General features: G+C 44.2%; 2 protein-coding genes and 2 long non-coding RNA genes across 4 annotated transcripts; 1 reads left to right on the top strand and 3 right to left on the bottom strand.

Annotated features, from left to right (window-relative positions):
• Nucleotides 1-36,166: 36,166 nt before the first annotated feature.
• On the bottom strand, nt 36,167-37,864 carry LOC123120803 (uncharacterized). The gene is made up of 4 exons (XR_006459574.1): nt 37,659-37,864; nt 37,153-37,426; nt 36,531-36,795; nt 36,167-36,415 (listed from the first exon to the last, which is right to left on the bottom strand). It is a non-coding gene; the product is annotated as an uncharacterized lncRNA (long non-coding RNA).
• Nucleotides 37,865-38,275: 411 nt separating this feature from the next.
• Nucleotides 38,276-40,705, bottom strand: LOC123120746 (uncharacterized). Its single transcript, XR_006459565.1, has 3 exons — nt 40,223-40,705; nt 39,899-40,086; nt 38,276-39,455 (listed from the first exon to the last, which is right to left on the bottom strand). It is a non-coding gene; the product is annotated as an uncharacterized lncRNA (long non-coding RNA).
• Nucleotides 40,706-40,848: 143 nt separating this feature from the next.
• On the bottom strand, nt 40,849-43,548 carry LOC123120653 (uncharacterized). The gene is made up of 5 exons (XM_044540677.1): nt 42,736-43,548; nt 42,130-42,621; nt 41,874-41,984; nt 41,222-41,378; nt 40,849-40,949 (listed from the first exon to the last, which is right to left on the bottom strand). The coding sequence occupies exons 1-3, from the start codon at nt 42,826-42,828 to the stop codon at nt 41,898-41,900; spliced, it is 672 nt and encodes a 223-aa protein (XP_044396612.1). The 5' UTR covers nt 42,829-43,548; the 3' UTR covers nt 40,849-40,949; nt 41,222-41,378; nt 41,874-41,897.
• A 1,413-nt stretch (nt 43,549-44,961) lies between these two features.
• LOC123046996 (probable inactive receptor kinase At5g16590) lies at nt 44,962-47,864 on the top strand. Its single transcript, XM_044470475.1, has 2 exons — nt 44,962-46,977; nt 47,105-47,864. The coding sequence occupies exons 1-2, from the start codon at nt 45,639-45,641 to the stop codon at nt 47,719-47,721; spliced, it is 1,956 nt and encodes a 651-aa protein (XP_044326410.1). The 5' UTR covers nt 44,962-45,638; the 3' UTR covers nt 47,722-47,864.
• Nucleotides 47,865-72,089: the final 24,225 nt, after the last annotated feature.

Genomic DNA, 72,089 nt, shown 5'->3' with positions numbered 1-72,089 from the left:
CATAAGTTCCCTGAGCACGCTCTGTCTGTTATAGCCTTATGGCTTGATTGCGTAGTCATCGGAAGCACCGTTGATACTCTCGACAGGCGGAGTACATGACACTTTTCGGCCCTTGGCCGAAGAGGGAGAAGCCGACGGTCGGTTAAGACGCGTTTAAAGTTCGGGTGAACACAGATATGATATAAGTACTTCGGTACATACAATCATTATACATAAAATTCTTTTACCCAAGTCACTTGGGGGATCTTAAAATTTATGAGCTCTAAATGTGTTTTCTTCTTGGTCGTTCTCAAAACACGACAGAAGCACAATTTTTTTCTCTCTTCCAATTTTCGGATTGGCACCGAACACTTGATCTTGTTCGGACTTCAAGTTTTTACTGACGTTTTTTGGTTTTCCAAGCTTATGGAACTTTTAAACTATTTGTGTGTTTTCAACACAAGTCTCGCAGTGCAACGCCGGACACCTTTAGAGATTCGGCAAAAACATTCTCGGATATTGCTATATATGCATCGGTGTCGAATTGTGTCTTCGGTCAATAGTTGGGTTGCCCGGCTCTTGCGCTTGCCTCCTACGTTCCGCTCTGTTCGGCTAGGTGTGCAAAGGGAGAACCACCGCGATTGTGCTTCCAGCTCACTTGGTTAAGCACCTTAGTGGAGAAAGCCGAAAACTGACTGTCACAATAAGCATAAACTGGTCAGCGATCTGATGACTGTGTTAAATTACGGGCCATTCATAACATTGGCCGAAGTGTTTACAGCTTGACCTCGACTATTGCCGAACACTACCCGGGGCTAGTAACTGGCCTCCCAAACTAAATCCTCAATATTTTCCTATTACATTAGAGCTGAGGTTTCATGATCATTCTTAGCATGACAACCCAAAGAAAGGAACCGATAGCGGGACTATTTTCTTTGGAAGACATTTCTTATGTTAAACAGTAATATAACATATCTCTCTGCGTACCTTTGTTCATAAAACTGTATGGCCAGATTGCCTTGTTTGTCGTAAATCTTTGCCCTCATAAAGGCTTTATACAGTAGGACAAACACTCATCGGCTACTAGCCGAGGAGGTGGAAGCCGATGGTCGGTCAACAAAGTTTTGTACAATGCGGATTCGAGCATTAAGGATGTAAAGTACTTGGATACATAGAGTCATTACACATAATTTGTGATTTTACTATGGATATTGATCCTTAATTCGGCCACCCGTGCCCACATTAAGGCTCGGGGCTACTGGGCTTCGGGCTTATTATTTACAAATATTAAAGGGGCACATCGATCCCCTGATATGGTGTTGCCACCCGACCAGTGTCTCGGGGGCTACTGCATTGCCTGTCCAATGCAGAAAATTTTAAGTGCAATACAGTTTTCGAGGAGATTATGATCCTCAGGTTGGTCGGACGCATCCAAACTGAGTCTCGAGGACTGAGCACGCCACTTTTGTATCCCGAAGTATTCTGCCGAGCTAGGACTTGATCCTTAGGCCGATTTTGCAAATCAACCTGAGTCTCGGCGGCTACTGGGAGCTCCATAGAGGGCATTTCCAGCATTAAGCTCGGCTAAATTACTTCAACTTTTTTGTACCAAGATGATCTATGACATCTTGGATATAGTCCGGTGTTGGAGCTTGGACACAGTACGGCGTTGGAGCTCGGAAGCAGTCCGACATTGGTGCTTGGCTGCAAAAGATACGTCGAATGCAGTCCGGCATTAGAGCTCGGATGCAAGAGGACACTGCCTCCCGCGAACAACTTCAAACCCGAGGTGTGGCACAAAAATAACAAGGCATTGATAAAGGCCGGAAACTTAAAGGGGCTCCTCGGATACCCGACGTGTAAACTCGTCAAATGCATTTCGGCGATCCTCAAGATCGAAGATGAGAAGATTTGTTGAACCAGTTTTCAAAACCGACACCCGAAGATGAAGAACAGTTCGGAAGAATCGAGGAGCGTCCCTAACTTGAAGACCGGTTCAGGGGGCTACTGACGGTGTCTTGGACTATGGGGTACTCACCACGTCGTCTCCCGATCTGTTAGATTGGGCCGAGGACCCCCATGGCCGTATACTCATGGGCCAGTTCAGACAGTTGCCGCATACATGGAAGATTCCACAAGACTTGGTGATCAAGACAAGGACTCCTCCCCATCGGCGTATTCGGCTAGGACTCTTGTTATCCTAGGCCTCTGGTGCATTATATAAACCGAGGCCAGGCTAGTCGATAGATATATACATATAATCATACCATAGGCTAGCTTCTAGGGTTTAGCCTCTCCGATCTCGTGGTAGATCAACTCTTGTAATACTCATATCATAAAGAATAAATCAAGCAGGATGTAGGGTTTTACCTCCATCAAGAGGGCCCGAACCTGGGTAAACATCGTGTCCCTTGCCTTCTGTTACCATCCTCCTTAGACGCACAGTTCGGGACCCCCTACCCGAGATCCACCGATTTTGACACCGACACTAAGCACTTCTCCCATGGCAAGAAAAACCAATCTAGTAGGCCAGATGATCATCATTGCATATCATATTTTATTTTGCCGTTGGTTTGATCCTATAAATTTCTACGCAACTCAAGGACCCACGGAGAGAGTTGGGAAATTCTTTATTTTCATATTTGAGTTTTCTCAAATTTTGAGAATAGGATCATTTGATTTAAATTATTTTATCATCAATTATTTCTATTACAAAAATATGAGAGAGGGAATAAAATGACTTTCCCAAAATAAAGAAATATTGAGGATTTAATAATAAAATCAAACAAGATTTTATTTCGGAGTTTTTCATTATTTTATTTAAATTTAGGAAAAATGTGCGTTTTCTCAAAATTGCATTTAGGCCCCAAATAAATGTTCACCTTGTGAGGCTTGATTTTAGAAGCCCGGGAAAATTTATTTCGAGATTTTTGGAGTCTGTTTAGTATTTCTTTTTATTTTTCTTCTGTGCGTAATTATTTAAAAAAAACGAACCGACCTACGGGCCGTGTCCGACTAGGACTCCGGCCCGACTAGCATTTATAAGCCGGCCCACCCCGGGCCGAACCCTAGCCCCAGCCCCAGCCGCCGCCCGCTCGCGCCGCCGATGCCGCCGCCGCCCGCGACGTCGCCGGAGCCGGACGCCGCCGTTGCCGACCCGCCGCCCGAGGTTCGCCTCGCCTCGAAATCCGCGCCACCATTTTTTTTCGAAAAACCATTTGTTTTTTCCGGCGGTTTTTCATCGGTTTTTTTAAATAGATCGGTTTTTCCGATTTATTTAAATAGCGAGCGTTTGTCCGTTCGTTCGTTCTAGCGAACGTTCGTCATTTTTCTTTTTCTCGGATTAAATCCGCGATTTTTTTGATCGCGATTTCTGATCCGATTTTCGTTTTAGTATAACTTTTTGCTCGTTTATCGGAATCAGGCGATTCAAGCGCCTGGAGTTTTGTCTCGAAACCCTCTATCCGTTAACTAACTTAAACAAGTTTTTTCCACTGTAAAAATTGCCCGAGATCCCGAATAGTAAATGAAGCCTGTTTCTTTTGCCGTTTGACTTTCGTTGCTTCGATTGATTTGATTCTTTTTGCAAACCGGAGTTCTTAAGTTGAAACTTCTGGTTAGATCTCTTATTTGAGTTTTACTTGTGCATTAGATGAGTACTTATTGTATGCTTGTTTGTTTGTCTGTGATAGAATACCCGGAGTGCGCCGCCTGTTACTTCGAATCTCTAGGTTTCGCGGATCATCAGCAAGGCAAGTAACACTTTGATCATACCTTTTCTACTACCCAATTTTATTGCATTAGATCAATCCTCACACATTGCATGATTAGGATCTAATTAAATTGTGGGATGGGAAGTAGTTGAGGTATTACCTATTACTTGTTTTATTATCAAACCTTTGGGAGTTACTTCTACGTTTGCCATTATGCTTTGTTATGCTAGTAGATGTGGATTGGGTGAGTGATATGCATGACATATGTGAGTTTGTTAATTAATGGTTTATCTAAGGTGGCAACTTAAACACACATCTGGGTGGATTGAGGTACCTGGGTATTCCAAGATTCCCTATTTTTCTTTATGGACCGCCACCCAGGCCCAAAGGGATCATGATATTTTTCATACTAGAAACTTCCGTGTGCAGCCACAAGCCATTATGGGCTCTGGCATAGTTGAATAAGTCGTGCGAACTCTTACAGGGCAGACTAGCGGATGTAGGGGAAAGTAGGTGTAACGGTTTATCCATCGTAAGTGCTAGCGCTTCTGAAAGACTGTGTCTCGGTTATCCGTCTTCTCAAACACCATGAAGTGCGAGAAACCAAACGGAGGCGATCGAGTCTTGTGGGGAAAGTGCGCAAACCTCTGCAGAGTGTAATAAGCTAATCATGATTAGCCGTGTCCCCGGTTATGGACATCTTGAGTATCTAGTACCTGGATTATCATGTGAATCTCAACATGTTACTCTAAATTAATTTTGTTGGGTTTTGTTTAATGATGATGCTTAATTGGGATTGAGAATGCTGTCAACCATTCTCAATGTTTAACAACTACCATGATAGTTAAATAAATTTATTCCTTTGTAGTAGGGAAAAATTGGCTTTACGCAAAACTGTAACCATAGAGCTTTCCACCAGCCAAATATGCATATAGTATAGTTGTTTCATTCCATTACTCTCTATGTGTTACCTTGCCAGCATATTCCATGTGCTGACCCGTTTCGGGCTGCAACGTTAATGTTGCAGACTTTTCAGACGATGATTAAGGAGTTTTTAGGTCGTGGTTCTATACTCAGTGATGCCGTTGGAGTTGATGGACTCACTTATCTTCCAAGCCTTCCGCTGTTATCGTTATTAGATGGCCTTAAGCCATATTTATTGTAATAAGTTCTCTTTTGAGACACTCGATGTAATAAGTGTGTGATTCCAACTCTGTTATAAATCCTCCGAGTACTGTGTGGTGTCAGCACTACTGATCCAGGGATGACACCGGAGCACAGAGATCAGATTGTCTGAGGTCTGGTCGCTACAGAACCTACCCCCCTTGAGATGAATCTCGCCCTCGAGATTGGGGTTGGCTAGAAATTAGGTGAGGGTGGTCATTGAGCAAATCTTCCTCTCGTTCCCAGGTGGCTTCGTCCTCCGTGTGGTTGCTCCACTGAAGTTTGCAAAACTTGATAACCTTGCTGCGAGTGACTCGGCTGGCAAACTCGAGAATCTTAATTGGTTTCTCCTCATAGGTCAAATCGTTATCCAACTGAATTGCTTCCAATGGCACTGTGTCTCTCAAGGGTATGTCAGCCATCTCCGCGTGACACTTCTTCAACTGAGAAATGTGGAACACATCATGAACTCCTGACAATCCTTCGGGCAATTCCAACTTGTAGGCCACTTCTCCCATACGCTCCAAAACTCGATATGGTCCTACAAATCGTGGCGCTAACTTTCTTTTAACTCCAAAACACTTTGTTCCCAGAAGTGGTGATACTCGAAGATAAGCTCTATCTCCAACTTCATAAACTGTCTCCTTGCGTTTAGAATCTGCATAACTCTTTTGCCTGGACTGGGCTATCTTGAGCCTATCGCGGATCAATTTCACCTTCTGTTCAGACTCCTTAATCAAGTCAGGTCCAAACAACTGGCGGTCTCCAACTTCATCCCATGACAACAGTGTCCTGCACCTCCTTCCGTACAAGGCTTCGAAAGGGGCCATCTTTAAACTGGTTTGGTAACTGTTGTTCTAAGAGAATTCTGCATATGGCAAATTGTCGTCCCAACTAGATCCGTAATCTAGCGCACAAGCTCTCAGCATATCCTCCAAAATCTGATTGACTCTCTCGGTCTGTCCATCTTTCTATGGATGAAAAGATGTACTGAATTCTAGCCTGGTACCCAAGGTTTCATGCAACTGCTTCCAGAACTTTGAGGTAAACTGGGTTCCTCTATCTGATACGATACTCCTCGGAACTCCATGTAAGCATACAATCCTGGTCATGTATATCTTTGCCAACTTAGCACTGGTGTAATTGGTCTTTACTGGGATGAAATGAGCTACTTTCGTCAACCGAACGACTATAACCCAAATCGAGTCATAGCCTGAACGTGTTCTGGGCAATCCCGTGATAAAGTCCATGCCTAACTTATCCCACTTCCATTCGGGTATCGGCAATGGCTGTAGCAATCCTGCTGGCTTCTGATGCTCTGCCTTTACTCTCTGACACACATCACAAACTACTACATACTCCACAATATCTTTCTTCATTCCGGTCCACCAGAAAATATCCTTCAAATCCAAATACATCTTGGTATTTCCTGGGTGAATCGAATATGGTGAATCGTGTGCCTCTTGCAGAATCAACTTCCTAGTCTCCGGGTCATTGGGCACATAAACACGGTCTTCAAACCATAGGGAGTCGTGCTCATCCTCACGAAATCCTTTAGCCTTTCCTTCGCTCATTTTCTCCTTTATAGAGGCAATCTCCTTGTCAGTCTTCTGAGCTTCTCTGATTCTATCCATCAAAGTTGACTGAATCTCCAATGCTGCTACATAGCCTCTCGGAACTATTTCCAAACATAGATCACGAAGATTTTCTGCTAACTCCATTGGTATTTCTCCCGTCATTAGTGTATTGACATGGCTCTTACGGCTCAATGCATCAGCTACTACATTAGCCTTTCCGGGATGGTAATGCAATCTCACATCTCCTTTGTCTGAGGTTTAACTCCTTCTGTGTGAAGATGTATTTCAAACTCTTATGATTCGTGTACACCTTACAATGGTTTCCAATGAGGAAATGTCTCCATGTTTTCAATGCATGCACTACGGCTGCTAACTCCAAATCATGCGTAGCATAATTCAACTCATGAGGCTTAAGCTGTCTTGAGGCATATGAAACAACTCTCCCTTCCTGCATAAGCACTGCTCCAAGTCCTCGACGTGAAGCGCCGCAATACACCTCATAGTCCTTGGTCTGATCTGGCAAAATCAACACTGGTGAAGTAACCAAGCGTTTCTTCAACTCCTGGAAACTAGTCTCACATTCCTCGGTCCATTTGAACTTGGTATCCTTCTTTAATAACTCCATCATAGGCTTCGCAATCTTCAATAAATCTCCAGTAGTATCCTGCGAGTCCAAGAAAACTCCGTATCTCTCCAACTGTGGTTGGTGCTTCCCACTTGGTCACGGTATCAACTTTAGTGGGATCTACTGCTATACCTTCCCCGGATATAACATGCCCGAGGAATCCTACTTCCTTCAACCAAAACTCACATTTGATGAACTTGGTATATAACTGATGTTCTCTGAGCTTCTCAAGTACCAATCGCAAATGTTCCTTATGCTCCTCTTCATTCTTCGAGTAAACCAGGATATCATCGATGAACACCACGACGAACTTATCCAAGAACTCCATAAACACTTTGTTCATCATGTTTATAAAATAGGCAGGTGCATTAGTCAGACCAAATGACATAACGGTATACTCGTACAGCCCATATCTGGTGGTAAAATCCGTCTTAGGAATATCCTGTTCCCAAATCTTCAACTGGTGGTATCCTGATCGCAGATCGATCTTGGAAAATACCTTAGCTCCTTGCAATCGATCAAATAGATCATTGATCATGGGTAGTGGGTACTTGTTCTTGATGGTTACTTCATTCAATCCTCGATAATCAACAACCATCCTTAACGATCCATCCTTCTTCTCCACTAAAAGTACTGGCGATCCCCAAGGCGAAGAACTTGGGCGAATATATCCCTTATCCAGTAACTCCTTAATTTGCTTCTTAATTTCCATCAAATCCTTTGCAGGCATCCTGTATGGTCTCTTAGATATTGGCCTTGTGCCTGGCAATAGCTCAATCAAAAACTCAATATCTCTATCCGGTGGCATGCCTGGCAACTCTTCTGGAAATACTTCAGGGAAATCCCTCACCACTGGTACTTCCTCCTGCACAACTCCTGTTAAACAATTTGCTTGAGTCCCTTTTGGCACATGCCGGGATACATACTTGATCCTTCTCCCTTCTGGGGCGGTAAGCAAGATTGACTTACTGGCGCAATCGATGTTTCCTCCATACATCGACAGCCAATCCATACCCAGAATTACATCCAATCCTTGTGATTCCAAAATGATCAAATCCGAGGGAAACACATGCCTACCTATACTCAATGGCACTTGAAAACATCCTTGACTGGCCATATACTCTGCTCCCGGAGAGCTTACTAGCATAGGTGTTCTAAGAACCTTAGTGGGCAAGTTATACTTATCCACAAATCCCCTTGATATGTATGAATGCGATGCACCAGTATCAAAAAGAACGAGTGCAGTAAATGAATTAACCAAAAACTTACCGATTACGGCATCCGGCTGCTCTTCAACCTCCTCCATGTTAACGTGGTTCACCTGTCCCCTGTTGAAAGGGTTCAGCTTCTTCCCAGAACTTCCATTGCCATTCTGGCCTTCAGGACATTCATTGGCATAATGTCCAGTCTTCTGACACTTAAAGCAAGTGACTTGGCTCAGGTCCTTCTTGGCTGGGGTTAATGGGTTGGTGCGATTCTGGCCGTTGCTTCCTCCATTGCCATTACCATTCTTGGTGCCATTGTGAGTGCGCGAGCTACCTCCTCCATGGGTATGCTGAAAATGTCCTCCCGGTCTAGGGGTAAAACGTAGCTTCTGCTGAGCTCCTGAATTGTACTTTCCTTGTCCATACTTCCTCTTGCGGTTCTCAATTTGCTGCTGCTTGCCTTCAATCATAAGAGCACGGTCTACCAACTCCTGGTAGTTGTTGAAGGTTGCTACCATCAACTACATGCTCAACTCATCATTCAGTCCTTCCAGAAACTTCTCCTGCTTAGCTGCATCCGTAGCAATGTCATCTGGGGCATAACGTGCTAACTTACTAAAGTCCTCCACATACTGGCCGACTGTCCGTCCTCCCTGGCGCAAGTTGCGAAACTCACGCTTCTTCATGGCCATAGCTCCTACTGAAACATGGGCAGTACGAAAGGCCTGCTGAAACTGGTCCCATGTGTCAGTGTCGACAGAGAAGGTGGCTGTGAAATTCTCCCACCATGATGTTGCGGGTCCTTCAAGCTGATGTGCGGCAAACTTCACCTTCTCCGCATCTGTGCATCCTGTTGTGGTCAACTCTCTAGCTGTCTTGTGGAGCCAATCATCTGCTACAATCGGCTCGGTGCTACTGGAAAACACCGGTGGATTCAGCCTAAGAAAACGGGCTAAGTGATCAACAGGTGGTGGTGGTGGTGGGTTGTTGTTGTTGTTGTTCCCCTGATTCTGATTCTGGACTAGCAACTGCATCAATGTGTTCTGCTGCTGGATCAACTGGGTGAGCTCCGGTGGAAAGGTAAATCCGGGGTCATGTCTCGGAGGCATCTGAGGGTTTAGAAAAGACGAGATATAAGAATAGAGGGGGTCTAAAGAGAAAACACTACCCAAATGCACATGAGGCAAAAGCAAACAATTCACTTCATTCAATCAAACAAATGGATCTTTAAGAAGAAGACAGACGCGGATGGTAATGTCACCATCTATAAAGCTCGACTTGTCACTAAGGGTTATCGACAGGTTCAAGGGATTGACTACGACGAGACATTCTCTCCCGTAGCGAAGCTAAAGTCCGTTCGAATCATGTTAGCAATTGCCGCATACTATGATTATGAGATATGGAAGATGGACGTCAAAACAGCATTCCTTAACGGGCATCTTAAGGAAGAACTGTATATGATGCAGCCGGAAGGTTTTGTCGATCCTAAGAACACTAACAAAGTATGCAAGCTCCAGCATGGGCTGGTGCAAGCATCTCGGAGTTGGAATATTCGCTTTGATGAGATGATCAAAGCATTTGGGTTTATGCAGACTTATGGAGAAGCCTGCGTTTACAAGAAAGTGAGTGGGAGCTCTGTAGCATTTCTCATATTATATGTAGATGACATACTCTTGATGGGAAATAATATAGAGTTTTTGGACAGCATTAAGGCCTACTTGAATAAGTGTTTTTCAATGAAGGACCTTGGAGAAGCTGCTTACATATTAGGCATCAAGATCTATAGAGATAGATCGAGACGCCTCATAGGTCTTTCACAAAGCACATACCTTGATAAGATTTTGAAGAGGTTCAAAATGGATCAGTCCAAGAAGGGGTTCTTGCCTATGTTACAAGGTGTGAGATTGAGCTCGGCTCAGTCACCGACCACGGCAAAAGATAAAGAAGAGATGAGTGTCATCCCCTATGCTTCAGCCATAGGATCTATTATGTATGCCATGCTGTGTACCAGACCTGATGTAAACCTTGCCGTGAGTTTGGTAGCTAGATACCAAAGTAATCTTGGCAAGGAACACTGGACAGCAGTCAAGAATATCCTGAAGTACCTGAAAAGGACAAAGGACATGTTTCTCGTTTATGGAGGAGACGAAGAGCTTGTCGTAAAGGGTTACGTCGACACTAGCTTCGACTCAGATCCGGATGACTCTAAGTCACAAACCGGATACATGTATATGTCGAATGGTGGAGCAGTAAGCTGGTGCAGCTGCAAGCAGAGCGTCATGGCGGGATCTACGTGTGAAGCGGAGTATATGGCAGCCTCGGAGGCAGCGCATGAAGCGATTTGGGTGAAGGAGTTCATCACCGACCTAGGAGTCATACCCAATGCATCGGGGCCAATCAAACTCTTCTGTGACAACACTGGAGCTATTGCCCTTGCCAAGGAGCCCAGGTTTCACAAGAAGACCAGGCACATCAAGTGTTGTTTCAACTCCATCCGTGAAAATGTTCAAGATGGAGACATAGAAATTTGCAAAGTACATACGGATCTGAATGTCGCAGATCCGTTGACTAAACCTCTCTCGCGAGCTAAACATGATCAACACCAGAACTCTATGGGTGTTCGATTCATCACAATGTAACTAGATTGGTGACTCTAGTGCAAGTGGGAGACTGTTGGAAATATGCCCTAGAGGCAATAATAAAAGTATTATTATATTTCATTATTCATGATAATTGTCTTTTATTCATGCTATAACTGTATTATCCGGAAATCGTAATACACGTGTGAATACATAGACCTCAATATGTCCCTAGTGAGCCTCTAGTTGACTAGCTCGTTGTGATCAACAGATAGTCATGATTTCCTGGCTATGGACATTGGATGTCGTTGATAACGGGATCACATCATTAGGAGAATGATGTGATGGACAAGACCCAATCCTAAGCATAGCACAAAGGTCGCTTAGTTCGTTTGCTAGAGCTTTGCCAATGTCAAGTATCTCTTCCTTAGACCATGAGATCGTGTAACTCCCGGATACCGTAGGAGTGCCTTGGGTGTATCAAATGTCACAACGTAACTGGGTGACTATAAAGGTGCATTACAGGTATCTCCGAAAGTAGCTGTTGGGTTGACACGGATCGAGACTGGGATTTGTCACTCCGTATGACAGAGAGGTATCTCTGGGCCCACTCGATAATGCATCATCATAATGAGCTCAAGGTGACCAAAGTGTTGGCCACGAGATCATGCATTACGGTACGAGTAAAGTGACTTGCCGGTAACGAGACTGAACAAGGTATTGGGATACCGACGATCGAGTCTCGGGTAAGTAACGTACCGATTGACAAAGGGAATTGTATACAGGGTTTGATCGAATCCTCGACATCGTGGTTCATCCGATGACAACATCGAGAAGCATGTGGGAGCCAACATGGGTATCCAGATCCCGCTGTTGGTTATTGACCGGAGAACGTCTCGGTCATGTCTACATGTCTCCCGAACCCGTAGGGTCTACACACTTAAGGTTCGATGACGCTAGGGTTATAAAGGAAGTTTGTATGTGGTTACCGAATGTTGATCGGAGTCCCGGATGAGATCCCGGACGTCACGAGGAGTTCCGGAATGGTCCGGAGGTAAAGATTTATATATGGGAAGTCCTATTTTGGCCACCGGAAAATGTTCGGGATTTTTCGGTATTGTACCGGGAAGGTTCTAGAAGGTTCCGGAGTGGGGCCCACCTGCATGGGGGGACCCACATGAACGTGAGTAGTGGGGGAAAGGCCCCACACCCCTGGTCAAGGCGCACCAAGATCCCCCCTTAGAAGGAATAAGATCATATCCCGAAGGGATAAGATCAAGATCCCTAAAAAGGGGGGATAACAATCGGTGGGGAAGGAAATGATGGGATTTCTTTCCTCCCACCTTGGCCAACGCCCCAATGGACTTGGAGGGCAAGAAACCAGCCCCTCCACCCCTATATATAGTGGGAAGGCGCATGGGAGCTTAACACAAGCCAAGGCGCAGCCCCTCCCCTCCCCAACACCTCTCCTCCTCCGTATATGCTTGGCGAAGCCCTGTCGGAGTACTGCTACACCAACTACACCACGCTGTTGTGCTGCCGTTGGAGCAATCTTCCTCAACCTCTCCTTCCCCCTTGCTGGATCAAGAAGGAGGAGACGTCTCCCGTCCCGTACGTGTGTTGAACGCGGAGGTGCTGTCCGTTCAGCACTTGGACATCGGTGATCCGAATCACGTTCGAGTACGACTCCATCATCACCATCCCCTTGGCTAGCTTTCGCTCGTGATCTACAAGTGGTATGTAGATGTAAACTCTCTCCCTTGACTCGTTGCTTAGATGAACTCATAGATGGATCTTGGTGAAACCGTAGGAAAAATTTTAATTTTCTGCAACGTTCCCCAACAATTATCTCCCAGTGCTCATCTCGGCGTCCACAAATCTGGTAGATAGTATCCTTGAGATCATTGCGGTAGACTTCTCCAATGCGTCCCATGGCGATGTGAGCTGCCATGCTCTTTCCTAGACTCCAAGTTGGTGCATCAAAAGAAAACTCTATGGGCTCAGTGACTGGCATGAACTTCCTTCCTGGAACTTGAACTTGAATCATCCAGCGCTCATCTTCAGGTAAAGTGGCGTTGTAGGTTCCGGTGAAGCTTGGTACTCCTATGTTCAGGTATCTAGTGAATTCCTTCAAGTGACGTCCAAAAGGTGTATCGTCATCCGGTTGCGTGAACTTGTTCCTTGCATCCACCATCCTAAAGAATAGAAAAGAGGAGAGGTCAGAAGAGAAGAGAGTGAATAGTTATCTAGGTCTTTAGCTTAGTGGTCGTGTCCTACAGTCAACGTGTGCTCTGATACCATCTCTGTAGCGACCAGACCTCAAACAGTCTGATCTCTGTGCTCCGGTGTCATCCCTGGATCAGTAATGCTGACACCACACAGTACTCGAAGGATTTATAACAGAGTTGCAATCACACACTTATTACATCGAGTGTCTCAAAAGAGAACTTATTATAATAAATATGGCTTAAGGCCATCTAATAACGATAACAGCGGAAGGCTTGGAAGATAAGTGAGTCCATCAACTCCAACGGCATCACTGAGTATAGAACCACGACCTAAAAACTCCTTAATCATCGTCTGAAAAGTCTGCAACATTAACATTGCAGCCCGAAACGGATCAGCACATGGAATATGCTGGCAAGGTAACACATAAAGAGTAATGGAATGAAACAACTATACTATATGCATATTTGGCTGGTGGAAAGCTCTATGGTTATAGTTTTGCGTAAAGCCAATTTTTCCCTACTACAAAGGAATAAATTTATTTAACTATCATGGTAGTTGTTAAACATTGAGAATGGTTGACAGCATTCTCAATCCCAATTAAGCATCATCATTAAACAAAACCCAACAAAATTAATTTAGAGTAACATGTTGAGATTCACATGATAATCCAGGTACTAGATACTCAAGATGTCCATAACCGGGGACACGACTAATCATGATTAGTTTATTACACTATGCAGAGGTTTGCGCACTTTTCCCCACAAGACTTGATTGCCTCCGTTTGGTTTCTCGCACTTCATGGTGTTTGAGAAGACGGATGACCGAGACACAGTCTTTCAGAAGCGCTAGCACCTTACGATGGATAGACCGTTACACCTAATTTCCCCTACATCTGCTAGTCTACCATGTAAGAGTTCGCACGACTTATTCAACTATGCCAGAGCCCATAATGGCTTGTGGCTGCACACGAAAGTTTCTAGTATGAAAAATCTCATGATCCCTTTGGGCCTGGGTGGCGGTCCATAAAAAAACAGGCAATCCTGGAATACCCAGGTACCTCAATCCACCCAGATGTGTGTTTAAGTTGCCACCTTAGATAAACCATTAATTAACAAACTCACATCTGTCATGGATATCACTCATCCAATCCACATCTACTAGCATAGCAAAGCATAATGGCAAGCGTAGAAGTAACTCCCAAAGGTTTGATAATAAACAGGTAATAGGTACTACCTCAACTACTTCCCATCCCACAATTTAATTAGATCCTAATCATGCAATGTGTGAGGATTGATCTAATGCAATAAAACTGGGTAGTAGAAAAGGTATGATCAAAGTGGTACTTGTCTTGCTGATGATCCGCGAAACCTAGAGATTCAAAGTAACAGGCGGCGCACTCCGGGTATTCTATCACAGACAAACAAACAAGCATACAATAAGTACTCATCTAATGCACAGGTAAAACTAAAATAAGAGTTCTAACCAGAAGGTTCAACTTAAGAACTCCGGTTTGCAAAAAGAATCAAATCAAACGAAGCAACGAAAGTCAAACGGCAAAAGAAACAGGCTTCGTTTACTATTCTGGATCTAGGGCAATTTTTACAGTGGCAAAAACTTGTTTAAGTTGGTTAAACGGATAGAGGGTTTCGAGACGAAACTCCAGGCGCTTGAATCGCCTGATTCCGATAAACGAGCGAAAAGTTATACTAAAACGAAAATCGGATCAGAAATCGCGATCAGAAAAATCGCGGATTTAATCTGAGAAAAAGAAAAACGACGAACATTCGCTAGAACGAACGAACGAACGAACGCTCGCTATTTAAATAAATCGGAAAATCCGATCTATTTTAAAAAACCGAAACTAAAAAAACCGACGAAAAACCGACGGAAAAACCGAACGGTTTTTCGAAAAAAATGGCGGCGCAGATTTCAAGGCGAGGCTAACCTCGGGCGGCGGGTCGGCGGCGGCGTCCGGCTCCGGCGACGGCGCGGCGGGCGGCGGCGGCAGCGGCGGCGGCGCGGCGTGCGGCGGCGGTGGCGTGCATCGGCGGCGCGAGCGGGCGGCGGCTGGGGCTGGGGCTAGGGTTCGGCCCGGGGTGGGCCGGCTTATAAAGGCTAGTCAGGCCAGAGTCCTAGTCGGACACGGCCCGTAGGTCGGTTCATTTTTTAAATAATTACGCGCAAAAGAAAAATAAAAACAAATACGAAACGGACTCCAAAAATCCTGAAATAAATTTTGCCGGGCTTCTAAAATCAAGCCGCACAAGGTGAACATTTATTTGGGGCCTAAATGCAATTTTAAAAAATGCACATTTTTCCTAAATTCAAATAAAATAACAAAAAACTTGGAAATAAAATCTTATTTGATTTTATTATTGAATCCTCAATATTTCTTTATTTTGGGAAAGTCATTTTATTCCCTCTCTCATATTTTTGTAATAGAAATAATTGATGATAAAATAATTTAAATCAAATGATCCTATTCTCAAAATTTGAGAAAACTCAAATATGAAAATAAAGAATTTTCCAACTCTCTCTGTGGGTCCTTGAGTTGCGTAGAAATTTCTAGGATCAAACCAACGGCAAAATAAAATATGATATGCAATGATGATCTATTGTATAACATTCCAAATTGAAAATTTGGGATGTTACACCAAACCAAACAGATAATTCGAAGAGACTTGCAAAGATAACCAATCATACATTAAAGAATTCAGAGAAGATTCAAATATTATTCATAGATAGAATGGATCATAAACCCACAATTCATCGGTCTCAACAAACACACCGCAAAAAGAAGATTACATCAAATAGATCTCCACGAGAGAGGGGGAGAACATTGTAATGAGATCCAAAAAGAGAGAAGAAGCCATCTAGCTACTAACTACGGACCCGTAGGTCTGAAGTAAACTACTCACACTTCATCAAAGGGGCTTGGATGATGATGTAGAAGCCCTCTGTGATCGATGCCCCCTCTGGGGAGCTCCGGAACAGACCCCAAGATGGGATCTCGTGGATACAGAAAGTTGCGGTGGTAGAATTAGGTTTTTTGGCTCTATCTCTGATCGTTTGGGGTACGTGGGTATATATAGGAGGAAGAAGTACGTCGATGGAGCAACAGGGGGCCCACGACGGTGGAGGGCGCGCCTGGGGTGGAAGGTGCGCCCCCCTACCTCGTGGCCTCCTGTTAATTGGCTTGACGTAGGGTCCAAGTCTCCTGAGTTGTATTCGGTGAGAAAAATCATGTTCCCGAAGGTTTCATTCCGTTTGGACTCCGTTTGATATTCCTTTTCTTCGAAACCCTAAAACAGGCAAACAACATCAATTCTGGGCTGGGCCTCCAGTTAATAGGTTAGTCCCAAAAATAATATAAAAGTGGATAATAAAGCCCAATAATGTCCAAAACAGTAGATAATATAGCATGGAGCAATCAAAAATTATAGATACGTTGGAGACGTATCAAGCATCCCCAAGCTTAATTCCTGCTCGTCCTCGAGTAGGTAAATGATAAAAACAGAATTTTTGATGGGGAGTGCTACTTGGCATAATTTTAATGTAATTCTTCTTAATTGTGGTATGAATATTCAGATCCGAAAGATTCAAGACAAAAGTTCATATTGACATAAAAATGATAATACTTCAAGCATACTAACTAAGCAATTATGTCTTCTAAAAATAACATGGCCAAAGAAAGTTCATCCCTACAAAATCATATGGTTTAGTCATGTTTCATTTTAGTCACACAAGAATGATATCATCATGCACAATCCCGATGACAAGCCAAGCAATTGTTTCATACTTTAGTAATCTCAAACCTATAAACTTTCACGCAATATATGCGCACGAGCCATGGACATAGCACTATAGGTGGAATAGAATATAATGAGGGGTTATGTGGAGAAGACAAAAAAGGAGGAAGTCTCACATCAACGAGGCTAATCAATGGGCTATGGAGATGCCCACTGATTGATGTTAATGCAAGGAGTAGGGATTGCCATGCAACTGATGCACTAGAGCTATAAATGTATGAAAGCTCAACAAAAGAAACTAGTGGGTGTGCATCCAACTTGCTTGTTCATGAAGACCTAGGGCACTTGAGGAGGCCCATTGTTGGAATATACAAGCCAAGTTCTATAATGAAAAATTCCCACTACTATATGAAAGTGATAACATGAGAGACTCTCTACTATGAAGATCATGGTGCTACTTTGAAGCACAAGTGTGGCAAAGGATAGTAACATTGTCCCTTCTCTCTTTTTCTCTCATTTTTTGGGGGCCTTCTCTCTTTTTTTATGGCCTTTCTCTTTTTTGGGGCCTTTCCTCTTTTTTTATATTCCTCACTTGGGACAATGCTCTAGAAAATGATGATCATCACACTTCTATTTATTTACAACTCAATGATCACAACTCGATACTAGAACAAAGATGACTCTATATGAATGCCTCCGGCGGTGTACCAGGATATGCAAGGAACCAAGAGTGACATGTATGAAAGAATTATGAATGGTGGCTTTGCCACAAATACTATGTCAACCACATGATCATGCTAAGCAATACGACAATGATGAATGTGTCATGATGAATGGAATGATGGAAAGTTGCATGGCAATATATCTCAGAATGGCTATGGAAATGCCATAATAGGTACGTATGGTGGCTGTTTTGAGGAAGATATAAGGAGGTTTATGTGTGAAAGAGTGTATCATATCACGGGGTTTGGATGCACCGGCGAAGTTTGCGCCATCTCTCAATGTGAGAAAGGGCAATGCACGGTACCGAAGAGGCTAGCAAGGATGGAAGGGTGAGAGTGCGTATAATCCATGGACTCAACATTAGTCATAAAGAACTCACATACTTATTGAAAAAATCTACAAGTCATCAAAAACCTCGGTAATATGCGCATGCTCCTAGGGGGATAGATTGGTAGGAAAATACCATCGCTCGTCCCCGACTGCCACTCATAAGGAAGACAATCAAATAACACCTCATGTTTCAAATTTGTTGCATAACGTTTACCATACGTGCATGCTACGGGACTTGCAAACCTCAACACAAGTATTTCTCAATTTCACAACTACTCAACTAGCACGACTTTGATATTATTACCTCCATATCTCAAAACAATCATCAAGCATCAAACTTTTCTTAGTATTCAACACACTCATAAGAAAGTTTTATTATTAATCTTGCATACCAAGCATATTAGGATTTTAAGCAAATTACCATGCTATTAAGACTCTCAAAATAATCTAAGTGAAGCATGAGAGATCAATAGTTTCTGTAAAACAAGTCCACCATCATGCTCTAAAAGATATAAGTGAAGCACTAGAGCAAAATTATAAAACTCAAAAGATATAAGTGAAGCACTAGAGTAAAACTATAGAGCTCAAAAGATATAAGTGAAGCACATAGAGTATTCTATCAAATTCCAAATTATGTATGGAAAGGTGTGTACAGCAAGGATGATTGTGGTAGACTAACAAGCAAAGACTCAAATCATAAAAGACGCTCCAAGAAAAACACATATCATGTGGTGAATAAAAATATAGCTCCAAGTAAAGTTACCAATAGAAGTAGACGAAAGAGGGGATGCCTTCCGGGGCATCCCCAAGCTTTGGCTTTTAGGTGTCCTTATATTATCTTGGGGGTGCCATGGGCATCCCCAACCTTAGGATCTTGCCACTCCTTGTTCCATAATCCATCAAATCTTTACCCAAAACTTGAAAACTTCACAACACAAAACTTAAACTAGAAAATCTCGTGAGCTCCGTTAGCGAAAGAAAACAAAAGACCACTTCAAGGTACTGTAATGAACTCATTATTTATTTATATGGCTGTTATACCTACTGTATTCCAACTTCTCTATGGTTCATGAACTATTTCACTGGCCATAGATTCATCAAAATAAGCAAACAACACACGAAAAACAGAATCTATCAAAAACAGAACAGTCTGTGGTAATCTGTAGTTAACGCAAGATCTGGAACCCCAAAAATTCTAAAATAAATTTCTGTACGTGAGTAATTTATCTATTAATCATCTGCAAAAAGAATTAACTAAATAGAACTTTTCAAATAAAAATGACAGCAGTTCTCGTGAGCACTAAAGTTTCTGTTTTTTACAGCAAGTTCAACAAGACTTTCCCCAAGTCTTCCCAACGGTTCTACTTGGCACAAACACTAATTAAACACAAAAAAACAACCAAAACAGAGGCTAAATAATTTATTTATTACAAAGCAAGGAGAAAAAAGCAAGGAATAAAAATAAAATTGGGTTGCCTCCCAACAAGCACTTTTCTTTAAAGCCTTATAGCTAGGCATAATATTACAATTATGCTCACATGAAAGACAAGAACTGAAGCACAAAGAGAGCATCATAAAACACGTGACAAACACATTTAAATCTAACATACTTCTTATGCATAGGCATCTTATAGGCAAACATATTATCAAGGCAAGCAAAAACTAGCATATGCAAGGAAGCGGAAAGAAACAATAGCAATCTCAACATAACGTGAGGTAATTTAGTAACATGAAAATTTCTACCACCATAGTTTCCTCTCTCATAATAATTATATGTAGGATCATAAGAAAATTCAAAAAAATAGCTATCACATATATTTTCAACACGATCCACATGCATGCAAAGTTGACACTCTTCCAAAATAGTGGGATTAACATTAACTAAAGTCATGACCTTTCCAAACCCACTTTTATCAAAAACTTCATAAGATTGAACATACCCTAAATATGTGGGATCTAAAGTTGACATTCTTCCAAACCCACTTTCAATATTATTGCAAACATTATAATCAATCTCATATTCATCATGGGGTTTAAATAAATTTTCAAGATCAAAAGAAGAATCACCCCAATCATGATCATTGCAACAAGTAGAGGACATAGCAAAACTAGCATCCCCCAGCTTAGGGTTTTGCATATTATTAGCACAATTGACATTAATAGAATTTATAATAGAATCATTGCAATCATGCTTTCTATTCAAAGATTTAACGTGAATCGCTTCATGAGGTAATTCATCACACTTTTTAGATTCACGAATTTCAAGCAAAACTTCATAAAGATAATCTAGTGCACAAAACTCACTAGCAATTGGTTTATCATAATTGGACCTCTTAAAAAGATTAGCAGGTGGATGAGGATCCATAGGTCTTAGGTTCTCTGTTTAGTAATAAATAAACAACTATTCTAACCATACGAGCAAACAAGAAGCAAGCGGGCAAAAAGAGGCAAATAGAGAAAGAGATGGAGGATAGAGAGAGAGGGCGAATAAAACGGCAATGGTGAATTGGGGGAGAGGGAAACGAGAGGCAAATGGTAAATAATGTAATGCGGGAGATAGGGATTGTGATGGGTACTTGGTATGTTGACTTTTGCGCAGACTCCTCGGAAACGGCGCCAGAAATTCTTCTTGCTACCTCTTGAGCACTACGTTGGATTTCCCCGAAGAGGAGAGGATGATGCAGCAAAGTAGCGTAAGTATTTCCCTAGGTTTTTGAGAACCAAGGTATGAATCCAGTAGGAGGCTACGCGCGAGTCCCTCGTACCTACACAAAAACAATAGCTCAACGCAACCAACACACTTAGGGGTTGTCAATCCCTTCACGGTCACTTACAAAAGTGAGATCTGATAGAGATGATAAATAATATTTTTGGTATTTTTGGTATAGAGATGCAAAGTCAAAAGTAAAAGGCAAAGTAAAAAATCAAAGCAATAATAAAGTGATGAAGATTGATATGATGAGAAAGAGACCCCGGGGCCATAGGTTTCACTAGTGGCTTCTCTCAAGAGCATAAGTATTCTACGGTGGGTGAACAAATTAGTGTTGAGCAATTGACAGAATTGAGCATAGTTATGAGAATATCTAGGTATGATCATGTATATAGGCATCACGTCTGAGACAAGTAGACCGACTTCTGCCTGCATGTACTACTATTACTCCACTCATCGACCGCTATGCAGCATGCATCTAGAGTATTAAGTTAAAAATAGAGTAACGCCTTAAGCAAGATGACATGATGTAGAGGGATAGTTTCATGCAATATGATAAAAAACCCATCTTGTTATCCTCGATGGCAACAATACAATACGTGACTTGCTGCCCCTTCTGTCACTAGGAAAGGACACAGCAAGATCGAACCCAAAGCTAAGCACTTCTCCCATGGCAAGAAAAACCAATCTAGTAGGCCAAACCAAACTGATAATTCGAAGAGACTTGCAAAGATAACCAATCATACATAAAAGAATTCAGAGAAGATTCAAATATTATTCATAGATAGACTGGATCATAAACCCACAATTCATCGGTCTCAACAAACACACCGCAAAAAGAAGATTACATCAAATAGATCTCCACGAGAGAGAGGGGGAGAACATTGTATTGAGATCCAAAAAGAGAGAAGAAGCCATCTAGCTACTAACTATGGACCCGTAGGTCTGAAGTAAACTACTCACATTTCATCGGAGGGGCTTGGATGATGATGTAGAAGCCCTCCGTGATCGATGCCCCCTCCAACGGAGCTCCGGAACAGGCCCCAAGATGGGATCTCGTGGATACAGAAAGTTGCGGCGGTAGAATTAGGTTTTTTGGCTCCGTCTCTGATCGTTTGGGGGTACGTGGGTATACATAGGAGGAAGAAGTACGTCGGTGGAGCAACAGGGGGCCACGAGGGTGGAGGGCGTGCCTTGGGGGGGGGGGGGGCAGGCGCGCCCCCCTACCTCGTGGCCTCCTGTTAATTGGCTTGACGTAGGGTCCAAGTCTCCTGAGTTGTATTTGGTGAGAAAATCATGTTCCCAAAGGTTTCATTCTGTTTGGACTCCGTTTGATATTCCTTTTCTTCGAAACCCTAAAACAGGCAAAAAACAACAATTCTGGGTTGGGCCTCCGGTTAATAGGTTAGTCCCAAAAATAATATAAAAGTGGATAATAAAGCCCAATAATGTCCAAAACAGTAGATAATATAGCATGAAGCAATCAAAAAATATAGATACGTTGGAGACGTATCAGGGACCTATCCGCGATTATTTTTATCATAGATTAGCCCGTGATCTTCAAACGCCCGCAACTTTTCAACCGTTTGTCCAAATCCAGTGAAACCAACGCCAAAATCTTCGTCTCGAAGCCCTCTTTACAGTTAACCAACTTGAACATGATTTTGATAAATTAAAATTTGGTTTCAAGCAGATTTGATTTCGAATTTCTTTTGATCGTAGTTTGAGTTTCGTAGCTCCGATTTAAATGATTCATTTTTGCAAATCGAGGCTCTTCATTTGAACTTTCAGTTTGGACTTTCTTATCTGAGTTTTACCTGTGCATCTATGCTTGAGTGCTTATGTATGCTATTGTTTGTTTGTGATAGAATTTCCGGAGTGTGAAGCATGCTACTACGAGTCTCTAGGGTTTGCAGATCGTCAGCAAGGCAAGTAACACTTTGATCATATCCCTTCATTACCCAGTTTTTATGCATTAGCCCAGTCCTCAAACATTGCATGAGTAGGATTTATAACTTGTGGATTTTGGGAAGTAGATGATGAGGTAGAACCTATTGCCCTTTTTATATCAAACCCTGGGAGTTACTTCTACGTTATGCTTATCCCGCTATGCTATGCTTGTAGACGTGGTTTGGTTGAGTGTATCGATGACAGATGTGAGAGTTGTTAAATAATGGTTAACTTAAGGTGGCTACTTTAATACACATCTGGGTGGATTGGTTGAGGCACCCTGGAGCACCCAGTGGTCGTCTGGGCACCTGGAGCAATCCAGAGGTGTCCTGGGATATACCGGAGTACCCATGTGATCATCCTATAGTTTGCCACCCAGGATCAAAGGGATCATAAGATTATTCATGCTCGAAACTTCCATGTGCAGCCACAAGCCATTATGGGCTCTGGCATAGTTGAGTAAGTTGTGGGAATCCTTTCCATGATGGGCTAGCAGATGTAGGGGATTGTAGGTGCACCGGCCTATCTATCGGTTAAGGGGACGTCTTAGGAAAGACTGTGTCTCGGTCATCAGTTTCTCAAACACCATGAAGTGCGAGAAATCCAATGGAGGAGATCGAGTCTTGTGGGGAAAAGTGCGCAAACCTCTGCAGAGTGTACAAACTAATCATGGTTAGCCCTGTCCCCGGTTATGGACATCTTGAGTATCTCGTACTTGAATTATTGATTTGATATCATCACTCTTAATTAATTTTGTTGGGCTATTAATTACTTTTAACTGGGATTGAGTTTGAGGAACGTTCTCAATGTTTATAAACTACCATGATAGTTAAACAAAATATATTCCTTTGTTGTAGCAAAAATTGGCTTTTCGCAAAAACATCTTAACTGTAGAGCCTCCACCAGCCATATATGCATATAGTTATAGTTATTACCTGTTCATTGGACTATAGTGTTATTTTGCCAGCATATTCCATGTGCTGACCCATTTTCGGGCTGCAACGTATTATGTTGCAGACATTTCGGACAAAGAGTAAGGTGCGCTAGGTCATTGTCGTGCACTCAGCTATGCCGTTGGAGTTGATGGACTCACTTTATCTTCGAAGCCTTCAAATGTTATCTTATTTAGATGGCCTTAAGCCATATTATTGTAATAAGTTCTCTTTGAGACTATCGATGTATTAAGTGTGTGATTGCACTCTATTATAAATCCTTCAAGTATTCTGTGTGTCAGCATTAGCAATCCAGGGATGATACTTATGCACAGAGATTTGACCGTTTGAGGTCGGATCCCTACAGTATGAGAACAAAGTCCGGACTTTGGTTGACTTGCCCGATGATCGGCTGGCCATAGAGAATAAATGGATCTTCAAGAAGAAGACTGACGCTGATGGTAATATTACTGTCTACAAAGCTCGACTTGTTGCAAAAGGTTTGCGACAAGTTCAAGGAGTTGACTACGATGAGACCTTCTCACCCGTAGCGATGCTTAAGTCTGTCCAAATCATGTTAGCAATTGCCGCATTTTATGATTATAAAATTTGGCAAATGGATGTCACTGCATTCGTTAATGGATATCTTAAAGAAGAGTTGTATATGATGCAACCAGAAGGTTTTGTCGATCCAAAAGGTGCTAACAAAGTGTGCAAGCTCTAGCGATCCATTTATGGACTGGTGCAAGCCTCTCGGAGTTGGAATATATGCTTTGATAGTGTGATCAAAGCATATGGTTTTATACATACTTTTGGAGAAGCCTGTATTTACAAGAAAGTGAGTGGGAGCTCTGTAGCATTTCTGATATTATATGTAAATGACATATTGTTGATCAGAAATGATACTGAATTTCAGATTAGCATAAAAGGATACTTGAATAAGAATTTTTCAATGAAAGACCTCGGTGAAGCTACTTATATATTGGGCATCAAGATCTATAGAGATAGATCAAGACGCTTAATTGGACTTTTACAAAGCACATACCTTCATAAAGTTTTGAAGAAGTTCAAAATGGATCAAGCAATGAAAGGGTTCTTGCCTGTGTTACAAGGTGTGAAGTTGAGTCAGACTCAATGCCCGACCACTACAGAAGACAGAGAGAAAATAAAAGGTGTTCCCTATGCTTCAGCCATAGGCTCTATCATGTATGCAATGATGTGTACTAGACCTGATGTGTGCCTTGCTATTAGTTTAGCAGGGAGGTACCAAAGTAATCCAGGAGTGGATCACTGGACAATGGTCAAGAACATCCTGAAATACCTGAAAAGGACTAAGAATATGTTTCTTGTATATGGAGGTGACAAAGAGCTCGCCGTAAACGGTTACGTCGATGCAAGCTTTGACACTGATCCGGATGACTCTAAGTCACAAACCGGATACGTGTTTTTATTAAATGGTAGAGCTGTCAGTTGCTGCAGTTCCAAGCAGAGCGTCATGGCGGGATCTACGTGTGAAGCGGAATACATAGGTGCTTCGGAAGCAGCAAATGAAGGAGTCTGGATGAAGGAGTTCATATCCAATCTAGGTGTCATACCTAGTGCATCGGGTCCAATGAAAATCTTTTGTGACAATACTGGTGCAATTGCCTTGGTAAAGGAATCCAGATTTCACAAGAGAACTAAGCACATCAAGAGACGCTTCAATTCCATCCACGATCAAGTCAAGGAGGGAGACATAGAGATTTGCAAGATACATACAGATCTGAATGTTGCAGACCCGTTGACTAAGCCTCTCTCACGAGCTAAACATGATCAGCACCAAGACTCCATGGGTGTTAGAATCATTACAATGTAATCTAGATTATTGACTCTAGTGCAAGTGGGGGACTAAAGAAATATGCCCTAAAGGCAATAATAAAGTTGTTATTTATATTGTTGGAGAACGCAGTAATTTAAAAAAAAATCCTACGCACACGCAAGATCATGGTGATGCATAGCAACAAGAGGGGAAGAGTGTTGTCCACTGATAACCCACAAGTATAGGGGATCGCAACAGTTTTCGAGGGTAGAGTATTCAACCCAAATTTATTGATTCGACACAAGGGGAGCCAAAGAATATTCTCAAGTATTAGCAGCTGAGTTGTCAATTCAACCACACCTGGAAACTTAATATCTGCAGCAAAGTATTTAGTAGCAAAGTAATATGATAGTAATGGTAACAGTAGCAAAAGGTAATGGTAGCAAAAGTAATGTTTTTGGTATTTTGTAGTGATGATAGCAATAGCAACGGAAAAGTAAATAAGCGAAGAACAATATATGGAAAGCTCGTAGGCGATGGATCAGTGATGGAGAATTATGTCGGATGCGGTTCATCATGTAACAGTCATAACCTAGGCTGACACAGAACTAGCTCCAATTCATCAATGTAATCTAGGCATGTATTCTGAATATAGTCATACGTGCTTATGGAAAAGAACTTGCATGACATCTTTTGTCCTACCCTCCCGTGGCAGCGGGGTCCTAGCAGAAACTAAGGGATATTAAGGCCTCCTTTTAATAGAGTACCGGACCAAAGCATTAACACATGGTGAATACATGAACTCCTCAAACTATGGTCATCACCGGTAAGTATCCCGATTATTGTCACTTCAGGGTTAACGGATCATAACACATAATAGGTGACTATAGACTTGCAAGATGGGATCAAGAACTCTCATATATTGATGAAAACATAATAGGTTCAGATCTGAAATCATGGCACTCGGGCCCTAGTGACAAGCATTAAGCATAGCAAAGTCATAGCAACATCAATCTCAGAACATAGTGGATACTAGGGATCAAACCCTAACAAAACTAACTCGATTACATGATAAATCTCATCCAACCCATCACCGTCCAACAAGCCTATGATGGAATTACTCACGCACGGCGGTGAGCATCATGAAATTGGTGATGGAGGATGGTTGATGATGACAATGGCGACGGATCCCCCTCTCCGGAGCCCCTAACGGACTCTAGATCATCCCTCCCGAGAGGTTTTAGGGCTTGGCGGCGGCTCCGTATCGTAAAACGTGATGAATCCTTCTTCTTTATTTTTCTCACCGAAAACAAATATATAGAGTTGGAGTCGAGGTCGGAGGAGCTCCAGGGGGCCCACGAGGTAGGAGGCGCGCCCCCACCCTCGTGGCTAGGGTGTGGGCCCCCTAGTCTTCATCTTTTGCAAGGATTTTTTATTATTTCCGAAAAGATGTTCCGTGAAGTTTGAGGTCATTCCGAGAACTTTTGTTTCTGCACATAAATAACAGCATGGCAATTCTGCTGAAAACAGCGTCAGCCCGGGTTAGTTCCATTCAAATCATGCAAGTTAGAGTCTAAAACAAGGGCAAAAGTGTTTGGAAAAGTAGATACGACGGAGACGTATCAACTCCCCCAAGCTTAAACCTTTGCTTGTCCTCAAGCAATTCAGTTGACAAACTGAAGTGATAAAGGAAAATTTTTACAAACTATGTTTGCTCTTGTTGTTGTAAATATGTAAAGCCAGCATTCAAGTTTTCAGCAAAGATTATGAACTAACCATATTCACAATAGCGCATAGGTCTCATGTTTACTCATATCAATGGCATAATCAACTAGCGAGCAATAATAATAAATCTCGGATGACAACACTTTCTCAAAACAATCATAATATGATATAACAAGATGGTATCTCGCTAGCCCTTTCTGAGACCGCAAAACATAAATGTAGAGCACCTTTAAAGATCAAGGACTGACTAGACATCATAATTCATGGTAAAAGAGATCCAGTCAAGTCATACTCAATGTAAACTAACAGTAATGAATGCAAATGACAGCGGTGCTCTCCAACTAGTGCTTTTTAATAAGAGGATGATGACTCAACATGAAAGTAAATAGATAGGCCCTTCGCAGAGGGAAGCAGGGATTTGTAGAGGTGCCAGAGCTCGGTTTTGAAATAGAGGCGAATAATATTTTGAGCGATATACTTACATTGTCAACATAACAACCAAGAGATGGCGATATCTTCCATGCTACACACATTATAGGCGGTTCCCAAACAAAATGGTAAAGTTTATACTCCCCCTCCACCAACAAGCATCAATCCATGGCTTGCTCGAAACAACGAGTGCCTCCAACTAACAAGAGTCCCAGGGGGAGTTTTGTTTGCAATTATTTTGATTTAGCTTGCATAAAGCATGGGACTGGGCATCCCGGTGACCAGCCACTTTCTCGTGAGTGAGGAGCGGAGTCCACTCCTCTTGAGAATAACCCGCCTAACATGGAAGATACAGACAGTCCTAGTTGATACATGAGCTATTCAAGCATACAAAACAGGATATTTATTTGAAGGTTTAGAGTTTGGCACATACAAATTTACGTGGAACAGCAGGTAGATACCGTATATAGGTAGGTATGGTGGACTCATATGGAATAACTTTGGGGTTTATGGAGTTGGATAGACAAGCAGTATTCCTGCTTAGTACAGGTGAAGGCTAGCAAAAGACTCGGAAGCGACCAGCTAGAGAGCGACAACAGTCATGAACATGCATTAAAATTAATCAACACCGAATGCAAGCATGAGTAGGATATAATCCACCGTGAACATAAATATCTTGAAGGCTATGTTGATTTTGTTTCAACTACATGTGTGAACATGCGCCAAGTCAAGTCACTTAAATCATTCAGAGGAGGATACCACCCTATCATACCACATCACAACCATTTTAATAGCATGTTGGCACACAAGGTAAACCATTATAAGCTCCTAGCTAATGAAGCATGGCACAAGAAACTATGATCTCTAGTTGTCATTGCAAACATGTTTATTCATAATAGGCTGAATCAGGAACGATGAACTAATCATATTTACAAAAACAAAAGAGGTCGAGTTCATACCAGCTTTTCTCATCTCAGTCAGTCCATCATATATCGTCATAGTTGCCTTTCACTTGCATGACCGAATGATGTGGATAATAATAATAATAATAATAATAATAATAATAATAATAATAATAATAATAATAATAATAATAATAATAATAGTGCACGTGCATTGGACTAAGCTGGAATCTGCAAGCATTCAATAGACAGGTGATACGTCTCCAACATATCTATAATTTTTGATTGCTCCATGCTATATTATCTATTGTTTTGGACATTATTGGGCTTTATTATCCACTTCTATATTATTTTTGGGACTAACCTATTAACCGGAGGCCCAGCCCAGAATTGCTGTTTTTTGCCTATTTTAGGGTTTTAAAGAAAAGGAATATCAAACGGAGTCCAAACGGAATGAAACCTTCGGGAACGTGATTTTGTCACCGAACATGATCCAGCAGACTTGGACCCTACGTCAAGAAACAAAGGAGGAGGCCACGAGGTAGGGGGCGCGCCTACCCCCCCCCCCCCAGGCGCGCCCTCCACCCTCATGGGCCCCCTGTTGCTCCACCGACGTACTCCTTCCTCCTATATATACCTATGTACCCCCAAACGATCAGATATGGAGCCAAAACCCTAATTTCACCGCCGCAACTTTCTATATCCACGAGATCCCATCTTGGGGCCTGTTCCGGAGCTCCGCCGGAGGGGGTATCCATCATGGAGGGCTTCTACATCATCACCATAGCCCCTCCAATGAAGTGTGAGTAGTTCACCTCAGACCTGCGGGTCCATAGTTATTAGCTAGATGGCTTCTTCTCTCTTTTTGGATCTCAATACAATGTCCCCCCTCTCTTGTGGAGATCTATTTGATGTAATCTTCTTTTTGCGGTGTGTTTGTTGAGACCGATGAATTGTGGGTTTATGATCAAGTCTATCTATGAACAATATTTGAATCTTCTCTGAATTCTTTTATGTATGATTGGTTATCTTTGCAAGTCTCTTCGAATTATCAGTTTGGTTTGGCCTACTAGATTGATCTTTCTTGCAATGGGAGAAGTGCTTAGCTTTGGGTTCAATCTTGCGGTGTCCTTTCCTAGTGATAGTAGGGGCAGGAAGGCACGTATTTTATTGTTGCCATCAAGGATAACAAGATGGGGTTTTCATCATATTGCATGTGTTCATCCCTCTACATCATGTCATCTTGCTTAAGGCATTACTCTGTTTTCATGAACTTAAGACTCTAGATGCATGTTGGATAGCGGTCGATGAGTGGAGTAATAGTAGTAGATGCAGGCAGGAGTCGTTCTACTTGTCTTGGACGTGATGCCTATATACATGAGCATACCTAGATATTCTCATAACTATGCTCAGTTTTGTCAATTGCTCAACAGTAATTCCTTCACCCACCGTAAAATACTTATGCTCTTGAGAGAAGCCACTAGTAAAACCTATGGCTCTCGGGTCTATCTTCATCACATTAATCTTCCAATACTTAGTTATTTCCTTTGCTTTTTTACTTTGCTTTTATTTTACTTTGCATCTTTATCATAAAAATACCAAAAATATTATCTTATCATATCTATCAGATCTCACTCTCATAAGTGGCCGTGTAGGGATTGACAACCCCTTATCGCGTTGGTTGCGAGGATTTATTTGTTTTGTGCAGGTACGAGGGACTCGCGCGTAGCCCCCTACTAGATTGATACCTTGGTTCTCAATAACCGAGGGAAATACTTACGCTACTTTGCTGCATCATCCCTTCCTCTTCGGGGAAAAACCAATGCAGTGCTCAAGAGGTAGCAAGAAGGATTTCTGGCGCCGTTGCCGGGGAGTCTACGCAAAAGTCAATATACCAAGTACCCATCACAATCCCTATCTCCCGCATTACATTATTTGCCATTTGCCTCTTGTTTTCCTCTCCCCCACTTCACCCTTGCCATTTTATTCACCCTCTCTCTCTCTCTCTATCCTCCCTCTCTTTTCCCGTTTGCCTCTTTTTGCCCGCTTGCTTTTTGTTTGCTTGTGTGTTGGATTGCTTGCTTGTCATGATGGCTCAAGATAACACTAAATTGTGTGACTTTACCAATACCAACAACAATGATTTTATTAGCACTCCGATTGCTCCTCTTACTGATGCTGAATCTTGTGAAATTAATGCTGCCTTGCTGAATCTTGTCATGAAAGATCCGTTTTCCGGCCTTCCTGGTGAAGATGCCGCTACCCATCTAAATAGCTTCGTTGATTTGTGTGATATGCAAAAGAAGAAAGATGTGGATAACGATATTGTTAAATTGAAGCTATTTCCTTTTTCGCTTAGAGATCGTGCTAAAACTTGGTTCTCGTCTTTGCCTAAAAATAGTATTGATTCATGGAATAAGTGCAAAGATGCTCTTATCTCTAAGTATTTTCCTCCCGCTAAGACCATCTCCCTTAGAAACGATATTATGAATTTTAAGCAACTTGATCATGAACATGTTGCACAAGCTTGGGAGAGGATGAAATTAATGATACGTAATTGCCCTACTCATGGTTTGAATTTGTGGATGATTATACAAAAAATTTATGCCGGATTGAATTTTGCTTCAAGAAATCTTTTAGATTCGGCCGCGGGAGGCACTTTTATGGAAATCACTTTAGGAGAATCTACTAAACTTCTAGATAATATTATGGTTAATTATTCTCAATGGCATACGGAAAGATCTACTAATAAAAAGGTGCATGCGATAGAAGAAATTAATGTTTTGAGTGGAAAGATGGATGAACTTATGAAATTATTTGCTAGTAAAAGTGTTTCTTCTGATCCTAATGATATGCCCTTGTCTACTTTGATTGAGAATAATAATGAATCTATGTATGTGAATTTTGTTGGTAGGAACAATTTTGGTAACAACGCATATAGAGGAAATTTTAATCCTAGGCCTTATCCTAGTAATCCCTCTAATAATTATGGTAATTCCTACAACAATTCTTATGTAAATTATAATAAGATGCCCTCTGATTTTTAATCTAATATTAAATAATTTATTACTTTGCAAAAGAATTTCAATGCTTTGATTGAAGAAAAATTGCTTAAGATTGATGAGTTGGCTAGGAACGTTGATAGAATTTCTCTTGATGTTGATTCTTTGAAACTTAGATCTATTCCACCTAAGCATGGTATCAATGAGTTTCTCCAAGCCATGAGAATTCCCATTGATGAGTGCAAAGAAAGAACCGCTAGGATGCGTGCTAAGAAAGATGCCTTTATAAGAGCATGTTCTTCTAGTTCATATGAAAATAAAGATGAAGATCTAAAAGTTATTGATGTGTCCCCTATTAAATCTTTGTTTTGCAATATTAATATTAATAATGATGGGACTGAATATGATCCACCTTTACCTAGAAGGCGTTCCAAGAATTCGGAGTTTTTAGATCTTGATGCTAAAATTGATGAAAGTGGGATCGAAGAAATTAAAACCCTAGATGTTGCTAAACCCACTATTTTGGATTTCAAGGAATTTAATTATGAAAATTGCTCTTTGATTGATTGTATCTCCTTGTTGCAATCCGTGCTAAATTCTCCTCACACTTATAGTCAAAATAAAGCATTCACTAAACATATCGTTGATGCCTTGATGCAATCTTATGAAGAAAAACTTGAATTGGAAGTTTCTATCCCTAGAAAACTTTATGATGAGTGAGAACCAACTATTAAAATTAAGATTAAAGATCATGAGTTTTATGCTTTATGTGATTTGGGTGCTAGTGCTTCCACGATTCCAAAGACTTTGTGTGATTTGTTAGGTTTCCGTGATTTTGATGATTGCTCTCTAAACTTCCATCTTGCAGATTCCACTATTAAGAAACCTATGGGAAGAATTAATGAAGTTCTTATTGTTGCAAATAGGAATTATGTACCCGTAGATTTTATTGTTCTTGACATAGATTGCAATCCTTCATGTCCTATTATTCTTGGTAGACCTTTCCTTAGAACGATTGGTGCAATTATTGATATGAAGGAAGGAAATATTAGATTCCAATTTCCATTAAGGAAAGGCATGGAACACTTTCCTAGAAAGAAAATTAAATTACCTTATGAATCTATTATGCGAGCCACTTATGGATTGCCTATCAAAGATGGCGATACCTAGATCCATCCTTGCTTTTTATGCCTAGCTAGGGGTGTTAAACTATAGCGCTTGTTGGGAGGCAACCCAATTTTATTTTTATTCCTTGCTTTTTGCTCCTGTTTAGTAATCAATAATTTATCTAGCCTCTGTTTAGGTTGTGTTTTTGTGTTTAATTAGTGTTTGTGCCAAGTAGTTGGGAAGACTTGGGGAAAGTCTTGATATCTTGCTGTAAAAAAAGAAACTTTAGTGCTCACGAGAATTGCCGCCATTTTTATTTGGAAGGTGCTATTTATTTAATTCTTTTCGTAGATGATTAATAGATAAATTCCTATTCAGGGAAAAACCAACGCAGTGCTCAAGAGGTAGAAAGAGGAGAAGACAAGGTGATATGGGCTCTTTGTCAGATCAACAATAATGCATATAAGAGCTACTTCAACAATTTAATCATGGTCTTCTCCTGTCGACCCCCAAAGAAAAGAAAAGAAATAAAACTATTTACACGGGAAAGCTACCAACAAGTAAAACAAGAACAGGAAATCTTTTTGGGTTTTCTTTTTAATTACTACTACAAGCATGGAAAGTAAACTAATTAAAAGCTACAACTAATTTTTTTTGGTTTTCTTAAGGTTTATTAGACACACAAGAAGAAAGCATAAAAAGGAAAATAAACAAGCATGGATGATACAATAAAAAAGTATGAGCATCGACATCTAGCAATGAGTGTGTGAACATGAATATAATGTCGGTGAGAAATACGTACTCCCCCAAGCTTAGGTTTTTGGCCTAAGTTGGTCTATGGCCACGGCTGGCCTGGCGGGTATCCATAATAATAGTTGGGGTCGTACTGAGATGCAGCGGCTATCGCCTCCTGAGCTGCAGCGTGGTGATGAGCGGCCTCTGCCCTCGTCCTGTACACATCTGCCTCCTCTCTGGTGATAACATATCTTCCTTTTGCCTGATAATCAAAGAAGGCAGGAGCAGGGAGAGTAATACGGACAGCATGACGTCTGTCAAAGATTAAGCGAAACTGGAGAGGTGATTCATTCCTCTCGACAAACTGGTGGTGAACCATAGCCTCATAATCCAAATAAGTAGGAGGCAACTCAATATCATCTTCACATATGGCTATACCAAGAAAATTAGCTATGTGGGTTGCATAAATTCCACCAAAGAAATCTCCATTAAATATATTAAGATGCAACCTACGTGCAACAATGGCTCCCAAATTATAAGATTTATCTCCTAACACGGCACTCCTAAGAATACTGAGGTCGGGGACACACATGTGACATGCCTCATCTTTACCATTAATGCATCTACCTATGAAGAGAGCAAAATAATGTATAGCAGGAAAGTGAATGCTCCATATGGTAGCTTGTGTTATATCTCTAGATTCCCCACGGTTATACTAGCAAGAAAATCTATAAATTCAGATTTGCGAGGTTCCCTAACACTACCCCATTGTGGAAGTTTGTAAGCAGTGGTAAAATCCTCTAAATCCATAGTGTAAGAATTTTCATAAAGATCAAACAGGACAGTTGGAGAATTACATGAAGATGAAAATTCAAACATCCTCTCAAAGGAACTAGTGAGATAGTGATACTGGCTGCACTTTTCTTCCTCGAAGCTCACAAGATCAGTGTTACGCAAATATGCGTTAAATTCTTCCTTAATTCCTGTGAAACACCGCGCTCAAGCAGCCTAAATTGTAACATATTTACCTATGGAGAGGCAGATGAGCAAGATATATACCAACAACATTTTTAACAAGTGGATTATCTTACCGTCTTATTTGCACAAGCATGAAGATAGCAGGTGCCATGTATGTTGCAATGCAGTTGCCAAATATTTTGACTTGATCATCTATTGAAAATAGGCACTGAGTACATTGTATGCATGATCTGCAGTTGCCATGTGAAACCAACTATAGTTGCCATGTGTGTTGAACTGTAGTTTCCATGTGTAACGAACTGTAGTTGCCATGTGAAATGATAGGTAGTGACATGTGAGACAAAACTGCAGTTGCCATGTCTTATGAACTGCATTTGCCATGTTGAATGAACTGCATTTGCCATTTTAAATGAACTGCATTTGCCATGTTGAATGTTATGCAGTTGCCATATGAAATATCATGCAGTTGTCATGTGGAAACAAACAACCCAAGAAAAATGTGGGAAAAATAAGGATTTCCATGCCATCATTATTTTAGATACGTTTGCTATGTTACGACCTACCTCGACATACGGTGCTACGAACATCATATAATAGTCCAACAAAAAGCCCAAAAACATGCAGATTCTAGGAAGAAATAAAGCGTGCCAGCATGTATACAGCTTACCAGGTGGATGAACATACGTTCAAGGTGTGTTCTCTCTTGGGCATGTCCAATTCAGAACCTGAAGACCCGTACAAGGGAAGGAACTACTTTGTGAAGGCCTTGGTAAACGAAGGTGAATACTACTGCCAATGCTGCAAATTCGAACGGGACGGGATTATGTGTTGTCATATACTAAAAGTAATGGACATCCATGCGGTAACGTGATTGCCCCACCATTTCATACGGTGGCGATGGACTTGGGACGCTGACGATGCGTTGGGGCCACAAACATCAAATGCAGTTTTGGTTGTGCATGATGAGAGACCATAGGCAACCATGGACGCCGTGAGGCACATTGTGTTGACAAACAACTATACTGAACTAATAGATGAAGCATGCAAGAGTGATGAGACAGCGAGGGTGGCAGAAAAATACAGGAAGGCCCTGAAAAGAGAGCTTGATGAGATCAAAAAGAGGAAGGCTGAAGAAGCCTTACACAAGTTCCCTCCCATCTCAAGTGTGCCTTCGTCCACAGGTCCATCATCTGAAAACTCGGAGGTAGGGTCTGGAACAGCAAGCACGCAAACCCAGGTCAGGAACCCGCCCTGTTCCATCACAAAAGGGCGTCCAAAATAGGTGAGATTCAAATTAGGGTTGTAAATTCAAGCAAAGCACAAGAAAACAAAGAAAGGGACGGGCAACCCATAAGGAAATGTGGAGGATTATAACTTGGGTGTTGGTGACATTTTTGTGAGCTAAATGATCAAAAGGTTTTAAAAAATGGGAGAATGATTGTTGGTGGACATCAAAATTTAAAGAAAGTGCCATGTATGAATGACTATAATTGCCACATATGTGCTAATAAATCTGCCATATAGCTTCCATCGAATCTGCCATGTAATTTTTACTTAATCTGCCATCGTGTACATTTCCACGCATTTTTTCCACACATATTGTATTTTACACATACTATGAACAAACTAGTTGGAACGATCACGTGAAAAAACACGAGAGAACGGTTTGCTTATGGACTACCTACCATGCTAACTGATACAGTTAGCAATGCAAATAACCCCAAAAAACAAAAAAAACAGAACGATTACTTTTACTAATCGTCCCTGATCAACTATATTTGTCGTGTTTCAGACATCATAGATGCATTCAAGCACCCAACTGGTACTACCAACCACAAAACACATAATAATACTGAACATAAACGTAGCTGTTGTCACACCTAAGCAGGTTTAGATACACGCATATATTACAAAATATTCAAATGGCACTCACACGCCACCACTATAAACTAGACTATGGGGGATGCAGTCATAACATAGCACACAGACATAGTTTTAAAAGAACAAGTTGATACCTTACATTCCTCAGCCACATATTGTAAGGTAGGCATGCGGTATGGAGCATCACGTGCTCACTTGTACTTCTTATTGGCCTTTTTCACAGCTTCCTCTATGAACTCTCATGTGTTTGCCCACGTGTTGAAATCTTCATTCATCAACCAGTTCCATGTGTATATTTTATGGAGCTCAACGACCATTGCAACTGTGATGACAGGGACCTGTCGACCTTCCCACTTTGCAAGGTATTCCAGCGTGTGAAATCCACAGTCATGCCTATAAAGAAAAGAATCATGTGAACTCAGGAGAACAAAAAAAATCATAAACTTCAATGCATATGTGACAAGGTTTAGGATTGATGTGGAGGACACATGAAAAATATAGTAATTACCTGTTTCCTTGCTTCGTAGTCGCGACATACTCGATTGGAAAATGACTAATCTGGACCCTTGAGTTTTCATAATGATGGTTCCATGTCTCTTTCAGGTTGTTGATAAAGAATTCAGCATGTGTAGTAAGGTCTCATTAGCTTCTGAACACATTGAATCGAGCACCTCAAATCGTTGGTTCTTCAGGTCAAGGCAAATTGCATAATGGTGACCACACTTGTCATTTGGGTTGTCTGGTGCAAGCTCCTGGAACATGGGGAACATGACCTGCAAGTAAAATGAAGGAAAGAAAAAGTAGAGTTCACATCAAAAACAGAAATGATGTAAATTGGAAAAAATGATATGTAAAGATATTGCCGGATGCAGTAACAGGTACATGAATGACAAAGCAGCAAAGGTCCCAATAATGCACCCATGGGGAATGTTTATTTTGCCATGTGTAATTAAAAGAAGTTTCCATCAATGTATAAAACAAAACTTGCCCAATATTTTAAGTGAACTTGGCACATAAGTTGCATTAAACGGTCAAACATGTTTTACATGGCAGCTGCTGCCACATATGAAGCATGGCTACTGACAAAACATAACATGGAAGAAATATGTACAACAAGAAGAAAAACTCACATATTTCTTCAGTGTGAGCTTGAATTCACCATGCGCAGTGAAATGCTTCCTCGCGATTTTATGGTGGAAGTCACCATCCCATATTTTGCAGGTCATGTTGTACTGCATAATCGTCTTGTCGGGACAAATCTCCATATGCCTATTGATGAAGTCAATCCCACACGCAACTACATTCTTGGACATTTTACCAAGTGGCCTCACGATCTCAGCAAGATTACCCATGTCGATGTATGTCGCATCACATTGTATGATTTTGGTTTTGTCCGAACATGAGCTGTATGAAAATGATATAACATGAAAGAATCATGTCTACTAAAAAATAAAAATAAAACATAAACAACGCATGGCTGCAATAAAAAAAAGGGAAATATCGGAGAAGAGCGACTGAGGGGTTATGTGGTGTGGACATTACGCTTTCAGCTCCTTCATGTGCTTGCTGTTCGACCTCACATTTCCAAAACACTTGACAATATCATACAGATGGTTCTGATCCTTTGTGGCCTTACCTTCGGGCTCATAGTCATCCGTGGGTGGTGCGTGAACTACCCTGTTCTGCCTCACACATCCAGGGGTGGAACTTCTAACAGTATCCTTGGATATAGACTCAGCAAGCACGTTAGAACTTGATTGCCCCTGACTCCATGAGGACCTCCTCTTCAATGCTTCCTCCTCAATCCTGCGGTAAGCTTCATCAAATGATGGCGAAATATCCTCGGGCTGGAAAGATAAAACATTGGGTTAGGAAACTTGGTAACAACAAGTTATTGTGAAAAAATGTAGATTGTGAACTGTAGGTGCAATTTAGAAAGTGTCCATGCGGAAACAACTCCAGTTGCCATGTGCATTGCACTGTAGTTGCCATGTGGCAACAACTGCAGTTGTCAAGTAAATTGAACTAGAGTTGCCATGTTGCAGCAACTCTAGTTGCCATGTGCTTTCCGAATGGAATTGCCACATGACAACAACTATAGGTGCCATGTGGTAGCAAACTGCAGCTGCCATGTGCATCTCATGAGATTTTCCATCGCCAGTAAGAAACCAAAAAAGCTTGTGACAAACGTCTGACAAAAAAATGTAGAAACAAAATAAAAAACACAGAAAAAGTGTACCGTGAACTATCGGCTCTGCAACTTCACAGCCTTCCTACCTTCAGCCATTGGCTGCTCCATCATTGGGGCCATGCCTACCGGGAAAGCAAAGGCAACAGACACAACATCTCGCACCACTGGTCCATCTTGACTGCGATCGATGCCAAGGCTAAAGCTCGGTGGGGTGAAAGCCATTGGGTGCCTCTCCTGCCTACCAGCCAGATCGCGAACAAGTTACTTGGCAGAATCCAGAGGTGAAAGATCAACAAACATTTCTACCTCGTCTGTTGCAGAATCATCAGGCTTATTGATAGGCGTGGGCATGCTGTCAGCGGTCTCAATCGCAACTTTCTTGCCAATCTTCTTGTTTGGCGATAGGGGATGCCAATGTTGATTGGGAGCTTAGAAGTGCGCAGATTTAAGCTGGGGTTCTCCATGGCGGTGAAAGGCGCAGTCTACTCCGGACGTTCACCTCCTTCAGTCATGCATGGCTTGCCACCTGCGTCAGTTGTACTCCGGACTTCCATTTTCTCCATAGCATTGCTTTTTGCATGAGGTGGGAATAGTGTGGAAGCAGGCACATAACCAGAGTCATCTCTGCTGCTCCTAGCTACATCTGGTGCATTGGATGTGTGTGCAGGATGCTTCCGGGGGCTACACCGCCTAGGTGGTAGACCAGCTCACGCAACGGTCGCCATAGCAGCCTCTGGACCACCAACAGCTGGAGCTGTTGTGCCATGAGTCTCACCTGTGGATGGCGCCTCATTCTGAAATGTGGACGCAGCCCCTTATTTTGTGGACGTAGAAGTGCCACCAGCCACACGCTTGGAATCCGTGTCAGATGAGCGGGAATCTTCCTTGTTTAGGTTGATCTCAGGAGCGTCCACTTCAACGCTTGCTGATCGGGTGGCATGGGTCACAACAGCATCCCCCATTGCCACCAGCGTGGGCAATATCTCAGCAGTCCTGGTAGATACTGACTCATCACTCCCAGATGTACGGATGACTGCTGTTGTAGTCTGCACATCTACAACCGGTGGAGATGGTTGGTCGCCTGCATTGGAGCTAGTGGGAATAGTGGACGGTACAACAGCAGTTTTGTCGACTGGCGCCTCATGAACATCTGAGTTGCCTCTTGTCAACAACTTGGAATGAATGCGTTCGAGTGGGTCTCTAAGATTGTGTTTGGTCACGCGTGTAGTAGTCTTCTTCACCCTACAAAAAAGCACATCAAGAGTATAAAAAAGCGAGCAAAATAATTTCCATAGTAGACATCATAAAAATGAAAAAATGTGTGATGTGCCAGAGCTGCCATTTGATAACAAGCTATGGATGAGCACACATGACAATGTAGGTGGTGGAAGTTAGTGGAAAGCTGCCAGTTGCCATATCAGTGGAATAAGAATTTCCATGTGGTCTTGTTAGCAGTTGCCATACAAAACAAGCAGGAGTTGCCATGCAGCAAAAAATAGATCATGAAAAACATCAGTTGCCATGTGGGACTGATGGCAGTAGCCCATGTGGCAAGCTATGCAGCTGCCATGAGAAGCAAATAGTAGTTGCCACATAAATGTATCAAGTGAAAAAGTTGTGTATGATCTAGAATGCATCAAGCAAAAATGTAGCACTATGACAATGAAAAACAGGGGAGAGCCTACTTCCTGATTGTCTTCCTCAAGGCTTCCAACACGAAGGATCCCCGGTGTTGGACATCGACGTACGAGGAGACGACCTAGTGAAAGTGGTGTCACCAGCAGAAGGAACACCCTTGTTCAACCGGGCAAAAACAAGAGTTGGCGTTGGTGCTTGTTTCTTCTTAACTGCTCGTCCACCAGCTGTCGCCTCACTGCACGTAGAAAAACATGGCAAAAAAGGATACCAAGTGTGAGACACAAAAATCATGCCGCACTTATCAAACAATGGAAAAAAGGTCGGTCTGTTAAAGAAGGAGGGACAAACAAAACACTAAATAGATGTCGAACCTCCTCCTAGCAGCTATGGGGTCGGTCCTAGACCTCTTGCCAGCAGAGCCCTGCCCGACATCCTCTGGAGCCCTGCCCCTCTTTGAGGGCGACACCCCCGTGTCTCTCGTAATTGTTTGTTCAATGACTTTCTCCGGTGGAGGAACATTTGGTGCAGACTTATCCTTCTTACCACCTACACGAACTTCAACATGCTCATCGTCGTTGATTTCATGTTGCACATTCTGCATGTCATCATCATCCTCCTTGTCGAGACCAGCATCTCCATCTATTTCATCTTGCGTGTCAGGGAGCTCCTAAGAGTTGTTGTAGTCGTACCGGCCACGGCAACCAGTTGGTCAATGTGTCCGTTCTCCAAGGAATGATGTGAACTGCCTCGCAACCGCATCACTGTCAGAGCCATTAAGTGCCGTCCAACCCTCAACCAACTTCCCGAGCAAGCTGGTCATGCCGGAAGCAAACTTCCCAACTAGATGCTCAACAGGTGCCCTCGCCTGAGCACAAAACAAAAAGTAGCAATAACCAAAACATATTAGAGTCACATGCGTAAGAACAAAAAAAACCAAAGCAACCATAGATATATAACAAAATGCAAAAGAGAAAAAACAAAATAAACATCATTTATTGCCTCAGTAGGACAAGATGAAGCTGAATGCACATCCATCCACTTGCCAAAGTTTCGTGGCCCACCAAACACACTGTAGTCTATAGCATGCTTGACCATCAGCTGGAAAACAGCAAAAACAACTAAGATGTAAGAGAGAAATAAGGAGTAGTGGCTACAATTCATGTATTGCAAAAAGAGGAAAAAAGAAGGAGTTTCGACACGGATGGCGAAGTTGCCGTATGGGGTCAGACATGGGTGCCATGTGCAGACAGCCATGGCTGCCTAGGTATTTATCTCTTGTTATCCATAAATGATTGCCGTATGGGGATTTTTCATATGTTATGCAGCATTGAAATTGAAGAATGGCGTATAAGAAAGAAGGCAAAACTAACCTGTAGTTTCCCCTATTCCGTATCAGTTATCCTGTCTGCGGCAAGCACAGCCTTGACAGCATCATACGTCCATGCAGATACACTTATGTGGAGGTGACGGACCTCCTATCCCAGTAAAGTCGATAGTGGACAGATCAAGACAATCGACGTACATGAGCTGGTATACACAATAAAAAAGAAAGTTGTGTCGGTTGCCATCATGCTATGTTGAAAAGAAGCTTATGTAGTTTCCTTGAGTCATCAATTTCAAGAGAATTAAGAAAGATTTGCCATCTATCTATGTTAGTTGCCATTATGCTATGTTGGCAGTTGCCATCTTGTTATGCTGGTAGCTGCCACCAGCTCAACATCATGATTGCCATGCAGATTGTATAAAAGAGTATGAATGTATGGAATGAACATTTTCTTGTGTTGTTGAAAAATACTATTGCCTTGTAGGCAGCAACTACAGATGCCATGGATCAAAACAAAACTCACTTTCACATGTAAAAAGATTCACACAAAAAATGAAACAAAAGGGTTGCCATGCATGATATTGTACGGTTGCCATGCACGATCTTTTACGGTTCACACGTATCAACAACTGCGATGTTGATTTAGGAAAACAATGAACCGTGATAAGGGTATTTGCAAAAGAGTATGGAAAAAATACCATTAAGTGCAAGCGACGACCCTTCTAGTACATCTTGTTTGAGAATGCATCATGCAGGAAGTCTGCGATGAATTTACACCGATTCATGTTCTTAACATCTTTCAACTTCGCCTGCACAATACAATTTCAGGACAAACATTTGCCGCATCAGCATTCGAATGAAAAAGGTCAAAAAACTGGCAGTGACTAGCTTCCAGATGACATCAAAAACAAAAGATTCAAAGGAAAATGAAGTAGAGAGAGAGAGAGCATTCACCAGGATGGGGAAGCACTTGTTGCTTGGGCAAAGAGATGTGGTAGGCGCAAAGACAGCTGAGATCAGGTACATGAGTAGCTTCATCGTAAATACCTCGCCATGGGTTTTCAAGCCCTCCAACAAAGTTGCCAGCACAGTCGTATTCGGCATGGATGCCATCCCAGGAAACAAACAGGCGAATAAGGCTTCCTCATTCTTATTATTCACCTCATATGGGACTTTGATTTCTCCACAGGGAACACCCAACGTGCAGAAGACAGATTCCTCATCCAAAGGCAGTCTTCCACGTCCAGGAATCACGAATTCCCTGGAGGCAGGATCATAAATCTCACCGAGCCAGTCGCATACATGGTTCACTAGATTCTTGCATCGAACATCCATCAGAGCCTGCATCCCCATCTCACCGGCAGCTCCCTTCTGCTCATCAGTAAATCCCTCAGTCAATATAGTCAGGCGTTCTTGCGAAGCCCTATTGCGATGACGTTTCCTCTTCTGCATAACAGAAAAAGGATCACTTGTTGCCATGTTCAATGTCATGAAAATTTAGTTCTAACGGAAGATTCAAAACTCAATGTGACATTAAAACATGTGGGGGTGGGAAGTGACCTCATCGCCATCTTTTATCCAACCAGTCGCGCGATTCTGTCGCGGTAACTCCATGAAGTCATCATCATCATCTTGATGGTCGCCGCGAGCCATTGTGCTACGGTAAGAACAAAACACACATTAGGGTGAAATGAAAACACAGCCGATGGATATAGAAAGAAATGCATAAAGTAAATATTCACTGGATATCATCGTTGAACAAAAAAGAAAACTCCATGGTTTCCCCAAAGTTTAAGCATCTGAAGAGGGCAGTTGTTGCCATGTGCTGAACATGCACAAAAGGCAAAAAAAATAATGAAATGGAAAAAGCAATTGCAGAAACATGGCAACGGGACATGTATGTGTTTCTGAAGGAAGCAGTTGCCAGCTAGCAGAATCTACTTGCCATGTTGGCTCCAATGAAAGTGGCAAATGAGGCAGAGCATAGGAACACTCACCCCCCTAGGATTGTCCATCAGGAAATGTGGCAACTAACATTGGCTTTGTAAAATGTACATATCACATCTACTAGGTTCAAAGTTGCCATGTTAACATAAGTCACTTCAAAAAAGGGCAGACAACTTCCAATGCACAACATATAATGTGGCAACTCACACCATGGCCTCATATAAAAACGAGTTGTCATGTAATACATTCAAATATGTCCAGCTATGACAAGTCAGCATGACAAACGCAATTGAGTCTATTGGACAGTCAATTTGCCATTATCATGCATATGACATGGCAACAGACATAGTGTTTTCACAAAATTAGTTGCCACTTTGAAGCATAGTCGTGACAACTCAAACGGTTGATTCAGAAAATTAGTTGGCAATTTTCCATGTAATACATTCAAATATGTTCAGCTATCACAAGTCAGCATGGCAAACGCAATTGAGTCTATTGTATAGTCAATTTGCCATTATCTTGCATATGATATGGCAACATGCATAGTGTATTCACAAAATTAGTTGCCACTTTGAAGCATAGTCGTGGCAACTCACACGGTTGATTCAGAAAATTAGTTGCCACCAGTGATGATAGTTGTTGAAAATGTCGTAACTGTTATTATCCTACACTTTGAAATGCACCTAACTAGATCTAGGGTTCAATCGCAACTATCATATCCTGAGTTCAACAAAAAACTCTCTACACTGATGGCCATAGCATTTCGAGGCAAATTAGCACTAACATCTAGAAAATCGCCTGCATAATCACAAGGCAAAAAACGGATGTGGCTGCGGACCAGGCGAGCCACACCGGCATGACTGCCACCGCGGCGGCGACAAAACTGCGCAATGCCGTCCTAAATGGCAAGCACGCGACTCCGCCACCGACGAGGACACCGGAGCACCGCGAATCGGCCGGAATCTCGAGGAAACTCGGGGGGGGGGGGGGGTGACCACAGAGGGAGGGGGCAGAAATCGCAGGCAGGAATGTGAGCACGCAGGGACCCTTACCTTCAATCTGCGGCTGCTTCGGCGATGACGCTCCGGTCCGGCGAACCCTAGCAACGACCGCGAATGTCGTCGACTCTTCCGCCGCCGCCGCCTTCTTCTCCTCTCGGTCTCTCCTCCAATCAAATGCAACCGGTGTGGATGGGTGGGTTGGGGAGTGATGGAACCGCGAGGGGAGCGCAAGTGGCAAGTCATGGGAGACGGCAACCGCAGTCGGGCGTGGTGTACGGGCGCAAAGGCAGTTCCATTGCACACCCGGCTCGCAACCGCTGACCTCGGAGGAAAAAACGGCATGCGGACGACACACAGGACTTGTCCTACGTGGCACATCAAATCCCTTTTTTCGTGTCAAGATTTGTGCAAAAGGCAGTGAACGACGATCCAGACATGTGGGCGAGTTGGTGAACGCTCACACATGTGGGCGTTAGTGTTTCCGATCTTTAATCTTAGTCTTATCTGTCCTACATCCTCCGGTGCTTTCGACGCTGATCTCACAATCATGAAAAGACTCGCGGCTTAGCACCCCCATTTTACACACACCAGACAGTGATTTACGCTCTAATCACCCGTCTTGAGAGAGAAGCAAAGCCTTTTATCTCAAGAAAGACGCGCGCAATCACAGACTCGTGATGCGTCCGTGCAGCCCGAAAGCAAAAGAGAGAAAAACATATAAGATCATCAAAGGCAAAGACGGCGTACGATCTCCTTATCCATCCCCATTGCCAAAGGCCGAATGATGGCTTGCAGAGGGAGTAAAGCTCGGTTTCATATCCCCAGCACGTCTCGTCAGCAGCCGCAGGGGTCAGATCTCAGCCGTCCGGTTTCCCCTGTCCCCACCATCCATCGGTCATCGGTTGTTGTAGCCTCCCGATCAGCGGGCAGCCTGCGCCCAAAACCTTCGTAGTTTTTCCCGCGAATTCAAGAACTCGGACCTCTTTTGCGTCCATAAGATAAGAAGTCGACCTGACAATCGCTTCTTATCTTTCACTCTGGAGCCACCTCAATCAATCAGAAAAATCAAGTTGCTCTTCTCTGCATAGTCAAAAATCTTCCCGGAGGCAGACAGACAGGTGCAAATATCATCTGAAAAGCCTCAACCGATTCAGCACTTCAGTAGTTTGCTTCGGCGCTCTCCCTCTTCTTCTCCGGGACACCAGCCCAGCTGCGCCCATCCGTAGTAGTTGGCCCGTCCCTGCAGCCGCGACCAAACTGCCGCGGTGTAGTTCACGTCTGAGTCCACCAATGCATACTACCAGCACGCACCACTACTACCATTCCCCTACTACTACTACCGGGTGGCCGGCGTCGCCATGTATTCCTATCATGGTTTCTTGCTTTCCCGCCTTCCCTTGCCTTGCACATCCCGGCAAGCGACCTGCTGCTGCTAGGCTCCATTTCCAGCATTAGTCTATACCCTGATCGGAAGCAAGTGCATGCTAGCTGACGCTAGTTCACCGAAACGACGCCATGGATAAGCAGAGGCGCCAGCTTCGGCTACGGCAATGGCTGGTGGTTCCATGGGTTATCGCGGTCATGGGAGCTGCCGTGGCGACGGCGGAGTTGGCGGAGTCGGACCTGGAGGCGTTCCGCGACGAGCGGGGCGGGCTGGTGGCGCTGCGCGACGGGCTGCGCTCGGCCAAGGACCTGCACTCCAACTGGACGGGCCCGCCGTGCCACGGCGGGCGGAGCCGGTGGTACGGCGTCTCCTGCGACGGCGAGGGCCGCGTGGTGGGCGTCAGGCTCGACGGGGTTCAGCTCACGGGCGCGCTCCCCGCTGGCGCGCTCCGCGGCGTCGCGCGGCTTGCCACGCTCAGCCTGCGTGACAACGCCATCCACGGCGCGCTCCCGGGGCTTGCCGGCCTGGACCGGCTCCGCGTCATCGACCTGTCGAGCAACCGCTTCTCGGGCCCGATCCCGCGCCGGTACGCCGCGGCGCTCCCCGCTCTCACGCGGCTCGAGCTCCAGGACAACCTGCTCAACGGAACCGTGCCGGCGTTCGCGCAGGGCGAGCTCACCGTCTTCAACGTGTCCTACAACTTCCTCCAGGGCGAGGTCCCGGGTACGCGTGCGCTCCGCCGGTTCCCCGCGAGCGCTTTCGGCCACAACCTCAAGCTCTGCGGCGAGGCCGTGAACGCCGCGTGCGGGTCGGGTTCGCCCTCAGCCGACGATGAAGCCCCAGCTGCCGGCAACCGCGACGATCGGGTCGTCAGGCCGGCCGAACAGGACGCCCGCGGGCGGGCCGCGCGCAAGTCAAGGCACTTCAAGCTGGCTGCGTGGAGCGTCGTGGCGATCGCCCTTATCGCCGCGATGGTGCCGTTCGCCGCCGTGCTCATCTTCCTGCATCAGACCAAGAAGTCCCGGGAGGTTCGTCTCGGTGGCCGTGCCACGCCGACAGGAGCGCCGGACATCAAGGATAAAGCCGAGCAAGGCAAGTTGAGTGGCAGCGGCAGCGGCAGCAGCAGCGGGAGCCGGAACGCGCAGGCGCAGCTGCAGTTCTTCCGCGCGGACAAGGCGGCCGGCTTCGACCTCGACGACCTGTTCCGTTCGACGGCGGAGATGCTCGGCAAGGGACGGCTGGGGATCACCTACCGCGTGACGCTCGAGGGCGGCGCGGCCGTCGTCGTCGTGAAGCGGCTGCGCAACATGGGGCACGTGCCGCGCAAGGACTTCGCGCACACCATGCAGCTGCTGGGAAAGCTCCGGCACGAGAACGTGGTCGAGGTCGTCGCGTGCTACCACTCCAAGGAGGAGAAGCTCGCCGTCTACGAACACGTGCCCGGGCGCAGCCTCTTCGAGCTCCTTCACGGTACGTCCCCTTCGTGGTCGCTCGCAACATGCATCTCCATTTACCATCGAAAGCTTGTCCATCAGTGCCATGGCGATTTGGTGAGATCGACTGACCTTGCTCTGCTCTGTCTGTTGCGCGCGTGCAGAGAACAGAGGCGAAGGCAGGATGCCGCTGCCGTGGCCGGCGAGGCTGTCGATAGCGAAGGGCATGGCGCGCGGGCTGGCGTACCTGCACCGGACGATGCCGTTTTTCCACCGGCCGCCGCACGGCAACCTCAAGTCGTCCAACGTGATCATCCTGTCGACGCCCAGCGGCAAGCACCAGCACCCGCACGTGGTGCCGAAGCTCACGGACTACGGCTTCCACCCGCTGCTCCCTCACCACGCGCACAGGCTGGCCGCGGCCAAGTGCCCGGAGTACGCGCGCGGCAAGCGACCGTCGTCCCGGGCCGACGTGTTCTGCTTCGGCCTCGTGCTGCTGGAGGTGGTGACGGGGAAGTTGCCGGTGGACGAGGCTGACGGCGACATGGCGGAGTGGGCGCGTCTGGCGCTGAGCCACGAGTGGTCCACGGACATACTCGACGTGGAGATCGTCGGCGAGCTGGAGCGGCACGGGGACATGCTGAGGCTCACGGAGGTCGCGCTGATGTGCGCTGCTGTCGAGCCCGACAGGCGGCCCAAGATGCCCGACGTCGTCAGGATGATCGACGAGATCGGCGGCGGCGTGGAGGAGAAAGGGAGGTGGGAGCTCGTCGTAGGATGATCTTGAGCTGTGTGTAGGAGACCATTTGTGCTTCCGCGATACACGATATCTTAGTTACCACCCGTCTTTTTGTATCTAAGTAAAGTACTTTGTGTTCCTCTTTCTTCTCGGAAGGTATCATGGCCATCGATTAGTGAGTACTACTACGAAGCTTCTAATCGGTTTTGCTATTTGTTGCCATCATGTGTTTAGCTATGACCTCGTCCACCAGTGCCCATATACATCGTGACAGGGAGCACTCAATCAACAAGTGTCTCCATGAATCTTCCATACCACAAATGCCACATGCACTGGATGGTGACATATTCCTGTGAATAGCGGACATCTTCGGTAGGCAGAGATTGTTTAGCTAATCGCCAGAGAAACATTCTGATTTTACCTGGTACTTGAGTATTCCACAACGACTTCCAAGCTCATTCTTCACCACCTGAGCTCGAAGAACCAGTCGTCCCATCAATCCAAGCCGCCCTCATGTACTTCATGGCAATCATCATTTTATAAGATGAGCGGACAAAGAATTCACCATTCTTTTCATAGTGCCAAGAGACCATGTATCAGTGATGTTCATGGTGCATAAAGGTATCTACTATATCTAAATAGGAGCCCCACTAGCTGATTTTCCTGCGTTCTCGTGCGTCCATGTCATCATAATGTTTTTCAGCCGTTTGATTGACTATAGACCGCTCAGATCTACTGCTAAGAATCGACCCCCCCCCCCCCCCCGCCCCTCGCGCTCCACGTCCCTCCTGATGAAGAAAATATGCCCTAGAGGCAATAATAAAGTTGTTATTTATATTTCCTTATATCATGATAAATGTTTATTATTCATGCTAGAATTGTATTAACCAGAAACTTATTACATGTGTGAATACATAGACAAACAGAGTGTCACTAGTATGCCTCTACTTGACTATCTCGTTAATTAAAGATGGTTAAGTTTCCTAACCATAGACATGAGTTGTCATTTGATGAACGGGATCACATCATTAGAGAATGATGTGATTGACTTGACCCATCCGATAACTTAACACTATGATTGTTTAGTTTATTGCTATTGCTTTCTCCATAACTTATACATGTTCCTATGACTATGAGATTATGCAACTCCCGCATACCGGAGGAACACTTAGTGTGCTATCAAACGTCACAACGTAACTGGGTGACTATAAAGATGCTCTACAGGTGTCTCCGATGGTGTTTGTTGAGTTGGCATAGATCAAGATTAGGATTTGTCACTCCATGTATCGGAGAGGTATCTCTGGGCCCTCTCGATAATGCACATCACTATAAGTCTTGCAAGCAATGTGACTAATGAGTTAGTTGTAGGTCAACCAGAGTAAGATCTACACCAGAGTGGTACGGTAATCCTGTTTTGGAAGTCATGTTACTTGACCATGACGAACCTACGAACTATGAGGAAGCGATGCTGAGCCCAAATTCCGCAAAATGGCTTGAGGCCATGAAATCTGAGATGGGATCCATGTATGAGAACAAAGTATGGACTTTGGTTGACTTGCCCGATGATTGGCAAGCCATAGAGAATAAATGGATCTTCAAGAAGAAGACTGACGCTGAAGGTAATATTACTGTCTACAAAGCTCGACTTGTTGCGAAAGGTTTTCGACAAGTTCAAGGAGTTGACTGCGATGAGACCTTTTCACCCGTATGCTTAAGTACGTCCGAATCATGTTAGCAATTGCCGTATTTTATGATTATGAAATTCAGCAAATGGATGTCAAAACTGCATTCCTTAATGGAAATATTAAAGAAGAGTTGTATATGATGCAACCAGAAGGTTTTGTCAATCCAAAAGGTGCTAACAAAGTGTGTAAGCTCCAATGATCCATTTATGGACTGGTGCAAGCATCTCGGAGTTGGAATATACGCTTTGATAGTGTAATCAAAGCATATGGTTTTATACAAACTTTTGGAGAAGCTTGTATTTACAAGAAAGTGAGTAGAAGCTCTATAGCATTTCTGATATTATGTGTGGATGACATATTGTTAATCGGAAATGATACTGAATTTTTGAATAGCATAAAAAGGATACTTGAATAAGAATTTTTAAATGAAAGACCTTGGTGAAGCTGCTTATATATTGGGCATCAAGATCTGTAGAGATAGATCAAGACGCTTAATTGGACTTTCACAAAGCACATACCTTGATAAAGTTTTGAAGAATTTCAAAATGGATCAAGCAAAGAAAGGGTTCTCGCCTGTGTTATAAGGTGTGAAGTTGAGTCACACTCAATGCCCGGCCACTGCAGAAGATAGAGAGAAAATAAAAGCCATTCCCTATGCTTCAGCCATAGGTTCTATCATGTATACAATGTTGTGTACCAGACCTGATGTGTGCCTTGCTAATAGTTTAACAGGGAGGTACCAAAGTAATCCAGGAGTGGATCACTGGACAACAGTCAAGAACATCCTGAAATACCTGAAAAGGACTAAGGATATGTTTCTCGTTTATGGAGGTGACAAAGAGCTCGTCGTAAACGCTTACGTAGATGCAAGCTTTGACACTGATCCGGATGACTCTAAGTCACAAATCGGATACATATTTTTATTAAATGGTGGAGCTGTCGGTTGGTGCAGTTCCTAGCAGGGCGTCGTGGCGGGATCTACGTGTGAAACGGAGTACATAGCTGCTTCGGAAGCAGCAAATGAAGGAGTCTGGAAGGAGTTCATATCTGATCTAGGTGTCATACCTAGTGCATCGGGTCCAATGAAAATATTTTGTGACAATATTGGTGCAATTGCCTTGGCAAAGGAATTCAGATTTCATAAGAGAACCAAGCACATCAAGAGACACTTCAATTCCATCTGCGATCAAGTCAAGGAGGGAGACATAGAGATTTGCAAGATACATGCGGATCTAAATGTTGCAGACCCGTTGACTAAACCTCTCTCACGAGGAAAACATGATCAGCACCAAGACTCCATGGTTGTTAGAATCATTACAATGTAATCTAGATTATTGACTCTAGTGCAAGTGGGAGACTAAAGAAAATATGCCCTAGAGGCAATAATAAAGTTGTTATTTATATTTCCTTATATCATGATAAATGTTTACTATTCATGCTAGAATTGTATTGACCGGAAACTTAGTACATATGTGAATACATAGACAAACAGAGTGTCACTAGTATGCCTCTACTTGACTAGTTCGTTAATCAAAGATGGTTAAGTTTCCTAACTATAGACATGAGTTGTCATTTGATGAATAGGATCACATCATTAGAGAATGATGTGATTGACTTGACCCATCCGTTAACTTAGCACTATGATCGTTTAGTTTATTGCTATTGCTTTCTCCATAACTTATACATGTTCCTATGACTATGAGATTATGCAACTACCGAATACCGGGGGAACACTTAGTGTGCTATCAAACGTCACAACGTAACTGGGTGACTATAAAGATGCTCTACAGGTGTCTCCGATGGTGTTTGTTGAGTTGGCATAGATCAAGATTAGGATTTGTCACTCCGTGTATCGAAGAGGTATCTCTGGGCCCTCTCGATAATGCACATCACTATAAGCCTTGCAAGCAATGTGACTAATGAGTTAGTTGCGGGATGATGCATTACGGAACGAGTAAAGAGACTTGCCGATAACGAGATTGAACTAGGTATTGAGATACCGATGATCGAATCTCGGGCAAGTAACATACCGATGACAAAGGGAACAACGCATGTTGTTGTGCGGTTTGAGCGATAAAGATCTTCATAGAATATGTAGGAACCAATATGAGCATCCAGGCTCTGCTATTGGTTATTGACCGGAGATGAGTCTCGGTCATGTCTACATAGTTCTCAAACCCATAGGGTCCGCACGCTTAACGTTCGATGATGATCGGTATTATGAGTTTATGTGTTTTGATGTATCGAAGATAGTTTGGAGTGCCGAATGTGAGCATGGACATGACGAGGAGTCTCGAAATGGTTGAGACATGAAGATTGATATATTGGAAGGTTATGTATGGACACCGGAACGGTTTTGGATGAGTTCGGGCATTTATCGGAGTACCAGCAGGTTACCGGAACCCCCCGGAGGCTTAATGGGCCTACATGGGCTTTAGTGGAAGAGAGAAGAGAAGACCAAGAGGAGGGGCGCCCCCAAGCCCAATCTGAATTGGGAGGGGGGCTGGGCCCCCTTTCCTTCCTCCCCTCTCTCCCTTCCTTCCCCTCCTAGTAGGACTAGGAAAGGGGGGAACCTACTCCTAGTAGGAGTAGGATTCCCCCTTGGGGGCGCGCCCAAGGTGGCTGGCCGGCCCCCCCTCCACCCCTTTATATACGGGGAGGGGGCACCCCATAGACACAGAAGTTGATTGTTTAGCCGTGTGCGGTGCCCCCATCCACAGAATTCCACCTCGGTCATATCGTTGTAGTGCGTAGGCGAAGCCCTGCGTCGGTAACTTCATCATCACTATCATCACGCCATCATGCTGACGAAACTCTCCCTCGGCCTCAACTGGATCAAGAGTATGAGGGACGCCACTGAGTTGAACGTGTGCAGATCACGGAGGTGCCGTGCGTTCGGTACTTGATCGGTTGGATTGCAAAAACGCTCGATTACATCAACCGCTTTTCATAACGCTTCCGCTTTTGGTCTATGAGGGTACGTAGACATACTCTCCCCCTCTCGTTGCTATGCATCTTCTAGATAGATCTTGCACGATCGTAGGATTTTTTTGAAATACGGCATTCCCCAACACCTGTTTCAGCCGATGGAAACCGAAGCGAAAGGCCCACGGAAGCGGAAGCGAACCGCCCTCCAATCGAAACATCTTGGTGCAATGGAATCAAGCCGAACGCCCCATCTCCCCTTCCTCATATATATCTCTCCCAAAACAACACAAATCCCACGCGACGACAGACGAGGTAGAACCAAGACTCCTCTAGGGTTTACGGCAACGGCTGGGGTAGAACCGGCGGCGATGGCGAGCGGCGACGTGGCTTTGATCCGGATACCTTCCACCCGGAACCTCTTGTGTCGTTCAGGATCTATTTTCTATATGACCTGGGCAGCACCGGCCAGGGGCGACCAGGTTGGAGCGCGAGCTGTGTTGGCACGAGCACAACATGGCCCGACGTAGCAACTGCGGGTGGTGGCCACCGAGGTCGTTCTCTCAAGCCTGTCCACGCTGGCATGCTGCTCTGGGCGCGCCTCAGCGCCGAGGACCTCTGGTGCATCAAGCAGCTCGCCGATGGCTATAGCCATGGCATGCTCAGCCATTGGACCAAGGCGCTGTCTGGGCGCTCTATTTTCGTCGACCCTGAGTTTTCTCCTCCATCTAATCTGTTCTGCTCCTTGGAGAGCACTGTGCCAATGTTCCCTCTTGAACCTTCTGAATTCCAAGGATGTGGTACATTAATTGCACGTTTAAGCATACATACGTACTCTATGTTCTTGTTTACGTTTAGAGATGTGATTACAACTCCCTCTAACTATCTGGTCAAGAGAACCTGAGATAATTTTGTTTTTTTGGAGCGTGCTGAGCATCAACTTTGTCAACATAACAGATGTAAGGTCATATTTATCCCTAAGGTGTTTTGGTGATTGATGACAATGCATTTGCGGATTAATCGGGTGTCTCGAGTATTTCAGATATTTCATGACTAGGCACAAGACGGTTAGGAGCCCCTCAAAGATTATTGAAGACGGTGTTTTTCTACGTTCCTTTTTCGGTGGATTTGAGTCGTAGGAGAGCCGTACTATTAAGAGGGGGTCCGCTTTGGAAAGGTTTGGGTGGAATCGTCACGTACACGTTTACTCCTCTTTGCACCGCCTTTCCTTTAGCACTTTGGAGCATCCTTCGTTTCTTCTTGTTTGTGCAAAAAGTAGTTTTCCTATCTGTTGTTGTTCTGAGGCTTGCGGTTGTACTGCTCTTCGGAGCGGTAGTACCGCAGGCCCCTGCAGTAGTACCGCATGCCTTTGCGGTACTACCACAGGAGGTCACGGTAGTACCGCTCCTTGGGAGCCGTAGTAGCGTGATCCCTGGTCCGGCACAACACCAGTAGCGGAAGTAGGAGCAAATGTAATTTTTTACATCCGCTCCCCGCGCGGTAGTACCGCTTGCCTTCAACGGTAGTACCGTGTCGGACTTTTGCACTATTTGGAAATCAGCGGAACTTGCCACAGACATTTATTTGTCCATGGCCTTCCCAGGCTGGTCCAACCCTGCCTTGTGGTATTACCGCAAGGGTGTGCGGTAGTACCGTGAGGCCTTGCGGTAGTACCGCTTGGCAGGCGCAGTAGTACCGCTTGTCGTGGGCTGGTTAAGTGGATAACGGTTGGATTTCTCTCTCCACTATATAAGGGGTATCTTCTTCTCCGAGTTGACCACCTCCTCCAACCCTAAGCTCCATTGTTGCTCCAAGCTCCATTTTCGCCCGATCTCTCTCCCTAGCCAATCAAACTTGTTGATTTTCTAGGGATTGGTTGAGAAGGCCTCGATCTACACTTCCACCAAGAGAAATTCGATTCCCCTCACTAATCCCTTGCGGATCTTGTTACTCTTGGGTGTTTGAGCACCCTAGACAGTTGAGGTCAGCGCGGAGCCATATTCCATTGTGGTGAAGCTTCGTGGTGTTGTTGGGAGCCTCCGATTAAGTTGTGGAGATTGCCCCAACCTTGTTTGTAAAGGTCCGGTCGCCGCCTCCAAGGGCACCAATAGTGGAATCACGGCCTCTTGCATTGTGTGAGGGCGTGAGGAGAATACGGTGGCCCTAGTGGCTTCTTGGGGAGCATTGTGCCTCCACACCGCTCCAACGTAGACGTACTTCCCCTCAAAAGGAAGGAACTTCGATAACACATCCTCGTCTCCACCGGCTCCACTCTTGGTTATCTCGTACCTTTACTTGTGCAAGCTTATTTGTGTTATTTCCCTTGCTTGTTTGTGTGCTTGTTGTTGTTGCATCATATAGGTTGCTCACATAGTTGCATGTCTAGACAACCTACTTTGATGCAATGTTTAATTTGGTAAAGAAAATTTAAAAATTGTTAGTTGCCTATTAACCCCCCCTCTAGTCAACTATATCAATCCTTTCAATTGGTATTAGAGCCTCACCTCTTTACTAAGGACTTTGACGTCCGAAGAGTATGGTTGACACCGTAGACGGTGTGGAGGAGCACTCCAGTGTGAATCATATCTTGTCTACGGGCGATGGGAAAACCTCGGTCTCTCGTGAGGAATTCAATGTGTCCTTGGAGACATTTAAAACCTCCATGATGACCGAGGTTGAAAGCATGTTTACTAAATTCATTGAAGGGCTTAAACCATCCACCGCACCGTTGAAAGTGGGTGATCCCACTAACAAGGTGACGGATGCTAACTCCGACAAGGGGGAAGCTACTAGTGAAAAGGCTCCTTCTTCTAGTGGTAAAAATGGCACCGACATCTTTACCCATGTGGAACCTCCACTTGTTTATGGTGGACCGATTCCTTCCACTCATTTGAATCATGCCGGTCCTCCCCCTAAGATTGTGAAAAATGAGGACTTTGATTCTTGGGTCTATCGGTTTAAGCATCATTTAAATCATGTGAATACTAATCTTTGGAGAATCATTAAAGAAGGTTTCTACCCACATGACCGAAGCAACTTCACTCCAAGAGAAGTCGCGGATAATCAATTCAATGAGAATGCTCTCTTCATCATCCAAGATGCAATTACACCCGAAGATCTTCCTCACCTCCGGCCCTACGCCATAGCCAAAGATGCATGGCACCAAGTTGTTTCTCTCTACCGAGGAAGCGCAAGCATTCAACGCTCCAACTATGAAGTGGTGCAAGATGAAGCCGATGAGTTTCCTATGAAGGAAGATGAAGAACCTCGTGAGCTTTATCGAAGAGTAACCAAACTCGCGGTTTCACTCCGAGATCATGGGAGCAAGGACACGGATGACAATTGGATCAAGCGCAAATTCCTCAAGGCAATGATGCCTTACCATAAGGCTATGTCCTCCGTCATTCGTCAAAGGCCAGACTTCCACACCTTGTCCTCAAGTGAAGTGTTGGATGAGTTTGTGGCTATGAGCATCTTGGACAAGACCGCCAACAATGCGGTGCTTCGCTCTTAAAGGGCAAATAAGCCCAACCTTGCATTGAAGGCCAAGGTTTGTGTTGAAGAAGAAGAAGAAGAGGAAGAAGAAGAAGAGGAAAGCAACCCCGAAGATACAAAGTATGCCTATCATGAACACATGGCACTTGCTTCAAGGCAATTTTGGAGCAAGAAAAACTCAAGGCCAAACTTCAACAAGAACAACTCAAGTGGCACGAAGAGCAAGCAATGTGTGAGGACTTGCTATAATTGTGGCAATGTGAGCCATTTTGTTGCGGAGTGCTCGTATGAGAAGAGGGAAGACAATGGTGGCAAGCTATCCGGAAGGACAAAGCCAAGTCTTTCCCAAACAAGAGCAACTTCACCAAGAAGACCCCTCACAAGGCGTTGGTGGTTCAAGAAGAGTACCATGAGGATGCTGATGATGAAGATGGTGAGTCGGTTGTCATGGCCTCCATTGCCATTGCAACAACTCCACGAGTGTCTCTCTTTGACTCACCCAATGAGAACATCACCGCCAAGTGCCTCATGACTAAAGCCACCAAAAAGGTAACCCAAAACATCATAACTACCATCATTAATGATCCTTCCTTGACGGATTGCATTGATGAATATGAGGGTTGTAGTGTGGAGGAAAATGAGTTTGAGTCCTTTATGGGTAAACTCAAGGGTAAATCCAAGAAGCATTTCGTTGCTCTCTTGGAACAGCTTGGTGAAGCCAATGACATGATTGAGGCTCACGAAGATACTATCTCCAAAATGGAGGGGCATAGTCTTGACTGTGCCGATGAGATTTCGGATCTTTCCAATGCTCTTGAGGAAGAGCGTGATCTTCGTTTGGCTCTTGAGGAGTCACACAATGTTGATCACGCTAAGTTAAAGAAAGATTTTGATCATGCTCTTGTTGTTTCTCGTGTGCTAAACTCCGAGAAGGCCAAGCTTGAGGTTGATCTTGCTAGACTCAAAGAGGAGTTTGACCTACTTGACAAGGCTCACAAGGTCTTGAAGGGTGCTCATGCTAGCCTCAAAGAGTCTCATGATCAACTTCAAGTAAAGCTAACCAAGGAGAAAGCCACTTTTCCTTGTATGATGTTAATTGATAATGCAAATGCTACTAACCCATGTTGTGAGCATGCGCATCTTGTTGAGGAGAACGCTAAGTTGAAGGTGCAACTTGAGAAAGGTCTTGTGTCTTGCATACAAGGCGAGAAGAACCTCAACAACCTTTTGAAACCAAAAGGAAGTTGTGGCCAGGGAATGGATTGGGTACGTGCCCAAGTCCAAGAACAAGAAGAAAAATGACAAGGCCAAACGACCTCCTCCTCTCAAGCAAACCTTTTGAAGGAGGGAGAGGGTGCTACTAAGGAGAAGGAGACGAACACCGTGAGGAGTAGTGATGCCTAGAAGGGCAATGCTTCCCTCCCCAACAAAGATGGCGACTTTAACCCTTCTTATGTGTTGTGCCGTGCTAGTGATGGGCATGTTTATGCCAAATTTGTTGGTTATCCTTATGAGGAATGGTCTATTTGGGTTCCTAAGACCCTTGTTACTAACATCAAAGGACCCATTACAAAATGGGTACCTAAAACCAAGCATTGATCTCTTGTAGGTGTTTGCTTCCGGTGGGGGTTCATGGTTACTCGATAGTGGAGCTACTAATCATATGACCAGAAGCAAGGACTTGGTGGTGGACGTGCAAAAGATTCCATCCATGCCACCAACGTCGAGTGGGGTGACGCCTTGTCCTCTAAGGTATTGGGACTCGGCAAGGTTGTCATTTCTCATGATCTTACGATCGAGAAGGTCATGCTTGTTGAGTCCCTTGCATACAATTTACTTTCCGTTCGTCAACTAGCACTCATGGGTTTTTCCACCTTCTTTGATGTTGATACCATGACCCTCTTGTGGAGCAAGACTCTTAAAGTAGCCTTTGTTGGGCATGTCGAAAACGGTCTCTATGTGATCAACTTTTCGGAGCGACTCACTATGACCGCGACATGCCTAATGGCTAAAGTTGACGTGGGTTGGCTTTGGCATCGCCGTCTAGCCCATGTCAATATGAGATCTTTGCAAAGTCTTCTCAAGGGGAACCATGTCCGTGGACTAACAAATGTTAGTTTTGCCAAAGAGCGTGCTTGCAGTGCTTGTATCGAAGGAAAGCTACATGAAAAGGCTCACCCTCCCACAACTATCATTTTCTCAAAGAGGCCTTTGGAGCTCCTTCACATGGATATCTTTGGGCCTCCAGCTTTTGATAGTCTTGGGGGTAGGAAGTACTGCTTGGTGATTGCGGATGATTATTCAAGATACACTTGGGTATATTTCTTCAAGAGGAAGAGTGAGACCCAACAAACCGTCATCAACTTCGCAAATTAGGCTCAAGTCAACACAATGCATAGATCTTGATAATAAGAAGTGACAATGGCACAGAGTTCAAGAACTACACCTTGGATGAGTTTCTTAGTGATGAGGGGTGTTGGGGAACGTAGTAATTTCAAAAATATTCCTACGCACATGCAAGATCATGGTGATGCATAGCAACGAGAGGAGAGAGTGTTGCCCACGTACCCTCGTAGACTAAAATCGGAAGCGTTAGCACAACGCGGTTGATGTAGTCATACGTCTTCACGATCCGACCGATCAAGTACCGAACATACGGCACCTCCGAGTTCAGCACACGTTCAGCCTGATGATGTCCCTCGAACTCCGATCCAGCCGAGTGTTGAGGGAGAGTTTCGTCAGCATGACGGTGTGGTGACGATGATGATGTTCTACCGATGCAGGGCTTCGTCTAAGCACCGCTACAGTATTACCGAGGTGGACTATGGTGGAGGGGGGCACCGCACACGGCTAAAAGATCAAACGATCAATTGTTGTCTCTCTAGGGTGCCCCCTGCCCCTGTATATAGAAGCGCAAGGGGGGTGCTGCCGGCCAGGAGAGAGGGCGCGCCATGAGGAGTCCTACTCCCACCTGGAGTAGGACTCCCCCCTTTCCTAGTTGGATTAGGACTTGGGAGGGGGAAAGAGGAGGGAGAGAGGAAGGAAGGGGGGCGCCGCCCCCCTCTCCTTGTCCTATTCGGACTAGGGGGGAGGGGCGCGCGGCCCAGCCTTGGCCGCCTCTCCTCTTCTCCGTAAAGGCCCACTGAGGCCCATTAACTTCCCGGGGGGGTCCAGTAACCTCCTGGTACTCCGGTAAAATCCCGATTTCACCCGGAACACTTCCGATATCCAAACATAGGCTTCCAATATATCAATCTTCATGTCTCGACCATTTCGAGACTCCTCGTCATGTCCGTGATCACATCCGGGAGTCCGAACAACCTTCGGTACATCAAAACATATAAACTCATAATATAACTATCATCGAAACGTTAAGCGTGTGGACCCTACGGGTTCGAGAACTATGTATACATGACCGAGACACGTCTCCGGTCAATAACCAACAGCGGAACCTGGATGCTCATATTGGCTCCCACATATTCTACAAAGATCTTTATCGGTCTGACCGCATAACAACATACGTTGTTCCCTTTGTCATCGGTATGTTACTTGCCCGAGATTCGATCATCGGTATCTCAATACCTAGTTTCAATCCCGTTACCGGCAAGTCTCTTTACTCATTCCGTAATACATCATCCCGCAACTAACTCATTAGTTGCAATGCTTGCAAGGATTAAGTGATATGCATTACCGAGAGGGCCCAGAGATACTTCTCCGACAATCGGAGTGACAAATCCTAATCTCGAAATACGCCAACCCAACAACTACCTTCGGAGACACCTGTAGAGCACCTTTATAATCACCCAGTTACGTTGTGACGTTTGGTAGCACACAAAGTGTTCCTCCGGTAAATGGGAGTTGCATAATCTCATAGTCATAGGAACATGTATAAGTCATGAAGAAAGCAATACCAACATACTAAACGATCGTGTGCTAAGCTAATGGAATGGGTCAAGTCAATCACATCATTCTCCTACTGATGTGATATCATTAATCAAATGACAACTCTTTGTCTATGGTTAGGAAACTTAACCATCTCTGATCAATGAGCTAGTCAAGTAGAGGCATACTAGTGACATACTGTTTGTCTATGTATTCACACATGTATTATGTTTTCGGTTAATACAATTCTAGCATGAATAATAAACATTTATCATGATATAAGGAAATAAATAATAACTTTATTATTGCCTCTAGGGCATATTTCCTTCAGTCTCCCACTTGCACTAGAGTCAATAATCTAGATTACACAGTAATGATTCTAACACCCATGGAGCCTTGGTGTTGATCATGTTTTGCTCGTGGAAGAGGCTTAGTCAACGTGTCTGCAACATTCAGATGCGTATGTATCTTGCAACTTTCTATGTCTCCCACCGGGACTAAATCCCGGATGGAATTGAAGCGTCTCTTGATGTGCTTGGTTCTCTTGTGAAATCTAGATTCCTTCGCCAAGGCAATTCCACCAGTATTGTCACAAAAGATTTTCATTGGACCCGATGCACTAGGTATGACACCTAGATCAGATATGAGCTCCTTCATCCAGACTCCTTCATTTGCTGCTTCTGAAGCAGCTATGTATTCTGTTTCACACGTAGATCCCGCCACGATGCTTTGTTTAGAACTGCACCAACTGACAGCTCCACCGTTCAATGTAAACACGTATCCGGTTTGCGATTTAGAATCATCCGGATCAGTGTCAAAGCTTGCATCAACGTAACCATTTACGATGAGCTCTTTGTCACCTCCATAAACGAGAAACATATCCTTAGTCCTTTTCAAGTATTTCAGGATGTTCTTGACCGCTGTCCAATGATCCACTCCTGGATTACTTTGGTACCTCCCTGCTAGACTTATAGAAAGGCACACATCAGGTCTGGTACACAGCATTGCATACATGATAGAGCCTATGGCTGAAGCATAGGGAACATCTTTAATTTTCTCTCTATCTTCTGCAGTGGTCGGGCATTGAGTCTTACTCAACTTCACACCTTGTAACACAGGCAAGAACCATTTCTTTGCTTGATCCATTTTGAACTTCTTCAAAACTTTGTCAAGGTATGTGCTTTGTGAAAGTCCAATTAAGCATTTTTATCTATCTCTATAGATCTTGATGCCCAATATATAAGCAGCTTCACCGAGGTCTTTCATTGAAAAACTCTTATTCATGTATCCCTTTATGCTATCCAGAAATTCTATATCATTTCCAATCAACAATATGTCATCCACATATAATATTAGAAATGCTATAGAGCTCCCACTCACTTTCTTGTAAATACAGGCTTCTCCAAAAGTCTGTACAAAACCAAATGCTTTGATCACACTATCAAAGCGTTTATTCCAACTCCGAGAGGCTTGCACCAGTCCGTAAATGGATCGCTGGAGCTTGCACACTTTGTTAGCTCCCTTTGGATCGACAAAACCTTCCAGTTGCATCATATACAACTCCTCTTCTAGAAATCCATTCAGGAATGCAGTTTTGACATCCATTTGCCAAATTTCATAATCATAAAATGCGGCAATTGCTAACATGATTTGGACAGACTTAAGCATCACTACGGGTGAGAAGGTCTCATCGTAGTCAATCCCTTGAACTTGTCGAAAACCTTTTGCAACAAGTCGAGCTTTATAGACAGTAACATTACCGTCAGTGTCAGTCTTCTTCTTGAAGATCCATTTATTCTCAATTGCTTGCCAATCACCGGGCAAGTCAACCAAAGTCCACACTTTGTTCTCATACATGGATCCTATCTCAGATTTCATGGCCTCAAGCCATTTTGCGGAATCTGGGCTCACCATCGCTTCTTCATAGTTTGTAGGTTCGTCATGGTCTAGTAACATAACTTCCAGAATAGGATTACCGTACCACTCTGGTGCGGATCTTACTCTGGTTGACCTACGAGGTTCAGTAACAACTTGATCTAAAGTTTCATGATCATCATCATTAACTTCCTCACTAATTGGTGTAGGTGTCGCAGAAACCGGTTTTTATGATGAACTACTTTCCAATAAGGGAGCAGGTACAGTTACCTCATCAAGTTCTACTTTCCTCCCACTCACTTCTTTCGAGAGAAACTCCTTCTCTAGAAAAACTCTGAATTTAGCAACAAAAGTCTTGCCTTCGGATCTGTGATAGAAGGTGTACCCAACAGTCTCCTTTGGGTATCCTATGAAGATACATTTATCTGATTTGGGTTCGAGCTTATCAGGTTGAAGCTTTTTCACATAAGCATCGCAGCCCCAAACTTTCAGAAACGACAACTTTGGTTTCTTACCAAACCACAGTTCATAAGGCGTTGTCTCAACGGATTTTGATGGTGCCCTATTTAACGTGAATGCGGCTGTCTCTAAAGCATAACCCCAAAACGATAGAGGTAAATTAGTAAGAGACATCATAGATCGCACCATATCTAGTAAAGTACGATTACGACGTTCGGACACACCATTACGCTGTGGTGTTCCGGGTGGCGTGAGTTGTGAAACTATTCCGCATTGTTTCAAATGAAGACCAAACTCATAACTCAAATAGTCTCCTCCATGATCAAATCGTAGAAACTTTATTTTCTTGTTACGATGATTTTCAACTTCACTTTGAAATTCTTTGAACTTTTCAAACATTTCAGACTTATGTTTCATTAAGTAGATATACCCATATCTGCTTAAATCATCTGTGAAGGTGAGAAAATAACGATATCCTCCACGAGCCTCAACATTCATCGGACCACATACATCTGTATGTATGATCTCCAACAAATTTTTTGCTCTCTCCATAGTACCAGAGAACGACGTTTTAGTCATCTTGCCCATGAGGCACGGTTTGCAAGTACCAAGTGATTCATAATCAAGTGGTTCCAACAATCCATCAGTATGGAGTTTCTTCATGCGTTTTACACCGATATGACCTAAACGGCAGTGCCACAAATAAGTTGCACTATCATTATCAACTCTGCATCTTTTGGCTTCAATATTATGAATATGTGTATCACTACTATTGAGATTTAACAAAAATAGACCACTCTTCAAAGGTGCATGACCATAAAAAATATTACTCATATAAATAGAACAACCATTATTCTCTGATTTAAATGAATAACCGTCTCGCATCAAACAAGATCCAGATATAATGTTCATGCTCAACGCTGACACCAAATAACAATTATTTAGGTCTAATACTAATCCCGTAGGTAGATGTAGAGGTAGCGTGCCAACCGCGATCACATCGACTTTGGAACCATTTCCCATATGCATCGTCACCTCGTCCTTAGCCAATCTTCGCTTAATCCGTAGCCCCTGTTTCAAGTTGCAAATATTAGCAACAGAACCAGTATCAAATACCCAGGTGCTACTGTGAGCATTAGTAAGGTACACATCAATAACATGTATATCACATATACCTTTGTTCACCTTGCCATCCTTCTTATCCGCCAAATACTTGGGGCAGTTCCGCTTCCAGTGACCAGTCTACTTGCAGTAGAAGCACTCAGTCTCAGGCTTAGGTCCAGATTTGGGTTTCTTCTCGTGAGCAGCAACTTGCTTGTTGTTCTTCTTGAAGTTCCCCTTCTTCTTCCCTTTGCCCTTTTTCTTGAAACTGGTGGTCTTAGTGAACATCAACACTTGATGCTCCTTCTTGATTTCTACCTCCACTGCCTTTAGCATTGCAAAGAGCTCGGGAATTGTCTTATCCATCCCTTGCATATTATAGTTCATCACGAAGCTCTTGTAGCTTGGTGGCAGTGATTGGAGAATTCTGTCAATGACGCTATCATCCGGAAGATTAACTCCCAGTTGAATCAAGTGATTGCAGTACCCAGACATCTTGAGTATATGCTCACTGACCGAACTATTCTCCTCCATCTTGCAGCTATAGAACTTATTGGAGACTTCATATCTCTCAATCCGGGCATTCTTTTGAAATATTAACTTCAATTCCTGCAACATCTCATATGCTCGTTGAAGTCCCGGTTCTAAGCCGTAAAGCATGGCACACTGAACTATCGAGTAGTCATCAACATGTGACTGCGAGGCATTCACAATGTCTGCAGTTGCTGGCGTGGGTGGTACACCTAGCGGTGCTTCCAGGACGTAACTTTTTTGTGCAATAATGAGGATAATCCTCAAGTTACGGACCCAGTCCGTGTAATTGCTACCATCATCTTTCAACTTTGCTTTCTCAAGGAACGCATTAAAATTCAATGGAACAACAGCACGGGCCATCTATCTACAATCAATATAGACAAGCAAGATACTATCAGGTACTAAGTTCATGATAAATTTAGGTTCAATTAATCATATTACTTAAGAACTCCCACTTAGATAGACATCCCTCTAATCCTCTAAGTGATCACGTGATCCATATCAACTAAACCATGTCCGATCATCACGTGAGATGGAGTAGTTTCAATGGTGAACATCACTATGTTGATCATATCTACTATATGATTCACGCTCGACCTTTCGGTCTCCGTGTTCCGATGCCATATCTGTTATATGCTAGGCTCATCAAGTTTAACCTGAGTATTCCGCGTGTGCAACTGTTTTGCACCCGTTGTATTTGAACATAGAGCCTATCACACTCGATCATCACGTGGTGTCTCAGCACGAAGAACTTTCACAATGGTGCATACTCATGGAGAACACTTTATACTTTGATAATTTAGTGAGGGATCATCTTATAATGCTACCGTCAATCAAAGCAAGATAAGATGCATAAAAGATAAACATCTCATGCAATCAATATAAGTGATATGATATGGCCATCATCATCTTGTGCTTGTGATCTCCATCTCGGAAGCATCGTCATGATCACCATTGTCACCGGCGCGACACCTTGATCTCCATCGTAGTATCGTTGTCGTCTCGCCAATCCTATGCTTCTACGACTATCGCTACTGCTTAGTGATAAAGTAAAGCATTACAGGGCGATTGCATTGCATACAATAAAGCGACAACCATATGGCTCCTGCCAGTTGCCGATAACTTGGTTACAAAACATGATCATCTCATACAATAAAATTTTAGCATCATGCCTTGACCATATCACATCACAACATGCCCTGCAAAAACAAGTTAGACGTCCTCTACTTTGTTGTTGCAAATTTTACGTGGCTGCTACGGGCTTAGCAAGAACCGTTCTTACGTACACATCAAAACCACAACGATAGTTTGTCAAGTTGGTGATGTTTTAACCTTCGCAAGGACCGGGTGTAGCCACACTCGGTTCAACTAAAGTTGGATAAATTGACACCCGCCAGCCACCTATGTGCAAAGCACGTCGGTAGAACCAGTCTCGCGTAAGCGTACGCGTAATGTCGGTCCGGGCCGCTTCATCCAACAATACCGCCGAACCAAAGTATGACATGCTGGTAAGCAGTATGACTTATATCGCCCACAACTCACTTGTGTTCTACTCGCGCATATGACATCTACGCATAAAACCAGGCTCGGATGCCACTGTTGGGGAACGTAGTAATTTCAAAAAAATTCCTACGCACACGCAAGATCATGGTGATGCATAGCAACGAGAGGAGAAAGTGTTGTCCACATACCCTCGTAGACCGAAAGCAGAAGCATTAGCACAACGCGGTTGATGTAGTCGTACGTCTTCACGATCCGACCGATCAAGTACCGAACATACGGCACCTCCGAGTTCAGCACACGTTCAGCCCGATGACGTCCCTCGAACTCCGATCCAGCCGAGTGTTGAGGGAGAGTTTCATCAGCACGATGGCATGGTGACGATGATGATGTTCTACCGATGCAAGGATTCATCTAAGCATCGCTACAGTATTATCGAGGTGGACTATGGTGGAGGGGGGCACCGCACACGGCTAAAAGATCAAACGATCAATTGTTGTCTCTCTAGGGTACCCCCTGCCCCTGTATATAAAGGAGCAAGGGGGCTGCGGCTGGCCAGGAGAGAGGGCGCGCCAGGAGGAGTTCTACTCCCACCGGGAGTAGGACTCCCCCCTTTCCTAGTTGGATTAGGACTTGGGAGGGGGAAAGAGGAGGGAGAGAGGAAGGAAGTGGGGGCGCCGCCCCCCCTCTCCTTGTCCTATTCTAACTAGGGGGAGGGGCGCGCGGCCCAGCCCTAGCCGCCTCTCCTCTTCTCCGTAAAGGCCCACTAAGGCCCATTAACCTCCCGGGGGGGTTCCGGTAACCTCCCGGTACTCCGGTAAAATCCCGATTTCACCCAGAACACTTCCGATATCCAAACATAGGCTTCCAATATATCAATCTTCATGTCTCGACCATTTCGAGACTCCTCGTCATGTCCGTGATCACATCCGGGACCCCGAACAACCTTTGGTACATCAAAACATATAAACTCATAATATAACTATCATCGAAACGTTAAGCATGCGGACCCTACGAGTTCGAGAACTATGTAGACATGACCGAGACACGTCTCCGGTCAATAACCAATAGTGGAACCTGGATGCTCATATTGGCTCCCACATATTCTACGAAGATCTTTATCGGTTAGACCGCATAACAACATACGTTGTTCCCTTTGTCATCGGTATATTACTTGCCCGAGATTCGATCATCGGTATCTCAGTACCTAGTTTCAATATCGTTACCGGCAAGTCTCTTTACTCGTTCCATAATACATCACCCCACAACTAAATCATTAGTTGCAATGCTTGCAAGGCTTAAGTGATGTGCATTACCGAGAGGGCCCAGAGATACCTCTCCGACAATCGGAGTGACAAATCCTAATCTCGAAATACGCCAACCCAACAAGTACCTTCGGAGACACCTGTAGAGCACCTTTATAATCACCCAGTTACGTTGTGACGTTTGGTAGCACACAAAGTGTTCCTCCGGTAAACGGGAGTTGCATAATCTCATAGTCATAGGAACATGTATAAGTCATGAAGAAAGCAATAGCAACATACTAAACGATCGTGTGCTAAGCTAACAGAATGGGTCAAGTCAATCACATCATTCTCCTAATGATGTGATCTCATTAATCAACTGACAACTCTTTGTCTATGGTTAGGAAACTTAACCATCTCTGATCAATGAGCTAGTCAAGTAGAGGCATACTAGTGACATACTGTTTGTCTATGTATTCACACATGTATCATGTTTTCGGTTAATACAATTCTAGCATGAATAATAAACATTTATCATGATATAAGGAAATAAATAGTAACTTTATTATTGCCTCTAGGGCATATTTCCTTCAAGGGGATTAAGCATCAATATTCCGCACCATACACCCCTCAACAAACTGGTGTAGCAGACAGGAAGAACCGGACGTTGATGGATGCGGCAGGACCATGATGGCGGAGTTCAAGTCTCCATACAACTTTTGGGCCGAAGCCATCAACACCGCGTGTCATGCATCAAATCGGCTCTACCTCCGCAAAGGCTTGAACAAGACTCCATATGAGATACTCACCGGGAACAAGCCCAATCTCAAGTACTTCCGGGCGTTCGGGTGTAAGTGTTTCATTCTCAAGAAAGGTGTTAGTTTGTCTAAATTTGAGGCTAGAGCTCATGAGGGCATCTTTGTTGGCTATGCTACAAACTCCCATGCTTACCGTTTCCTCAATAAGTCCACGGGACTTATTGAGGAGACATGTAACGTGGAGTTTGATGAGAATAACGGCTCCCAAGTGGAGCAAAGTGGCACTTGTGATGTAGGTGATGAAATTCCTCCCCAAGACATAAGAAGAATGGGTGTTGGCTTTATCCTACCCATTGAGGAACCCCTTGTGGCCGAAGGAGAAGGACAATGCTCCACTCATGTGGAGCCATCACCAACCCAAGGCCCACACGCTTCCGAAGAACAAAGTGAAGGCCCTCAACCTCAAGAACAAGACCAAGGGCAAGGTCAATCTCAAGATGGTGTTGTAACATCAAGTGATGCCCAAGGTCAAGTTCTCTCCTCGGAGCAAGTTCAAGATCAAGAGCTTCTTCGAGAACAATAACTAGCTCAAGACGACGCTCAAGATGATCAAGTGACCACTCCTCGTCTCACCCTCGAGGAGGAATTGGAGCGTCGTGCCACCAAGATTGCTTCCAAGCTCTCCACCAAGGATCATCTCATGACAAATGTGCTTGAAAGCTTAAGAAATGGGGTAAGCACTCGTAGACAATTAGAAAACTATTGTGAACATCACGCGTTTGTCTCTTGTGTTGAACCCCAAAAGGTCTATGAGGCACTCGAAGACCCAGATTGGCTCAATGCCATGCATGAAGAACTCAACAACTTCGAGCGCAACAAGGTGTGGAGATTGGTGCCAAGGCCAACGGGGAACCACAATGTCATTGGAACCAAGTGCATATTCAAGAACAAGCAAGATGTTCATGGGATTATCATTCGCAACAAGGCTCGTTTGGTAGCACAAGGCTACTCCCAAGTCGAGGGTATCGACTACGGTGAAACCTTTGCCCCCGTTGCTCGTCTTGAATCCATTCACATGTTGACTGCATATGCTTCTCATAATAATTTTAAGTTACAACAAATGGATGTGAAGAGCGCTTTTCTTAATGGTCCCATTAATGAGTTGGTATATGTCAAGCAACCCCCCGGGTTCGAGGATCCCTACTTTCCCGATCATGTGTATCAACTCGATAAGGCACTATATGGCCTTAAACAAGCCCCACATGCGTGGTATGACCACCTTACCGAGTTGTTACAAGACCGTGGTTTTGAAGTTGGGCTAATCGACCCCACTCTTTTTACTAAGAATGTCAAAGGGGAGTTGTTTGTGTGCCAATTATATGTTGATGATATTATCTTTGGTTCCCCTAACAAAGCTTTCAATGAGGAATTTGCCGCTCTCATGACCTCAAAGTTCGAGATGTCTTCCATGGGAGAGTTAAAGTTCTTTCTCGGGTTCGAAGTGAAGCAAAGAAGAGAAGGAACCTTCATCAACCCAGCCAAATACACTCAAGACATGCTCAAGAGATTCAAGCTAAGTGATGTCAAGTCGGCGTCCACTCCTATGCTCGTCAAATTCCAACTTGACATAGATCCCAATGGTAAAGTGGTGGATCAAAAGGTATATCGCTCCATGATTGGCTCTTTGCTTTACCTTTGTGCATCTAGACCGGATATCATGTTGAGTGTGGGAATTTGTGCACGGTTTCAGGCCGCACCTAAGGAAAGTCACTTTGTGGCGGTCAAGCGAATCTTTCGATATTTGGCTCATACCCCAAACTTTGGCCTATGGTACACAAGAGGAGCAAACTTCAAGCTTGTAGGTTATTCGGACTCGGATTGGGCGGGAGACAAAGTGGATAGGAAGTCCACTTCCGAAGGGTGCCAATTTCTTGGTTGCTCTTTGGTGAGTTGGTCTTCCAAGAAGCAAAGTTGTGTGTCTCTCTCGTCCACCGAAGTGGAGTATGTGGTGGCCTGTAGTTGTTGTGCACAACTCTTATGGATGAGGCAAACTTTAATGGATTACGGTGTCATTTGTGACAGAGTGCCTCTTTGGTGTGACAATGAAAGTGCAATCAAGATTTCTCTCAACCCGGTGCAACACTTCAAGAAGAAGCATATTGAGATCCGGTATCACTTTATCCGGGATCATATTAGGCGAGGAGAGATCGAGCTCAACTATGTCAACACTCTTGGTAACCTTGCAGACATCTTCACGAAGCCCTTGGATGAAGCAAGATTTCGCGAGTTAAGGCATGAGCTAAATATCATTGATTCGAGCAATGTTGCTTGAACCCGTGCACACCCCACCATACTCAACTTGTTATCTTGTTTAGGTGTAGTCATGGACATAGGGGAGTGTTGTTCTCTCAATGAACTCTCCCTCCCCCCATTATGCATAACTTGATCAACTCTTTCACATTAGCCATTTTTGATGGCACTTGTGCTTCAAAGACGAGTTTTGGTCATGAGCCCAAGGATAATTCTTCACGGTGCCATACCAATTGACTCAAACATAGGTGGCTCCGACCATCGCCATCTCCTTGGAGAGGTTCTCGTGGTTGGTACTTGTTGTCTCTTGCCTTTCTTTCTTTCTTCGTGTTGAGCATGTTCCTGAAGTGTCTCGTTCGCTTGTCGTTTTTCTTGCGTAGCCCCTTTTCTTTTTGTTTGAAACTTGCATTGTTTTGAGCTTACAGTACTACCGCGGCCTGCCACGGTACTACCGCTTGTGGAGTGCGCAGTACTTCCGCACCTAGCACGGCAGTAATTTTTTACTGCCGCCTGGGGGAGCGGTACTACCGCTTTGGTGTGGAACTTCCGCCCGAGCGGTACTACCGTGATGAGATGCGGTACTACCACGCTGCCAAGGGCACGTGGGGTTAAGGCCCGGGCAGGGGGAGTTCCAACTCCCCCATACCCATTCGTCTATCTCTCTCCCCACTGCCTCTCTCTCCTGCTCAAGAACGACGTCAGAGAGCCTCGCTAGATCTCCGTCCCCGACTGCTCTCCTCTTGCCATGGATCAAGGTCTCTCCCCAAATCCCTCTCTCTTTTGTTCGTGCTTTCGCTTCTAGGTTTTGGGGAGATGCATGTTGATTCTTGAGATTTTAGGCCAAATCTTTGCAAGAGTAGGATGTAGGAGAGTAGTGATGCATAGAAAGTGTACTTGATATGTTGTCCCGTGGTAGATTTGATCAACCGTAGTACCGCCTCATTGTCGCGGTTGTTCTCAGATTCATCTGTTCGGATCTAATGCCGTGCGATACTACCGCCTAGCAGGTGCGGTACTACTGCTCCTCAGGCGCGGTACTACCGCACGGGCCACGGTACTAAAGCTCTACTGCCGCTCCAAGCCCCGGTACTACCGTGCCACCGTGCGGTACTACCGCGACTAGGAGCGGCACTAATTTTTTAGTACCACGCAACGAGGCCGTACTACCGCTGCTGTCAAATCTTCTTCATGGCAATTACCATATGCATTTTCTACTGGTTTCTTGTGTTTTGTTGTGGTCTTTGTTTTGACCCGTATCGCTTCTCGTGCGTGTTTTTGTTTTGTGTGTGTCTCAGGTGGTGGCTCCAGTGTCCCTGCTTGTCGTTCCAATCCAAGCCAAGACACAGGTTCCAAGCGTCTGCGCAACCAAGAGGATGTTCCAGAGGGCTCCAATGCCCCCAAGCGCAATGTCAAGACCACTGCTAGCAAGGTCAAGGAACCAACAAGGGACATGGATGAGATACCTCTTGCTGAGTTTGTCTCTCTCAGGAAGATCAACCCCTATGCACATCCTCGTGCAAACTTCAGAGGGTATAAATTGTTTTGGACCAAGCAGCAGAATCTCATTTACTTGGATGTGATCAAGGCCAAGCAGAATATGTATGTGGATGTGCACTGGATCGACATGCATCACATGAGGGAGGATAAGCATCGTCACTACTTTGGTGAGGCCTTGGACCTCGTGGAGCAGTTTGCCATTGAGGATGTGATCTCTTTTCATCTGGACTATGACCCCGAGCTGGTGGCCCAGTTCTTTGCTTCGGTACACTTCCACTCTGGGGAGGATCGGAGGATGACTTGTATGACCAATGGACGTCAGTTGACTGCTACTTGGAATGAGTTAATGGATTTTCTCAGAGTGTCTGATGAGGGGCTCCACACGCCGGTTGGTGTTCGCCCTCATGCCAACGCCAAGTCAGCTAACAAGGACAAGCTTCTGGTGTTCTATGTTGAGAAGAAACTAGCCAGTGGCAAGTCGACATGGGTGCTCAACCCGTTCCTTGATATCATGCACCGGATTTTCTGCCACTCTCTCTTTCCTCGCATTGGGGACAAGGACAAGGTTCATGCCTTTCTTGTGGACATGTTGCTCATTTGTGAGGAGGCCCGAGTTTCTCAGACTCAACCACTTGATGTCTCACATATCATGTGGTGTGAGCTTCGGTTCGCGGTTTTCACCCGCAAGGTACCCATCTATGGTCCATATCTGTTCCTCCTGATCTCGAAGACTTGGGAGAGGATCTATCCCAATGAGGAGTTTCTGGCCCCTGACTGGATCCGTCATGACTCCATCAGACTCCGCATCAAGCCCCAGTGGGCTAACACTACTACTCGTGCCGAGGCTGAGGCTGCTAAGAGGGTTGCTGATGAGGAGGAGATTGAGGAGGAGAGTGCAGCTGAGGATAGCTCGGCGGGATATGCACCTTCCTCCACCGAGCCCTCATGGGCGAAGAAACTGAAGGCCAAGATGAAGGCCTTGTTCTGCATGCAGTCCAAGGGGCAGTATCGGACTCACGTGGCCTCCAAGGAGAGTCATCGCCGCGACAAAAAGATCATGAGGGTTTTTGGAGAGGATGTTTCTGGCGGCTCCGAGGAGCACATCACTCCAGAGGCTGAATGGATGGCCAAACAAGGCTTCTGAG

The sequence above is a fragment of the Triticum aestivum genome, chromosome 1A (assembly GCF_018294505.1).
Source record: "Triticum aestivum cultivar Chinese Spring chromosome 1A, IWGSC CS RefSeq v2.1, whole genome shotgun sequence".
NCBI lineage: Eukaryota > Viridiplantae > Streptophyta > Magnoliopsida > Poales > Poaceae > Triticum > Triticum aestivum.
This window is presented reverse-complemented; position numbering and strand designations above follow the sequence as displayed.

What these genes read in the sequence shown, in the direction of transcription:
- LOC123046996 (XM_044470475.1), top strand. Translation starts at nt 45,639, where the DNA reads ATGGATAAGCAGAGGCGCCAGCTTCGGCTACGGCAATGGCTGGTGGTT. An exon ending in CCTCTTCGAGCTCCTTCACG is followed by an intron (nt 46,978 to 47,104) that starts GTACGTCCCCTT and finishes GCGCGCGTGCAG; the next exon opens with AGAACAGAGGCGAAGGCAGG.
- LOC123120653 (XM_044540677.1), bottom strand. Translation starts at nt 42,828, where the DNA reads ATGGCTCGCGGCGACCATCAAGATGATGATGATGACTTCATGGAGTTA. An exon ending in GGATAAAAGATGGCGATGAG is followed by an intron (nt 42,622 to 42,735) that starts GTCACTTCCCAC and finishes TCTGTTATGCAG; the next exon opens with AAGAGGAAACGTCATCGCAA. An exon ending in ACAAGTGCTTCCCCATCCTG is followed by an intron (nt 41,985 to 42,129) that starts GTGAATGCTCTC and finishes TGTATTGTGCAG; the next exon opens with GCGAAGTTGAAAGATGTTAA.